Below are 72,089 nucleotides of genomic sequence, written 5' to 3' on the forward strand. Positions count from 1 at the left end.
GGCCTGTGTATTTTACACCGGGCTACACCCTCCCCCTTCTAAAGCATTTGATGCCCTCATCAAATTTAAGGTTTAAATAACTGACTGAAAGGACTTAATCTAGCACAGTCAGAACACAAGGCCATGGAGTGACACCAGGTGGTTTGACATAGGCGGCGTCTTAAGTCTCTGTAGGTGCCACTTCCAACAAGCACACCATGACTGAAAACAATCAGTGTTTGATCGGAGGGTTTTCCCAGCTCATCATAACTCAGTCTAAGCACTGGTTTCTTCACTCTCCTTGAACACTCAGCTGGAAGCTCATCTTCTTCAGCTATTTCCTCCTCATTTCCATCTGCTCCCCCCTCTAGATCTCTGTCTGCATCTGGAGCAATGGTGGGAGGCAGATCAGCATCTGGAATATCATCAGTCTCCAGACTCTGGCCGACTCCAGCCAGATCCCTGGCTGGTGAAACAACTTGAACGTCATTTGTGACTTGGCTTAGGTGTCTTGGGCAGAACTCTGGCTGTGACAAGAGATCTTTCCACTCAACTGATATTTGTCTTGGTGGATCCACATCCTCATAGTCAGACTCTGAGGAGAGTGGCTCATCCTCATAATTAACAAACTGTGTTGATCTTTGAGCCAGTCTTTGTTGTTTCCTGGTTCCGGGCTTTTGTGAACTCTCTAGCTCATCATCCTCTGATGGCAGTCTCACTAGATAGCCGATGGGTAACAGATGATTGCGGTGCACTGTTTTTACAACTCCAGTCCCCCTTTCTGGTTTCACTTGGTAGACTGGAAGGTTTGGCATTTTTCCAACCACAATGTAAGGCATGGACCTCCATTTATCCTTCAGCTTGTGTTTTCCAGTGACACCGTAGTTTCTCAGCAGCACACGATCTCCTTCCTCCAAGACTTGATCCTTTACTAGTTTGTCATGTGCTCTTTTGTTTCTCTTGTGATTTTTGTCAGCAGCTTCAGTAGCAAGTTGGTAGGCTTTGTGAAGGTCTGCTTTCAACTTTGTCACATACTGCTGATACGTCACACTCTTTTCACTCTTATCAGACACTCCAAAACAGATGTCCACAGGTAAACGGGCTTCTCTGCCGAACATCAGCAGATAAGGTGAGTAACCAGTCGCTTCATTTCGGGTGCAATTATAGGCGTGCACCAGCTGACTGATGTTCTGACTCCACTTCTGCTTCCGCTTCGGATCCAGAGTTCCGAGCATGGATAGCAGTGTACGGTTGAATCTCTCGGGTTGTGGATCTCCTTGGGGATGGTAAGGAGTGGTTCTTGACTTATGAATCCCCAGCATTCTCAGCAAGTCTTGGATCAGTTTGCTTTCAAAATCCCGCCCTTGATCCGAATGTATCCGTGCGGGGAGTCCATAGTGCACAAAGTAGCGCTCACATAGAATCTTGGCCACTGTTGAAGCTTTTTGGTCTCTCGCAGGGAAGGCTTGGGCGTATCTGGTATAATGATCCGTCACAACAAGGATATTAGCAAATCCCTGAGAATCAGGCTCAAGGGATAGAAAATCAATGCACACTAGATCGAGTGGGCCTTTGCTGGTTATCTGGTTTAAAGGTGCAGCTCTCTGAGGGGGAGTCTTTCGTGCTACACATCTGCCACAGTTTTTTATGTACTGTCCCACTTCAGCTCCCATTTTAGGCCAGTAGAACCGGTCTCTTATGAGTTCAGTGGTCTTTTCCACTCCCAGATGTCCGGAGTCATCATGGAGCGACCTGAGCACAGTGGAGACATATTCTTTGGGAAGGACAAGTTGGTGTATTTCTGTTCCAGATGGTCTCTCGGTGACTCTGTAAAGCAGTTCATCAACTACCAGCAACTTATTTGCCTCTCGCTTCAGCAATGTGACTCCAGGATCCTCACCCTGAACTGAGTGGAATGAGTGTCCATCCTTGACTGCTTTCTTCACTGGAGAGATTACTGGGTCAGAATCTTGAGCACTGATAAGGTCTTTATGACTGATCTGGGTCAAACAACCATAGTCCAAGTGTGTGGGAAAAGCATAACACTCAGGGATAGCATCTGGGGAAACCCCTAACGGCTCTGCACAGTTGAGGGACTCTCCAGCTGGCTTCCTACATCTGATCTGTTTACAAAGAGCTTTGACACTTTCAGGGGGAATGTTTTGCCACTCATCACTGTTTGGAAGGGGGTTGCGTGACAGTGAGTCGGCATCAATGTTGCTGCTTCCTGGTCGATACTGGAGCGTGAAGTTGTATGTCGAGAGGGCGGCAAGCCAGCGATGACCAGTTGCATTTAACTTAGCAGTTGTGAGAATATATGTTAGAGGGTTGTTATCAGTCCTCACTGTAAAGCTCGCTCCATACAGATAATCATGAAACTTATCAACCACAGCCCATTTAAGTGCCAAAAACTCGAGTTGATGCACTGGATAGTTCTTCTCAGAGGAACTGAGCTTCCTGCTTGCAAAGGCAACGGGCCTCAACCCTTCTGGGTGTTCTTGGTTGAGCACTGCCCCTAAACCTTTAAAGCTGGCATCTATGTGTAACACATAGGGCTTTGCTGGATCAGCGAATGCTAGGACAGGTGTGTTGGTGAGACAATTAATGACCATCTCGAAGGCCTCTGTGCATGACTGATCCCACCTGTCCCCAAAGGGCTCACTCACTTTGTAGTATGTCTTGTCTGGTACTTTGGCTGTTTTTCTTTTCTTCTGAGTTGGTGGATAACCCTTGCACAGTTCTGTAAGAGGTCTGACTATGATGGAGTAGTTCTTTATGAAGCGACGGTAATACCCACAGAATCCTAAAAAGGACTGCAAGGAGGGCAAATCAGTGGGCTGCTTCCAGTGGGTTACCGCTTCAACTTTAGCAGGGTCTGTGGCGATTCCATTCTCTGACACAATGTGTCCCACATAGGTCACTTGGGGTCTGCAGAACTGACATTTGTCAATCGACAGCTTCAGACCAGTCTCTTCCAGTCTGTCGATCACCTTAAGTAGTCTTTGTTCGTGCTCTTCCAGGGTTTTGCCGAACACAATAAGGTCGTCCAAATATACTATGACCTCAAGCATGTGCATGTCTCCAACTGCCTTCTCCATAAGTCTTTGGAATGTTGCCGGGGCCCCTGTGATCCCCTGTGGCATCCTCTCAAATTCATAAAATCCCAGTGAACATATGAAGGCAGTTTTCTCTTTATCTTCTTCTACCATTGGGATCTGGTAGTAACCGCTGCGCAGATCCAACACTGAAAACCACTTGCTTCCAGACAGACAGTCCAACGCGTCATCAATGCGTGGCACTGTGTACTGATCAGGGATTGTTCTTCGGTTCAATGTCCGATAGTCCACACACATGCGCAGTTGTCCATTCTTTTTACGCGCCAGGACAATGGGCGACGCATAGGGGCTTCTAGATTCCTTTATTATCCCCGCTGCCAAAAGTCCCTGAAGGTGGCGTCGAAGGTCTTCTAGGTCAGCAGGTGATACACGGCGAGACCTTTCTCTGAATGGAGTACTATCATTTAGCCGTATGTGATGTTCCACTCCTTTGGCTAATCCAACATCCCACTCTTCTGTTGAGAACACGTTGGACCTCTTAGAAAGTTTTTGTCTTAGTCTTTCTTTCCACTCATGTGGAATGGGGGAGTCTCCAAAATCAAACAGTGATGCATCAATCTTGGAGGAAGTCTCTGAGTTTGAACTTGGGGCTTCGGTCACCATATCAGCTACATGCAGGTGTGCAATCACGGTGCCGATGGGAATGGAGGTTGCCTTTAATGACTCATTACGTAACAGCACCAGGAACTTGTTCTTGTTCATGTCTTTTGTGAACAGGACAGTTGGCTGAACAAACACACTTGAAGGGAGAGCTGGTGAAAGAGCTCGCTCTGTGATGAGGATGCTGTCTTCCAAAGTGTGTCTCTCTTTGACTTTGCAGGTAGCTATGTACTCCCGTCCTGCAGGAATGACAAGAGGACCAGGACCAAACCACTTCACTTCAGCTACAGGGATGTCTTCAAGAGTGACTTTGAGGGACTTTGTTGTAGGAAAGGGTTGGGATTGCTGCTCAGGCACACATACTCTTGCTGACCGGATGTTATCTGGGTCAACAGTTTGCTCTCTGGATGTGTAGGGTCTGATATTATCAACATTAGTTCCCACCAGCACAGGGATGTTGTCTGAACAGCGGGGATCTGGGCACACCAAGGCCAGAACAGGGACTGACTTGGCTTTGCCTGGTTTTCTCTCAGGGAGCTCCAACTCAACTTGAATGTAGCCTCTGTAGGGGTAGCTGCTGTCTGACTCACTAAGGCCCCATATGGCTAAACTACTGACTGGATGTATAGGCACATGAGACAGATGCTTGACATACCAACTCTCGAAGATTATTGTCACTTGTGATCCACTATCAAGGAGAGCAGTACATGTTTGGCCGTCAACTTTTACACTGGCTGTGGAGGGTGGCCCTATTAGTCCTTCTGGCAGAGAGTTAGTTTGAACATCCACAGCACTCCTCTTTACACTGACATTATGAGTGTTCTCTGCAGTAGGTGCAGCACTTGAGTCTCTCTGACTTGTCCTCAGCTGTCTTTGAGCACGGATGAGTTTTTGTATCACCTTTTGGTAGTTTTCTGGAGAGCTACATTTGTTAGCATAATGCCCGTCTTCACCACAACGGTAACAGAAGTCACGTGAATCTCTTTGCGATGAGGCTCTCGGCCTACTGTGGCTAGGCAGAGGACCTTGGCTGGGTTGTGCTTCTTTGGAAACCGGGGTGGGTTTAATTGACATGACTGTGATCTGTTTCCTCAGCTTTCTCACCTCTTTCTTTAAGGCTTGGAGGTCTTTATCTTCACCTGAGACATCCGCCTCAGTAGTGGCAACTGGTTCTGGGACAGGCGAGGGAACAGACTGTGTTGTTGACGAAGCTGTGAGCTCAGTGACGTGTGATTTCAGTTCTTGTATCTCTGCTCTGAGGTCTTTTATTTCGGTCTCTGCTGGTATTGTAACAGTTTTGACATGTACGGACTTGGTTGGGTTCAACTTGTGGCGGGAGGCTTCATACTCCTCCTCAATACGGATCTCATTTAACAGCTGCAGAAATGTGGGTGGATTATCTCTGCGCTCTCTGAGCCTGAGGTTTAAGAGCATCATGTCCGATCTGGTGGCACCTTTAATAAGTTGGTCAAGGCGTGCTCTATCTGTTGAAGCGGGTGGCAAGCCTCCTTTCTGAACCACTTTGTTCAGGGCTCTCTCCATTCTTCTCAGAAATGCTGAAAGTTTCTCACCATGTTGCTGAACCATCATTCTGAAGGCAAAATAGAGCTCTTCGCCTGTTTCAGCTGTGCCGAAAGTGTTCTCAATCACATCAATGTACTCTTTAGGAGTTGCGTCTGGGTTGTTGAATCGAAAGGCTTGCAGGATCTCTAGTGCAGGACCCTTCACACTTTCCATTATTTTCATCCTTTTTTCTCTGTCTGGGCGATCACACTCCTCTATCATGAGTCGAGCTTGCTCTATCCAATTATCCAGCTGCTCTTCTCCAGGAGGTGTGGGGACAACACCCGAGAAAGTTCGCAGTCTCCGGAATGAGATACTGTCACTGTTAAGCTTAGATGTTTTCTGCATGAGGTCTCCCACTGCTCTGATAATGGCCTCAGGTGTGGATGTTCGGAGTGGGGAAACAAAATCAGGTGCTTGTGGCTGCTCTTGTGCAGCATTCCCTACTTGTTCCTCAGTGGACACATTTCCCTCCTCAGAAGATCCAAAAATCCTCCATGTGGAATTACTCCCCTCCATTAACACATCCAAAGGAATGGCTTTTGGGTTGACATCCTCGCTGCATTCGCACAATACAGTAAGGCCTTGACACTGAGGATCATACATCCTTCCTCTGACCTTAACACGTCCTAAAGCTTTTATGGACTGCAAGGTTTTTTCAATGGAGTCGATATCCGTATCTTCTGGGACACCTTTGACCAATATGGCATGCAAGGGGTTAATGCCTTCTCCTTTGCACCAGTGCTGTAGTTGTTGTGCCATTTTTGCTTTTGACTGTTAACTGGACTTTACTGTTTGATTGAGCTTATACTGCTCTGAGTTTAGGAAAATCACGTTTATTGAGATAATGACTGAAATAAAGTGTTTTTAGCTTAGATTAATGAACTTATGAACTAAAATATCACAGATTTAATTTATTTTCTGATGTATTGTCTCTATTTTACTATTTATCTTACTCGTTGTCTGGGTCAGAATGTGGAACGAAACTAAACAATCCCAGCGGTGCCTCCATTTTTATGTAGCACCCCAGCACTCTATAGTAGCCTTAAACACTTGCAAGCTAAGATGATGGGGTGTTGGGTTCGGTTTGTAAAGGTAGCTACCACGCAGGTTTACCTGTTTTGAGTAGAACTTTAAGTACTCTATGTATCCACCAATATTTACACACATGAAATGTACTTTAAACTAGAGGATATAAAGTTTCTGAAGAAACTTTGATGTGCTTGCCTTGCGAGCGCCTAGACATGTGCAAACTGCCAGCCCTATGCTGTTTGTGGATTGTGTGGTGTTGTGGCTCTTGCCCAGGCGGGGAGTTGAACCCTGGTCTCCTGCATGGCAGGCAGAGACACTATCCACTGTGCTACTGGGGCTTGTGTGGGTGGAGCCAGAAATGAGGCTCTAAGAAGCACACAGCATGAGTGATAGTGCTGCTTCTGTGAAAAATCACCTAAAAGTAGTGGTCAAACAAATGCTTCTTTGTCAATGATAGTAAGTCCGAGCAGAAAATAAAATGTACCATGAGAAAGGCAAGGCTTTGGGCTTTCAAAGTTTGTCAAAATTATTTCCCAACTCCAAAAAAATACCCACCCTAGAGCGAGTTGAAAAAGTGTGTCTTTCTGCTTCTCTCCTGAGACTTTGCATTCCAGATATAATGGGAGTCTATGGGGGAGAGAGCTGGCACTCCTGCCTCGTTAAGGGTCACAGTTTAAAAAGTTGAAGCTACTTTGCTTTTGTATTTACATTTTTCAAAGCAGAACTAGTTTTCCTACTACTTTCCAAAAAATTATGCATGTGCAGTGAAAATTGTGGCCAGGAGAGCAAGTTAAAGACAAAAGTTTTAGGCGAATTTTAAGGGCTGCTCCACTCTAGCCATCAGGTCTCTCACTCTAGCTCACGCAATACACACTCATTCAAAAGTCAGAGGCGGCTCAAAAATAACTCCAAACTTAAACTGTGTTTTATGGCAAACTAAAGCAGACATGAAAAATTGAAGATGACACACATAAAGTTGAACATCTGCTGAGTCATTTAAGCTTTGAATGGAGTCTGTGGGCCAAAGAATGAGGGAGCTGTGAGGCTTTGAAAATGCATGAGTGTCTGCCGATTTCCCATTCTTTTTCAATGAGGGCAAAATCGTGATTTAAATCGTGAATTATGAAAAATCGCAAAGTCTGATCGCTTTGAAAATTGACACACCTCTTCTTCTCCACAAGACGCACATTTTTCGTATTTGGTGCGTGGATGCAGGTCAAAAGCTCTGGGCCCTGGAGCCTTCTGAAGTTTTGGCCATTCATTTCGGATGGCCAGAATTTTCAGGAAAATTGGAATTTTGAGAATTCCGTGGGTCGGATTCCTTATAAAAGTAATAGCACACCTCTCCCAATGGGGCCACACATTTTCCCAATTCATTGTGTGGGCCTAAAACCAAAGCTGTAAGAGGAGTAGCGCGCCGAAAACGTGCAGAATAATAAACTATAATAATAATAATAAAAATAATAAGTATGCAGGATTTTAAGATGTGTTGCCTTTTCAAGGCAAGCACATAATAACTGATCCCAGACAACTTCTGTAAATGATAGTAAATGACTTTACTGAGGTTTTTCTTTGCAATGTACAAATAACAAATAATATTTATGTTTTGGTGTAAGAAAAGAAAATGAATAAGAACACAAAACTCAAAGGACACACTTACTGTCTCTTTAAAATTCCAAAAGAATCGACTATGGCAATGTAAAACACTGTAATTACCTGGCTGAATTGCCTTTTACACAAAATTCACCTTAAGTAAGAGCCAAATAGAAAAAATCCTTGTCTAAGCTAATTACTCGAAAATATGCAAAAACCTGTTTGCCAACAAACAACCAAATACAAGAAAATACGCAAATCTTCTCTTATACGCACCACTATGCCTATATAGCAGATAATCAAAGTTGGATCAAAACCTTAACCAAAATAGTTATAGCTTAATACTACAGCAGTGGGCCCACACACACACACACCCTCACACAAAATAACAAACGTTGCAGGCCTGTAGTTGCTCGGGTTCGGTGCGGCCGGTAGAATAGTAGAATAATCCGAACAAAGATGAGGAAAAGTCTGAACTTACAGTTTGACGTCCTACCACGTTTCTGTAGCAGTCCGGGGAAAACAGGGAATAACAGTCCACAGCGCGCAGTCCGGGGAAAACAGGGATGAGCAGTCCACAGCCGAGAGACGAAACCAGCAGCAGCGGAGATGAAATCCTCTTCAGAAAACTGTCGTACTTGCTCGTTATACACGAAGCAAAAACTGTCCTTCACACGAAGCAAACAGCAGTCTTCACACGAAGCAAACAGCAGTCTGTCTAGTCCGTAATGGCGCCCGCTACACTTCAGCTAGCGACTTATTAGCAGTTAGCACAAACACAGTTCACATCGAACTTTCAGCTCAATCCACCGTGATAAAAGCTGGAAAACGTGCTTGTCTACAGCTACATTAACTGGACATACGCTAGGCTAAAACATCCCAGCGATTTCTTAACTTTTCTCCCCTCTCTGTATTTCTCTCTCTTACTGCGTCTGTACCCGCTTTTTCGTTCTCTCGTTCTTCTTCACAACAACACCTTCCCGACATTTCTCTCCCCGCCCCTTCTGTTCTCTTCCGTACTACAACCAATCATCACAGGTGAAATTGACTGACTGACTCCGGGAACCAATCACAAACACAATATCATAAAATAAGGACTTAACCTGTGTTTTTTCACTAAATTACACTCAATTTACCTTAAACATATTATACAGCTACTTACAGAGAAAAACAACATTCACATTGTAACATCCAATCATATTTATGACTGAATTATTTTACCTTTCAGTGAACCATTTGTGTTTTCTTTTATTAAACTACATCACTTTTAGTTTAATTATTTGCTGAAGTTTCTACTCATATTACTTTAAGAGGGTAACATATTTATTTTATGAAAATAACATATTTTAAGGCCTGTGTATTTTACACCGGGCTACATGCATTTTCTACCAACCCTGTTGTGCAATATTTTCAAGCAAAGCTATCAGTCACTAGTAATGAAGTGCTCTTCGTTACACAAACTGTTCGTAAAGTATTCAATCAATCAATAAGGAATCAATCAATCAAACCCAAGTCTCTGACCCAACAATGGGTTACTCTCATAAAAAAATAATAACCCAGAAATATTACCCAACTCAAAAAACCCACAAATTGGGTTAAAATAAAATCCTTTTAACCCAAGAAATGGTTATGGCTCTGGAAAAATAACCCAGAAATGTAACCCAACACAAGTAACGCAGAAAGAAAGTGTTTTTAGAGCGTAATGAAAGACTTAAATATCATGGAGTATATCGATGGGAGAAAACATAGAAATAGCGACAGAAGAAGAAGAAGAAGAAGAAGAAGAAGAAGAAGAAGAAGAAGCAGAAGAAGAAGACTTCGTCTGTTTTTCCGGCAGACCAGACGCCTATACGCGTGCTGCTGCCCCCCGCGGCTGAGTGTCGCATTACGTCAGAGAGTGGAATACGCCGAAACACGGGAACATGCCAAGTAAAGGTTGTCACACACCGGCATGTGTAGCGAAATAGCGGGACAAAAGTGCGAAAAAAAACTCACCGGCGAAAATTTCGCCTTTAACTATTCACACCAATCAGCGATGCGAATGTGTGTATTACAAAATATGAATCCCACATAAAATATTGAGTTAACCTCCGATGAGGACCTTGTCATTATTGAATTGTTTCTCCATCCAAAGAGGAGATTTTGGGTCCACCTGCTTTTACAGAGCAGGGACAGAGATGAGGAATCCCACCTGCTGATACAGGAATTCAAACTGTATCATGAGCGTTTCCCAACTTATTTTGGGATGTCTGTAGGACAGTTGGAGACTCTCCTGGGTCTGCTGGCACCGCATCTAGAGAGACAGAGAACCAACTATGGGGATCCCACTGACCCAGAGCAGAGCCTGGCTGTCTGTGTGAGGCAGGCTGTCAGGATGTTTTAGTGGGCAGCTCCTGAGGAGAGACGCTGCCTCTCCTGCAGCCTCTGACCTCATGTTGTTGTTGGGAATGGAGGCTGCTGATTGGCTGCTGCAGTTTGTTCACCTAGAAAAATCGAGCTTGTTGCGAAAAATAAATCTGTCGCATTTCAACTTTTCGTATTTCGCATTCTGTGTGCAAGTACTGGTTGCATGTTATGAGTTTGAAAAAATACGAAATATTCGCACGAAAATAACGCCGTTGGTGTGTAAGGACCTTAACATGTAAACGGAATATTCCAGTTGCTGCAGCGCAGGAATATTGACCTGAACCGGGATATGGTGTGCATGTAAACGTGGTCATTGTTCAAGAGTGGAAGTGATATTCAGCATTTTCATGATGGTCTACACTTACTTTTCCAGCTGCCTTCACTACAACAGAGAGATCTCCATCAGCGACCAGGCTGCCCAGGGCGCCCTCAGGAACAAGGACACCAACACCCGTTTGAAGACCCGACCACCACCAAATGTCTGATTCAGGATTGGCCAGTTTTTTGGTCAGTTCAGTCACCTTGGGAAGTGACTTGAAGTTGTCATTCCACTTCAGCCCACTACGTTTTGCCAGTGCCTTTACAATGCTGTCCAACACATATTCTTCTACAGCCTTTTCTTCGCTCTGTCCTCTGCTTTCCAGTAAGTTCAGATGAGATCTGATCTTTGCTTCATGCTCATTGAGCTTCTCAACAGCATCAGTTGCTTTTCTGCATGTGCTACTTGAATTGATATATTTCCCAGTGTCTGAACCCAGACTGGTAGCAGCACCAAGTCCTGCCAAAAGAGGGACCTTAACACCTCCTGTGAGGGCGGTTGGTGTCCCTGCACTGAGCAGAGAGAAAGAGCCTCCAACATCGTCACTGGTCGTAGCGGTCTTCCTGATGTCCTCCAGCTCAGAGGCCAGCTCCTCCAGTCTCTGTGCACAATATATTAGTTGGTCCAGGCAGGAGTAGATCTCTGTTATGAGCTGATCTGCGATCTCCATGGTGTCAGCTGGAGGGCGGAGCTCTGCAAGAACATCAGATAATATTGATTGATTTGTTTATTTTTTTTCAGAGTAGGAATTTCCTTCTTTATTTTATCTTTGTCCTGCATGTAAAGAAAGAAGCAAGTATTTCAAACTGGTACATGGTGTTCAGCCTTCTCATGAATCCAGTCAGGACTGGATTAGTTTGCTTACAGGGAAGTCTGTGTCTTTGAAGCGTGTTGAGGTTTAGTCCGTCTTGTCTTCCTTCACCCTGTGAGACCAGAACCATCACAGAGTCACCAGCACACTCTCATTCTTTACAACTACAGTTTATTGAACCTTCTGACAAATAAATAAAAAGAAATAAAACTCATCATACATGACTCCAATAATTTAACATGTTAAATTATTATTATTATTTTAAAATTGTAAATTACTTATCAAACAGACCTAACAATGCAGCTACCAATGAATGTGCAGTAGAATGCATGTGATAACATAGATTGAAAAATAAGCCAGAGTGATATCTCTTCTCTGAATAGACAAGCTAAGCCAGTGTGCTGCTGTTAGTCAGTGAAAATAGAGCAGAGTGGCAACTCTTCGCTTTGTTACACAATCTCTGTTAATGCGCTGCTGTAACCTGGAAATCTTCTGTGCTTTTGCCAGACATACGATCATATTCCAAAACAGCATTTCATTCAAATTATGTAAAATTCTGCCATATTCCACGTAGCGGCGCAACTTGGTGGGTGTTTATTTATTTAGGCTTAACTGGGACCTGAGTGCTAATTTCGTACCACTAACATGTAAATGTGACCTGGTATGACAATAAAGTTCCTTGAATCCGTTATCCTGGTAATTTCTGCTCTGACGACGTGCTAACATCCGTGCTAACTCGCACTGGCTCTGCCTCGTCATCGAGCCGCGGCTCGGTCGGCTCGCCGGGGATGCACTCCCCTCGGCCTGGGGGTGAACGAGCGGGCTCATCCCCTCCTCCAGTGCTCCTCCGACTTCGGAAAAAGAAAGTGTTCACGTATCGACCATAAGATGTCGCCATTGCGCTTTCAACCGTATCACCAGATGCGGTTAAAAGCTCTATATACCGTCTTTGGTATCACTGTTTCTGGTGCATAAAAAAAAAAAAAACTATTTAAAATAAATAAACAAGCGGACAAGTCAAGTTAAGTCAAGCCAAGTTTATTTCATCCATTAAAATGGAAATTACAGTGCTTATACCCACCGTCATGCCCCCACAAGACCTCAGTTTAAAAGTAAATAGTGTGTGCATGCCTATAGTTACAGGCCTAGATTAACATCAGATTCGCACACGCAAAAAAAGATAATAAATTAACATTAAGTACTCCCATATGACTAAAAAGGTTCTCCAAATGTACGTTTAAAGTGCTTGTTGTGCTGCCTAACCGCCTGAGGTATAAAGGAGAGAGCATACCGCTTAGTGCGTGTCACCGGTGGCCTTAACCGGCCACTATCCATAACCTCTCTGCTCCAACAGCATGAAGAGGCTGACGAGAGTCCTGCATGATCTTGGATGCCAGTTTTTTTGCCACTGTAGTTGCCCAGCTATTCTGCCCGCCCTTTTGTTCAGTTTATCAATCCCACTCTTGTCAGTGACCCCCACATTCCCACCCCAGCCCACAACACAGGAGCTCCACACACTGCATATGACAGACATAAAAAACATATCCAGTACATCAGGATTTACATGAAAAGACTGTAACTTCCTCATGCAGTAAAGTCGTGGACTCAGTTTGTCCAGCAGTGATGTAATATGGTCAGACCATGTCAACTTCTCATTAAAAACAACACCCAGGTGTTTCTATGTCTTCACTCTTTCTACAGCTGTGCCTTTAATTTCCACAGCATCAGCTGCCCTCTTGTTTCTCCTAAAATCAATCACTAGTTCTTCTGTTTTCTTGACATTGAGCTCCAGGAAATGACTTTCACAATAATCCACAAAAGCTTTTATCTCATTTCTGTAGTAACTATCATTGTCATCTTCAGTTAGACCTAGTAATGCAGTATCATCTGCAAATTTCACTCCTTGGCAACCTGCATGCTGAGAGCGGTCGTCCACTGTGTAAATGGTGAATAGGAATGGTGATAGGACTGTACCTTGGGGAGAACCTGTATTTGTAATGATTTTCTCTGACTTAATACTTGAATTTAATCTAACAAATTGGGTCCTATTTTCCAAGAAATTTAAAATAAAATAAATGAACACTCCTGGCACCTTCATATTTAGGAACTTTTGTACCATAATGTGCGGTCGAATCGTATTAAATGCTGAACTAAAATCGTAATATAAAATTCTCACACAGCGCCCACTGGTGTCCAGGTGAGCATAAATGCTGTCCAGTTTACAAACAGTAGCATCCTCTGCCCCCTTGCTCTCTGATGTGCAAACTGGCAGGGGTGGAGGTATTTCTCCACAAAACTATTCTCTCACACACTTTCATTGCAAGTTAGGGCCACTGGTCTCAGGTCATTCATACACTCAACTGCTTTCTTTTTAGGTACGAGCGTGATTGGCTGGATGGTCACCGTTAATCCATTCTGTACTGACGCCACAAAGGAACATTACCAAGTTTGATCCGCGCCCAAGCACTCCGTATCGTGCTTGAATACAGCACACTTCCCCCGCTCTGCACGGTTGGAGGGGGTGTGCTTCAGCGCGGTACGGGCGCATACACGAGCACATGCACGGTCACGCACGCAGTGCACGGACATAAATCATGCAACTTTCCTCCTGCCTCTGCAAAACTGTTTAATGTGCGCAGCGCGATTACCGGCGAATGGCCGCGTTGCGCAATCAGTAATCAGCCATGTTGTCTGTGTGGCTGTCCGTTGTGCTGCTGCAACCGCGTTTAAACAAAAGTCGGTTTATAATGAAAGTACAGCAGGCTGTGTGCGGAGATCCGGCACCACGCAGGCACCGGCCGCGGTGCCGCACAGTGCACGGCCACCCGGTCAGGTCTGGTCTGCCGGATCTGCCAGGTGCCGCTCCGGCTGTCAGTTGGACCTTTCTGAAGGAGGAGGAAGTTACCTCCAAAACTGTCAAAGCCTGTCAAGGCTTTGTGCACACACAAAGTTTATTTATTTATTTATTTATTTTCTTAACCCTGTTCACAGGAACGCGTGCTTCTCATGAACTTCAGAGCAAATAAAATGAAACCAAATAAAGTAATCCCTTCATGTGATCTGTTCAGAATACCACCAGTTTAAACTGGAGTGGAATCCAGTTGCTCATGGTTTGTACTTTAACTGTGATTCCAGCTGTAAATAAACTAAAAGTGTGAATTAGTCTGTTCATCTTACCTGTTTCACAGTGGCGTGAGGTCAGGTGTGTCGTCCGAGGCTCTCTCCTTCAGTAACGGAGGTTTTATGGAGCAGAGATGAAGGTGGCGGCGGGACCCCGACTCTCCAAAAGAGAGAGGCAACAAAAAGAGAAGAAAGAGGAAGTGATTTCCTGTATGTATCTGAGTGGGTGAGGCTCACCACAGTTTCCTGTTCAAACACACACACACACACAACTGAGGTCCATTTTTGTTCTCTAAAGTACAAATGTTGGTTATGTACCCTCTAGGGATGGCTCGATACCACTTTTTCACATCCGATACTGCAGCCTTGAGGATCGGCCGATACCGATCCGATTCTTTTTGTCACTCTAAAAGTTGTTAATAATACGTGGATGTAATTTGCTTGATACTGACATCTAAAAGCACCACATTCACTGTACAACAACTATTCTGGTCCCCTAAAGAAAGAAGGAAAACATGACAACAACTGAAGTCATGTGTAACTGCTGTGGCTTAAACTTAAAGCTCACATCGCTTTTAACAGCATTTATAAACACAACAGACCCAGTTGCACCATTCAAATGGTAGAAATAAAATAAAAGTGCAACTTGGTGCAAATTTTGCATTTGAGTTAGTTTTATCAACTCGGAGTAGTCACCATGGCAACGGGGAAGCGTCGGGCTGCGTTTTTCACCCCAATTGAATTGGAAATCTTAATGCATTCATACAGCGAGTTTGAACATGTTTAAAAAAAAAAAAGTGCAACAGCGCTGCAGCGGCAAAGCAGAGGGAGACGGCGTGGGAGAACATGCTCAGGTCAATGCGTAAGTTTAAATGGAGTCCGTTGCAATCAATAATATTACAGGGGAAAACTGCTTGAATTACTGCCGGCTTATTAATTTATTTCATTCAGGTGACGTGAAACGGTAACGCTCAAAAAGATAATTGTCTGGAAATGCTAAAACATCTACACTCTTAGAAATAAGGGTTCCAAAAGGGTTCTTCATGAGGGGCTCAGGTTCTACCCAGAACCATTTGCTTCTGAAGAACCCTTTTTTGAAGAAAGGGTTTTTCAAGGGTTCTTTGTAACACTAAAGGTTCTGGTAAGAACCGTTTTGATCCAGAGAACCCTTTTTGGAGGAAAGAGTTCTTCAAGTATTGTTGAAAGCATGGGTATAAGATCCTCACCCTACATCCTACATTAACGTAATTAAACTTGCTCAATAAAGAGGCAAATAAACAAATATAATCATCCCAGGGAGAATTTTGCTGTTGAAAAGACACTTAAACAGGGTACCAGCACTGAGTCTTGAACCCTGCTCTCCCATGTAAAAGATAAATGTGATACCACTCATCCACCACTGCTATGTAATTAAACAATACATGTTGAATAGACCTCTATCCTGTCTTGAACCCTCAATCTTCCAAATAGCACTGCTATGCTGTTACCTACTGAGCCACCATGCTATATTGTTATGCTATGCAACTACAACCTCTGGAGGGAGGAGCTCATGAGCCATCAAAAGAAAAATAAGAAAAAAGAAAATGGTATTTTCTTTTTGGACTGTGGGCAGTTAACCATCCTCATCTATTTTTCCTTGAGTATGGATAGTGCAGGTGCTGGTGGGATGATAATGTCGGGACTTGAACCCCGATCTCCCAGAGGAAAGGCTGAGGTTCAGTGTGTCAGGCCAGGGAGCTGGCTACCCTGCAAATGGCCATGTGGGAGCTAATAGCTGGTTTTAATGTGGATTGCGTCACATGGTCTGCCCTTCTCAGCAAAACAGGTGTGACACATCAATAGTGATTACTGTGGTTAGAGAGACTGAAGTGACAGAAGATCAAAAACTTCAGAGAATTAAGGTAAGCTAAATATGATTTCTTATTTCAGCAAGCTTGACTCTAGCTAAGGACTTTTTATGGTGAAAGGTGGACTATTTTAATGCATGCATTTGTTTCTTGTTTTGACTTTTTTTTTTTTTTTTTGTAGAATGAGTTACACAGCTTGAACAACAACTGAAGTGTGCCACTGGCTTGAGCAAGAGGGTTATAACTTAATAACTTGTATTCCTTTTTGTTTTGAAGAGAATGATATTGATGGAGCAACCCTCGAAATTCTCTCTGAGAGGATGTCAGAGAGATTAATCCCATCAATAAAAAAACAAGCACAATTCCTCAAGTATCTCGAGCAGTTGAAGTCATCATCATCATCGCCATCATCATCATTGTCAACAACAACAAGAAACTGGAACAGGTAAAATGCTGTCAAGATACTGTAATTCTGGTCATTTGTTGGGGAAACTTTATTCCTCTACTAGTTCATTACTATTTCACACAGCTCGGTCTAACATATTCTTGCATTTTTCCATATTACAAAGACCTCATGATGAGCAAACAGCTGGACCTGCTTCACTGGGTCAGTTTGCTTTCCTCAAAGCATTAAAAGATACACTTGAGGCAAAGGACCCAGAACTTTTGTCCCCTCGGAGAAATGATCTGTCACTGTATGACATCCTCAGCAGCCAAACAATGTAGGTTACTTTTATCATTATTATGGAAAACTACTGCACATTGTAGCTTTAAATTGAGATTATACTCCATATAATGGCACTTTAAGACAACATGTTCAACTTATTCTATTATTTCTCTCCCCAACCAAGGTATCCCTCAGCCAAACAATATACAGAGATTTTAAGCCTGTTCATGCGCAGATGTCCCTTCATGCGGGAGAAAACTGGTTCAGGACATGTGAGTAAGCACAAAATGAGTCTGTTAATGTATGTTTGCATATCTTAATTGTATAGATATAGCTACTGTACATACTGTATCTCAATATACACTACTCACAAAAAGTTATATTTGGGATATTCGGCTTTCGGGTGAAATTTCAGGATGAACCTATAATGCATTATAACATTTCCAGGTGAACTTAATGTGACCTTCTGTAAACTTTTGAATGCACATGTCCAACTGTTCAGTGTTTCAGTACTTTTTGCACAAGTTGCTGTTCTCTAACAAGGAGCTTAACGGCAAAATTCACATCAGGTGTTTGATGCTCCAGCTCATCGAGGTCGTATCATTAGGGAACGGCTGCTGGAGACTGGGGTACCTCAGATGGAGTGGCCTGCACTTTCTCAGACCTGAATCCCATAGAAAACCTCTGGGATCAGCTGAGTCGCCGTGTAGAGGCTCGGAGCTCTGTACCCCAGAACCTCTATGTCCTGAGGGCCGCCCTTCAAGAAGAGTGGGATGCCATGCCTCAGCAGACAATAAGTCGACTTGTGAACAGCATGAGACGTCGCTGTCAAGCTGTAATTGATGCTCAAGGGCACATGACAAGTTATTGACACTGACATTTTTTGTTGTGGTATACCCACCACTGTTGTTGGCTTTTGTTTCAAGAAATTGTTTGAGATGAGGAAATCACCAGTGCATGCTTCTACTTAAATGCCCTCCTTTCATGATATAATATCACTGTAGCGTGAACTTTTTATATTTTCAATAAATTTCACCCAAAAGCCAAATATCCCTAACCTTTTGTGAGTAGTGTATAATAAACAGAAAATGCATTCACCTAATGTTCACATTTGACAAAAATGAGTGTGTCTATCTTTTACTGTATAGGTGTATTTTACAAAATGGCTTAATGTTGACAAATCTGGACAATACTGAGGTCAACAATCATCTCATTTTCGACTGCACTATCCCCTTAAGTAAACAATTCCTCTCTTGGTTGTGAGTCTCTAACAAGTTCAAAAAGGAAAGGCGACCCCTTATTGGCGACTCAATGGTGCAACAAATGTGTCCAAACTTTTCTGTGGCAGGATCTGGAAAGAAGCGCCATACTCTGGGTCAGCCAAGCCAGCTTTTCTACATAACCAGGCCCGCTGTAAGTCTTTGGAAACAACATATAACTTAAGCATACTTTTTAAAAAATGATCATGTACACCTCATCATAGTGGCTACTTCTTACCATATTGTTGTGTCATTTTTCATGCATCATAGGCTCAGGAAGATGGAGACTTTGGAGAGGATGAAAGGACCATTCAAGCTCATATCCAAATTAAAGCTGCAAGCAGCGTTGGACGGGCCCATTCGCTGCTGGTGCCCCTCTGGCCACTAGCAGCGCCCCTCCAGCAGATGGCGCCCTTAGCATGTCCTAGTGTGTGCTTGACATCAGTACTGGCAGCTGTGGCATGATCACACCAAAATGCAGGCAGACAGAGAAATCCTCATTCAGTCCAGTGGAGAAATCCAGAAAACCCACCCCTGTTTGAGGTGTCACAGCTCGGTCACCGTTTGAGCTACAGACTTGATTCAAAGCTTAAACGAGTCACGAGACTCGGATCTATAAATCTCCCATTTACATGATTTTGCTATCTTTTACCGTTTTGGAGTTATGGCAGTTTTAGTTTGAGAGTGTTTTCTGCTCCCTCTGAGCTCTTACAATGGGTGTGTATTGCGCATTCCTGAGGCAGCTAGAGTGAGTCACATGTCCAGGCAGAGTGCAGAGCAGAGCACACCAGAGTCAAAAATGTTTGAAAACTCTTCACAGCTCCCACAAACTTGGTCCAATCCACATCAAAACTACATATTTTTGTAGGAATTTGCGTCCTCTTTCCATCTGCATAGTTTTCAAAGCTGTCAGAGTTTTACTTTAGACTCCAGGGGCCTAATTAGTGCCAAGTGTCAGCCTCTTCACACCAAATTCCATGGGAAAAAATGAGGTTTTGGCTCTGGCCACTCCGACTTTGAGGGCTTATAAAATCCAAATGAATCGAGTAATGACGGAGTCTTTAGCAACTCTTGTTAAGCACTGTGTCCTCTGTCATCTGTTAAATTTTCAAGCCGCTGACATTTACGCCCTGGGAGGAGAAAGATTTTGTTCAAAGGGAAATTTTGGGCGAGAACGTGAACATTCCAACGCAAATTGCGGACTTCCTGTTGGTTTTAGGTGGGGGGGTGTCAGCACGTGATTTGTAGGCCTTGATGAGACCTACATTTCGGCGTTGGTTTGGTGTTTCTATCACATTCCTGTGGGCCGCAGCAGCTGCCTTTGTGTCCCTAGGTGGCGCTACCAAGCCCATTTTTGCACTTAGGGGGTCTGTTTGTCCATTTTATCAAATTTTTCGCCAGACTTGGCCTGCGTGCCGAATTTGGTGAGTTTTTGAGCATGTTTAGGGGGTCAAATTAAGGGTTATTTGGGCATAAGAAGAAGAAGAAGAAGAAGAAGAAGAAGAAGAAGGAAAAAACGAAGCAAAAACAATAGGGCTTCGCACTGCTCCAGTGCTCGGGCCCTAAATACACTATATTACCAAAAGTATTCGCTCACCTGCCTTTACTCATACTATGAACTGAAGTGCCATCCCATTCCTAACCCATAGAGTTCAATATGATGTCGGTCCACCTTTTGCAGCTATTACAGCTTCAACTCTTCTGGGAAGACTGTCCACAAGGTTGAGGAGAGTGTTTATAGGAATTTTTGACCATTCTTCCAAAAGCGCATTGGTGAGGTCACACACTGATGTTGGTCGAGAAGGCCTGGCTCTCAGTCTCCGCTCTAATTCATCCCAAAGGTGTTCTATCGGGTTCAGGTCAGGACTCTGTGCAGGCCAGTCAAGTTCATCCACACCAGACTCTGTCATCCATGTCTTTATGGACCTTGCTTTGTGCACTGGTGCACAGTCATGTTGGAAGAGGAAGGGGCCCGCTCCAAACTGTTCCCACAAGGTTGGGAGCATGGAATTGTCCAAAATGTTTTGGTATCCTGAAGCATTCAAAGTTCCTTTCACTGGAACTAAGGGGCCAAGCCCAGCTCCTGAAAAACAACCCCACACCATAATTCCTCCTCCACCAAATTTCACAGTCGGCACAATGCAGTCTGAAATGTACCGTTCTCCTGGCAACCTCCAAACCCAGACTCGTCCATCAGATTGCCAGATGGAAAAGCGTGATTCATCACTCCAGAGAACGCGTCTCCACTGCTCTAGAGGCCAGTGGCGGCGTGCTTTACACCATTGCATCCGACGCTTTGCATTGCACTTGGTGATGTGTGGCTTGGCTGCAGCTGCTCGGCCATGGAAACCCATTCCATGAAGCTCTCTGCGTACTGTACTTGGGCTAATCTGAAGGTCACATGAAGTTTGTAGCTCTGTAGCAATTGACTGTGCAGAAAGTCGGCGACCTCTTTGCACTATGTGCTTCAGCATCCGCTGACCCCTCTCCGTCACTTTACGTGGCCTACCACTTCGTGGCTGAGTTGCTGTTGTTCCCAAACGCTTCCATTTTGTTATAATAGAGCTGACAGTTGACTGTGGAATATTTAGGAGTGAGGAAATTTCACGACTGGATTTGTTGCACAGGTGGCATCCTATGACAGTTCCACGCTGGAATTCACTGAGCTCCTGAGAGCGGCCCATTCTTTCACAAATGTCTTGTTTCACAGTCTGCATGCCTGAGTGCTTGATTTTATACACCTGTGGCCAGGCCAAGTGATTAGGACACCTGATTCTGATCATTTGAATGGGTGAGCGAATACTTTTGGTAATATAGTGTATGTCTACAGAGATGCTTAAAGTACACCCAGATGAGAAATCATTAAAGGAGGGAATAAGACGAACACATGCTTACCGAAAAACCTTCATGGCAAATGCCAAGGCTGAGGAAATCATTGAAAAGTTTCCAGCACTGGGGCTTCCTAAAATAGTTGAATTGATCATATTTAATTTCATGTCTATTACTGCATTTATGATAATCAAGTATTTAGAGCTAATATATTTTTGTCCCTCCTTTCAGTGTCTGTGGGAGATGAAGGCACAATTCCTTGTTGAGGCTGATCACAAAATGGTCACACAGCTGGATCAAATGTAATGGGAACTATTGGGTAAACATGAAGTTCATGTGTTATGTTTTATTTAAAGGGCTATTTAGGTAGTCAACAAAGAAACATAAAGTACTTGACATGTAAACTTTGGTAACAATTTTAGTTTATGTTTGGGGTCAAACTGACCCCTAAAAGATGTTAGTAAATTTGAACATAACAGGAGGGTTAATGTGGAAACTTTGTGGTGTTCCCTCACTTTCATCTGATTCTATTCCACTCTCACCATTAGTGCTGTATGTGCCCATATGCTGATTGCTCTCATTGGACCATGAGTTATTTTATTAGTTAACTGCTTCATCTGGTGCAGTGTAAGTCTACCTTGGATTGATGCTTTTATCTTCTCTCTCTGCCATGTCACCATTGCTGGAGATTACATGATGTGATTATGATGCATAATTACAGTATGATGTGTCTGGCCTGAGTCCTATCATCATGTTGCTGATTCCACAGGACCTATGCTCACTTTTGACTTGTTTTCCCCTCGGACCTACAAAGCCTCTCCTCTTCTGTTGGACTGTCCTCAGAGAGTCTCCCCTCCTTATCCAACATTGTTCCAAGTTTTTTAAATAAAAGAAAAATTATCATTAAAATTGTTTGAATGCGTCCTCAATCTCAACATTATAAACAACCACAATATAGTATAAGTAATGAAATAATTGTTTTGCCTGATCTGTAGAATATAATATGGTTCTTCATAGAACCCCCAGAAAATGGTTATTGGTGAAACCCTTGAAATATGAAAGGGTTCTTGGTGGAACTCCCTGGATGGGTTCTAGATGAAACCCTTGAAATATGAAAGGGTTTTTGGTGGAACTCCCTGGATGGGTTCTAGATGAAACCTTATGAAGGTGGAATGGTTCTGGATGGAACCTCCACTAAGGGTTCTTTGTAGAACCTCTCATGGGGGGTTCTGGGTGGAACCTTTCACAGACGGTTCTAGGTATAACCCTCCAAAAGGGTTCCAGATGTAACCTTTATAAAAGGTTCTACCTGGCACCAAAAAGGGTTCTCCTATGGGGACAAGCCGAAGAACCATATATGGTTCTAGTTAGCACTTTTATTTCTAAGAGTGTACATAAGGTTCAAAAAAATGAGGAAAAGAAATAAAACCCCTTTTGTGAACCCATAAAAGCACATAACCAAAGCCAACAGATCCAAACAACACAATAACACCACAAGGAATTTTCAGTTCAAATTAAATGTTTTGCAGCAAATCATAGGCAAGGAATCAACCAAGAAGTCAGCAGCAGAAAAGGCAGCAACACAAAAAAAACAACCATGAAATCAAAGGCCAGTCCATTCCAGAAAAAACAAAAATTCAGTCCACAATTTCAAACCCCACAGCCCAAAATCCTCACACAGTCTCTTTCGGTAAAACAGTTCAACTCATTCTCAATTTCAAAAACAAAGTAAATTCAGCTCAGCTCAGTTCAGTTCCAGTTCGTTACAAAAAAATAAAAGAAGGTAAAAAGGAAACAAAAATAAACCCCCGGATTCACCAGTTACCTCTCACTGAGTCCGGTCCAGTCAAGTCCCGTCCGTGTTACGTCAGTCGTGTCAAGTTTCTCCCTCAGCACTGCCGCTTGGACAGGAGTGTGTTGCGAAATATTCCACCCGGTTCCCACAAGGCGACCACTCAGGACATAAACGTGGACTCTTACACACGAAAAAAAAAAAAACTGTGGAGACGCCAAACGCTGCTCCGTGCTCCGGCAGGAAATCCATCTTGGATTTCCCCCGGCTTTTAAACGGGAACGACTGCCGCCATTGGCTCATGAATGGAGGTGTGTGTGTAAACCCTCAGCAGCCTCTAGTGGTAGTTACAGGGAGAACCTGTCGCTGCAGCATCACTGGATGTCTGTTACATTCAAGCCCTTTCCAAACGACTTCCCATCACCAAGTAAATCTCTGTGTTTCTGTCACTGTTGGGACTAAAATCCACTCTGTGCAACTGGATTTTGGACTTTCTGACAAACAGGCCCCAAACCGTGAGATTCCACAACATCTCCTCCTCCTCCATCACCCTCAGCACCCCCACCCCAAGAGTTCAGTTCTTACCATCGAGCTCTTGGTGCTATTTAATGTAGCTCTATTATGATTTATGTAACTTTTTTTAAAAAGTGTCCTGTGATGTATTTAGTATGTTTATGTAAATGTGTTTTTAATGTATGCAAGTCGAAGACAAATTTCTGCCTTCTGCACGCAAAAGGTAGACAATAAAGTATTTTTCTATTCTATTCTATTCTATTCTATTCTGTTGTATTCATCAGCAGCAGCAGTGAGCCTGAACACAGGAGGGAGGTGGAGGAGCTGGGGACATGGTGCAGAGCCAACAACCTCTGCATCAACACCGGAAAAACAAATGAGCTGATAGTCGGCTTTCGCTCGGACACTAGAAAATGTGCAATACAATGTGCAATTCATTTACACTCCACCTCTGCTGCTGCTGCTGCTGTACTTTTGCACTATTTATTAGAACAGTGTCACTTTTATGGCATGTCACTTTATTTATTGATTTTTCTTTTTTTCCTCTTTATTTATTTTCTGTTACCCATCCAGCTGCTGCTGAACCCCGAGTACTCTATTTCATTTCTATGTGTGTGGAAATGACATGAGAGAGACACAGAGAGCTTTATGTGGCGGTGACAGGCGTTATCAGCACACTCACACAACCTGCACACGGCACCACAAGGTTTCATTTAAGTTATGCTTAATTAAGTGCACTTCGTTTTAAAGCCAAACACAGAAATGTTAATTTAAGCTGACATAGGTACATTTTTTTTTTTGGTTCAACAACTCAGAGTTCACTTTTTTGAGTGTAGAGGAGGAGGAGGAGGAGGAAGAGTTGAAGAAGTAAGATGAAGTCTTTTGGCCAGACCCACAAAGTGAGACTGAGCCTATTTTGTCTCCTCTGTGCTTTTGCTGTTTGAGGAGCAGAATGAAAACGTCTCTTCATTTGTACTCCCAGTGGGTTATATTAGGAACACACATCCAGTTCCAGGTATGACAAAACTTTATTGTTAGCAGTTCTGCAAAAAAGCAAATGCCACCATGTTTTTCAGTGATACTCAGCTGCTGCTTTATGTGCTCGTTCAGACGAAGGTGTGTGTGTCATGTTTTGACGATGACGCATTACAAAAGAAGCTTAAGTGAAGGGCTTTGCGGTCAGTGTGTAAAGTTTAGCAAAGATCACCTCTGGTTTCAAAGGCAGCACCTGAGCGACCAGAAGAAACTGTCAGAGCTCAGAGACGAGGCTGTCGTCGGTGTTTCTGAGTGGCAGTGTGCTGGCAGTCTGAGGAGCACGCTGAGTCGAGCGCTGCATGAAGAGCTCTGCTGGTCTCAGTGAGTTCTGGAGCTGAGGCGAACTGTTTGGCCGACATGCTTGTTGCTGATGCAGACTGTATGAAGAGCTTTGAAAAAGTGGCCTCTTGTTAGCAAATGAAAACAAAACTCTAAGTCCCACAAGAGTTCAGTTTGACCTCCTTAAAGGGTTAAAAGAGCGACTCCCAGAAGAGTGGGACTGTGACTCAGCTCGAGTGTATTATTGCTCTCACATGTAACCTCAAATTAGAGTTCTCATCGGGCCTGAAAATGAAGACCCTACCCTACCCGGGCCATACTGGGCCAGCCCGAGGCCCTACCCTACCCTACTGATTAGCCCAACTTTAGGCCCGACAGCCCGACAAAGCCCGAAAAAAAGAAAAGAGAGGAAAAAAAAAAAAAAAAAAGGTCGCCAAATTCTCCATTTTTTAGCAGCGCCGGTGGCTCAGATTCTAGCAGCAAAGAGACACAGAACCAGAACCTGAAGCCCGACCCTACCCGACCAATTCACACACATTTTAGGCCCGACCCGGCCCGAACATGTGGGGTAGGGTCGGGTTCAGGCAGAATCTGAGAACTCTACCTCAAATAGAGTTATGTTTCATTTCTGTGTAAGGATGTGATGTGTAACAGCAACAACAACAACAACAACAATAATAATAATAATAGAGTAAGGGAAAAACACTTTAAAACAAACAGACAGTCAAATTTTACAATAAAACTCAATAGATGATCAAATAAAACCAGAAACCAGTAAGAAAATCAAAAATATGTTTAATGGCTTTATTAATGTTTAATGTCTTCATTAAGTTGAGAACATTCCATGAAGTTGTGATGTCATGGGTCATCACATGTGCAGCTAAAGCTAATCAGTAATGTTGGGTCTTTGTAAAACAGTCCCACAGAAGAGCAGAGGCTCAGCAGGAGAGAAGTCAGAGGCGTGTTCACAGCACAGGAGAGGCCAGAGAGGACAAACTCTGAAAAAGACAACTGGACAAGTTTTTTCTTGAATCAGTGAAAATGTTGTTTCTACACATGGAGGCTCCACAGAGGTGTGTCTGTGTATCTGTATCTGGGCCTAAACCAGAAGTAGGTGGGGCTTAAATCAGAAGTGGGTGTGGTTTTATCGGATCTGGGTGGGGCTTAAAGCGGTATGTTATTTTAAAAATTGATCCGGGTTGGTCAGAAGTTGCTATATTTATTGTTTATTAGAAAACTCTTTACAGAACAGCCTCAGAAGCTTCAGATCAATGTTTTTGATCACAACAGTAAACAAACTGTTTACAGAACAAGTTTTTATAAACACGGAACATGAATCTCTTAGGGCAAAGTTGAATCGTAGGCAACTGGACTTGTATTTGTTTCAGGAAGACGTTTCGCCTCTTATCCAAGGGGCTTCATCAGTTCATGCGCATCGGTCTTTCTAGTCCGCACTAGTCTGACAAAGACAATGGAGTAAGGTCCAGGTATTTAACCTCTGTGGGAGTGTCCACCCTAATGCCTGTGGGTGTGTTCATGCAGGCACTGGTTTCACTTGACCATTGCTGTGGTCTGGTGAAGCGACAGTGGTCAGAGTCAGGTGAAACTCCTCCTGGGTACCGATGAAAGGGCAACATTATAGATTGGAGATAGGTGGCGCCGCAGACCCCCTCCCCTGTTGAGGGCTGGTTTTTCCACTTTCACATATATGGCCTCTTTTACTCCTCTCTCAAACCATCTATCCTCCCTGTCCAAAATCTTAACATTGCTGTCTTCAAAGGAGTGTGCCTTTTCCTTCAGATGTGGACAGACAGCTGAGACTGGACCGGAGGAGTTCACCCTTCTGTGTTGGGCCATGCGCTTGTTCACTGGTTGTTTTGTTTCCCCAATGTATAAGTCCTTGCATTCCTCACTGCATTGGACAGCATATATCAGGTTGCTCTTCTGGTTGTGTGGTATCCTGTCTTTCAAAAGACAGGATACCACACAACCAGGGGCCGGATTCTCCAAAGGTTCTTCAGATTAAAATTTCTTCTTATGTTCCACTTTTTTTCTTAAGTTTGGGTTTAAGAAGAATCTTAAGATATTTTCGAATTCACAAACAAAATATCTTAAGAATCCAAACAAAAGATCTTAAGAATGTTCTCAACTTTATTCTTAAGATTTTTCTTAAGAATAAATGGGATTCTTGAAAGAAATGATCTGACTATTTTTCTTAAATAGTATGGTAACTTTAAGACAGGTAAAGGTCGTCTTAATTAACCACATGCTGTGTGAAGGTAAGCTATTTTTCAAACATCTTTGATTAATTTAGAGCTAAATTTGATTATATAACGTAGATTAATGTAGTAATACCTTAATAATTTGACACTGTATATGTTAATATACATAGTGATAATCGTTATCTAAACTGTAATTCAGCCTCATATCTAAGCCAGTATTTAGACACATATAGGCACATATATTGTTTGAGTCTATATGAGGACATTTTGTTTAGCCACCAGTCACCACTCAAGTGTCAATTATATTTAGATTCTGTTAACTAATAGGTTAGTAATATCGTCGCTGTCCAATACAAAGTATGTATCAATTTTTGAGAAAACACTTTTATAACATCAAATCAAAGTTGAGACTATAATGGATATTGTTTTGTTGGATTTTAGATGGAACTGCTGTGGGTTGCAGCTCGAGGCTGTTTGTTTACATGAAGGTAGAGAGTTGAGAAGTTCTTAAGTGGAAAAAAATTAAGAAGTTCTTAAGATAATGTGCAGTTCTTAAGAAAATAATGGGGAACAGCACTTGAGAACATTCTTATGAACTTCTCATTTTTTCCTCTTACGAAACGTCTTAAGATTATTAGTAAGAAGTTTTTGGAGAATCTGGCCCCAGAAGAGCAAGCGAAACGTCTTCCTAAGACAAATACAAGTCCAGTTGCCTACGATTCAACTTTGCCCTAAGAGAATGATGACCTGGATAAATGAGAATATCCACAGACACGGAACATGAATATTCTTAAGTGCATCAATGAATACAACACATGCAGCAGGCAATTATGAAGTACCAAGTAAAATGCAATCAATCAATCAATCAAACTTTATTTATAGAGCACTTTTCAAACATAAAATGTAGCACGGAGTGCTTTACATGTTAAAAGCACTGAGGAAACACTGGATATATGGGATAAAAGTATGAAAACCTATAAGATAAGAATATAAAATGTATATAGAGAAATAAAAACATGAGATAAAAATATATAAGAGCATTAATAAAAGCTAAAATAAACATGTAAAAATATAAGAACATTTAGTTAAAAGCCAAAACAAAAGGTATAGGGAATAAGAAAAAAGTCAGGTTAAAATAAAAAGTATACTGAGAACATGAGTTAAAAGCCAAATTAAGTAGGTGGGTCTTGAGCCTATTTTTAAAAATATCAACGTTCTCTGCGGCCCTCAGGTCCTCCGGCAGGCTGTTCCACAATCGGGGGCCATAGAACTGGAAAGATGCCTCACCGTGTGTTTGTGTTTTTACTCTGGGAATATATAACAGGCCTGGAGGACCTGAGGGTCTGCGAGGGTTCGTAAGGTAAAAGCAATTCAGAAAGATAAGAAGGCCCAAGACCCCTAAGACATTTAAAAACCATTAAGAGAACCTTAAAGTCGATCCTGAAACACACAGGGAGCTGCTGTACTCTGCGCCTGCCTCCTGGTCCTCGTCAGCTCTCGGCAGCTGAGTTCTGTAGAAGCTGTAAACTTGTGATGTTTCTTTTAGGAAGACCAGAAAGCAGGGCACTGCAATAGTCAATGCAATATTCTTGCATCAGCATCTCTGTGTTTGCCCAATGAACATGAGTTTTCACACTCAACATAACTTTCTTTTTTAATTTTTAATTTTCTCATTTTTTTATGATCAAACTGTGTTTTTTTTTTTTTTTTTTTTTTTTTTTTTTTTACAACTTAACATTCTTGTCAGGGAAGGTTTTTTTTATTTTTATTTCCACACGAAGTTAAATATAATGTGTGTGTGTGTGTGTGTGTGTGTGTGTGTGTGTGAGTGTGTGTGTGTGTGTGTGTGTGTGTGTGTGTGTGTGAAATGGGCGGGGCTTAAAGCGGTATGTTATTTTAGGCCTGAAATTGATCCGGGTTGATCAGAAGTTGCTATATTTATTGTTTATTAGAAAACTCTTTCCAGAACAGCCTCAGAAGCTTCAGATCAATGTTTTTGATCACAACAGTAAACAAACTATTTACAGAACAAGTTTTTTATGAACACAGAACATGAATATTCTTAAGTGCATCAATGAATACAACACATGCAGCAGGCAATTATGAAGTACAGAGTAAAATACAATGAAGAAGAGTTTTCACACTCAACATAACTTTCTTTTTTTCAATTTTTAATTTTCTAATTTTTATGATCAAACTGATTTTTTTTTTTTTTTTTTTTTTTTACTACCTAGCGTCTTGTCAGGGAGAGTTTTTTTTTTTTTAGTTATTTTATTTCCACACAAAGTTAAACATAATGTTGATTGTGGTGTGTGTGTGTGTGTGTGTGTGTGTGTGTGTGAGAGAGTGAGTGAAAGAGAGAGAAAGTGTGTATATATGTATATAATGTATAAAGCTTAATTTGTAATATTTAAACTCCTACTATATTTGTTTTTTATGAACTACAGAAAGTTTTAGACTCTCAGCAGCCAAAATAAAATGAAAATAATTTACTTTGTGTGTTCAGCTAATGTGTGTGTGTGTGTGTGTGTGTGTGTGTGTAGGGGAGGGGTGCTGTGTGTCACTGCTAGACTGTTAGCTAGTGAATGTTGACAGTCATGTGACTTTGATACTGAGGCTCTGCCCCACTGGCTGTGAGTCTAAGGGCCCTATCTTGCGCCAGACTCCCTAAACCCGTTATTTGTGGATTTAGGATTGTGTAAGAGGCGTTCCCCCGTAAAAGTTGCTATCTTGTGCACCTCCCGCTATCCGTAAAACACCTCCGCTACCCGCTGTATTATGCATAGGCGTGTTTTGGGCGTTACGCCAGTTAAACCAATCAGTGTGCCAGGTGCCATTGCCTTTAAGGGCAGGATGCGCTATCCTAAATCCTAAACCTGTGATGGAGAGAGGGAGGTCGCGATTTAATACTTCCTCTGCCATTTTCTCAGGGGTTCAACTGAGGCTGAAGCAAGGTGGCTTTTTATTCAGGAGGTGGAGCCACATGTGCACGTCCAGATGTGTCCAAGTGGACGTGCATTGAAGGCGTTTGGGTGCGCTCTTGTAACAGCCGAAAGTGGATAGCGGATGGTCGGGACCACCCGCTATCCACCTTCCCTAAAGTGTGTGCGCAAGATAGCAATTTTAGGGATAGCACATCAAACACGCCCACGGACACACCTCCATGCGCAAATCACAGAGTCGGCATAATGGATAGCGGGCAGGGACGGTTTTTGCTATGGGCAATGTGGGCAACCGCCCAGGGCGCAATCTACTTGGGGTCGCACAAGCGCCGTCCAAAAAAAAAAAAAAAAAGTGCGTCCGCAAAAAAAAAAAAAAAAAAAATCATTTCTAGACTAATATCGCTCATTTCCATGTCAACTTGCTGCTGAGAGTCATGTATACAGGTCGTGTGTGTCAGAAGAAAAGGCAAGGGGGAGGGGGGCGCGGGGGATCAACTTGCGACTGCAGAGGCTGTGCGCAGGTTGTGAGTCTCAGGAAAAGCAAAGGGGAGGGGGGCGGGGGATAGACTAACCTCTGATATGAAAGATCCCAGGCCAAACAACACAAACTGCTGCTTCCAAATAAATTGTATTTCATTCATAAAATTAATATAGACCCCTTATAGCTACATGTAATTTATTGGGTTATGTGAAAATGCCAAACAACAACAACAACAACAAAAAGTCAATGGAGTATCATGGACAAAAGGCCAAAAAAAACATCAGGTGCCCAGTTCAGAAAGAGAAGGAGAGAAGAAGAGGAGAAACGTTCAAAAGATAAAGGTATGCAAGTCTCTATGCGTGATGTTAATTGTGCATGTAATGAAACAGTAGCCTATACCCTATTTATTAGCCTCTTGCTAATATGTTGCCACTTAGCCACAGAAGTTTTTTTTTTTTTTTTTTTTTTTTTTTTGGTTTTTAGTTTTGCTGAACTAGCAACTATTAGAATTTTAGGCATCATGTCATGGAATTAATTTCACCCATAGGCTAGTTTGTGTTTGCAACACAACAAGTGCAAGTTCACATTGGCCTGTTAGTCTGTGGATTTGGTAAACAATACGTCCTGACTGTGGAATTTTTTATTTTTTTTGCTATACGTGGGTCTATGGTAACCTAAATAACTTCCTATACACTGACATGACATTTTGTAAGCTATATGTGATATAGCTTTATGAGTAATTTCTAGTGTGTTATTCTTAGTTAATAGGATGTTAACAAATGATAGGCCTGATGTGGTGGGGGGGTGGGGGACGGTTCGCCCAGGGCGCAAAACTAGCCAGGACCGCCTCTGATAGCGGGTAGCGTGGACGCAAGATACCGTTTAGGGATAGCGGAAGCTGCTAAATCCGCAAATCGCGGGTAGTGGCAGTGGGTAGCGGGTGGCACAAGATAGGGCCCTAAATGTTGATGTGCAACATATTTCTGTTTCAGAAACGTTGACGTTCAACATATCTGTTGGTTTGCTGAGACATAAAATGATGAAATTCGTTGTGGCGACTCGGTTGGTGGGCAGGTCGTGTTTGATCGAGCTGCAGCTTTCTGTTGATGTCATGCTGTTGAATGAATGAATCGGCCCGTCTGTCTAGATTTTCCTCTCTCCCTTCATCTTTTCCTGCAAACAGAAATGAGTTCCTACGCAGTTCCATCCACATTTCTGTTTGACGACCTCCAGGTTTCGTGGCTTATTGTGGTCCCTCCCCAAACACAGCCTTCAGAGCCTCATACAGGTCAGGATATGGGTTGAGCTCCATGGGAGCGTTCATGCCGGTGTTGTCATTCGTGTAGGAATATTGATCCCTCAAACCATCCTCATCAAATATCTCGTCTGAAGACTTTTTACCCAGACAGGCTGCCAGATGGACTTTGGCTCGGCGCTCGAAGAAAAGGAGCACCATGGACAAGACCAAATTGACGATGGAGAATGACTCAGTATATGGGACACGGTATGGGACAACGATGCGGTTTCTTCCTGGGCGGCCATACCGACCTTCCAATACCAGAAAATCTCTCCATGCACCGTCCCATGGTCCAACAGGGCCGAGCTTGATGTCGGGGACCTTCATTGAAGACTTCCTCATGGAGTTCCACCTGTCGGGCAGCTTGGTGGGCTGGTGGTCAGGAGAGTCAATGAGCTTTCTATTTTCTACGCAATAAAATCTCCTGTCTTGAGGCTGCATCAGTCCTGTTGCGATGGCGTACGCTGCCTTGGCAGTTATCACACAGTTCCATGGAGAATACAGGAGCACGTCCTCGATGGTGGGCAGAGGTGTGAGGCGGCTGGCGGGCATCATCTCAGGTGTGATTGAGCCGTGCGCCACAATGATGATGTGAATATCTTCGTTTCTGTCTACCCCGTTGATGTCTTTGGTCAGGAATTTAAACAGTAAGAAAAGTTGGAACAGTTCCACAGACGCTGAATTTTGCCTCAGCCCCTCCTGGAGGACTTCATCCTCACAGTTCTGTATTGTAAAGTCTACTAAATCCTTCCATCCTGGTGAGTTTGTGTCAGGGTCTTCAATACAGCGCTGAATTCCAGCTAACTCTTTCAACAAGCCGCTGTAAGAGAAATCACCAAAAAGAAGAAGTGAAGTTCTCTATCATACATCATCTATCACATTGCAATGCGTTTGCAGTAGTAGTGGAATTTTATAACATTTTAAAAAATAATTAGATCTTTGAGAGGATGCACCTTCTCAGTATTCATGAAATTCATGAGTTCCAGCAGTAAATACCCAAAGGTAAACACACACAGATCTTCAGGCCAAGGTGGACTCATCTCAGTTTGACAGATTTAGCCTGGCCACGTCCACCAACATGCTAATGTTTCAGGCGAGTGGAGGCGCGGGAGGATGATGCTCTGATGAAGCCACTCGCCTGAAATGTTAGCATAAACATGTAGACACAACGTCTAAACACAACGGGCTCTATTTTCCCGGCGCAGCACAGGGTGGCGCAGTGAGGTGCACCCCGCGCAGAGCTATTTTCGACCAGCGCAACCCGTGGGGCGCACAGTTTCGTATTTTCGCAGACCGAGGTGCACTGAGATGGGAGTGGCGGCGCAGCGGGGGGAGGTGTCCACAGATTCAGCTTGGTGCAGTGACAATTTCATGCCAAAGGCTTCGCCGAGGTGTGCCCAAAGCTCGCCTCCTGAAACCACGTCTACTTTCAGCGCAAGGCGCAGTGTGGCCGGCGCAGTGGAAGTTTGGCTGACAGGCGGGCAGTGTGCACACGTCACCACAACCTCACAGATTGTCAGGCACAGTAACAATGCAATAAATACCCACAAAAACCACTATTCAATGCTATAATCTCAGTCAGCACATAAATGTATCTCCATATCGACTGTCCCGTCACATCTGATGTCAGATCAAAGGAGTTTGGCACCGTTTGGCAGCGTCATGGAAACCCAACCTGATCACCTGTCAGTCAAACAGTGTGTCCAGTGTGGTGATGTCTTTTTTCCAGTCATGGTGTCTGGAGCTGCTCCTGTTAACTACACAGTTCTTCTTCCACATATATAAATATTCCACACTGGGTTTTCGTTATCCGGTAATCACCGGACTATGACTGGTAAAATCTGCCAAAGTCCGGTAATTTTTAAATGTCCTTTGAAAATATTCCCTCTAAGCACAATTTGGATTTTATTAAAACAGTCAATTTCCATGTAATTTTATTTATTTATTTATTTTTAAAATAGTCTGCGTGATCCCTGTCTCCAGTGTAACAGAGAGAGTGAGAGAGAATTTTTTTTTGATTTTTTAAAACATGTTTATTTAGAGAACTGGATCAAAACAGCACAGCGAAGTCGCCTGGGAGAGAACAAGGTCATAAGACTGATGCGCATTGCAAGTTGTGGAGAGACACTTGAGACTTGATTTTACTTCAGCTGCTGAATTAAGTTTTTATTGCATCTACGGCACTCGTTTTATTTGATACAGCCTACTTCTTAATAAAAAGATTACGCTATAAATTGACATGCCTTGACATCATTCTTATGTAGCCTGCATATAATTTTAACCTCAATAAATTCAGATAATATTTGACCGGAATTTCAAACATTTGTCCGGTAAATTGAAAACCTGCCGGTCACATTGTCCGGTGCCGTTTTTTTCTAGGGGAAACCCTGATTCCACACATATCGAAAATGTAAAATGCATCGGTTCCTTGCCAGACACTGGGCGTTTAGAACAGCGAATGTAAAAGCTTTCATGAACCAGATTTTGTTTTAATCTCCAGTGTGTTGTTGCATCAGTAAGTGAGGGAGTCGAAAGTTGCAAAACAAACATGTATTTATATGAATATGGTGAGGATTATCCTTTGAGGTAAAAACATTAATCAAAAATGGGGGCTTCACAGTAAAATTTGCTCGTAAAAATCAATAACTTTAACAGGTAGCTCCAGCAACATTGCAGCAGCCAAGACTGGCCTCAGTGCGTGTGTGATGCGGCTGCTCTCTTCGTCCATGTCAAATGTGTAGACTACCACTACGCCTTCGCGCAGCGCATTTTAAAGGAGAGGACAGGGGCTCATTTGATTGGTTTAAAGTGAAACCCACTCCACGCCTTCTCTCCTCCCTTGCGCCGGTAGGAGGAACGGCACAGTATTTGCGCCAAAGTGCACGGCGTGCCAAACTTGCAAAATCCACTTGGCCACACCCAGTTGGCGAAGCGCATCTGCGCTGCGCCTCCGCCTCGCCAGGTCTGCGAAACTAGAGCCCAAGGTCTGCCTTGGCCTGAAGATCTGTGTGTGCATCTAAAACTACATTTTAAAAATACATTTTGGTTAACTGAAATAAAAATAAAAACTAGACTTAAGAAAAAAAACTAAAACTAACTGAAACAATGTGTGAATACAAAACTAAGTAAAATAAATTAAATGAATACATAAATACAAAATACTCTTAATATTTGTCAAATTTTCGCAACACAAAAAGCAGTTGCCTTCTCAAAGTGTTGTGTTGAACTGAACTGCTTCAGTCTGGTTCCTGACAGTCATCAATCTGATAATCCTTTTATTTTCAAGAAAAAAAAAAAAACAAAACAAAAAAAACAGCAGCTGTAACAGAAACAAATGTTAGACATGCACAGAGGGTTAGGGTTAGAGTTAGTCACAGAGAAAGAAGAGCCAGGTGGCAACAGGCAAATTACTAACATTACAGTCATAAAGCAAAAGAAAAGACACCAGCAGACACACACACACACACACACACACACACACACACACACACACACACACACAGCCTCAGAGCATGCATACTCGACTAAGACAAAGAAGTGCAGAAATGCAGCAGAGCTAAAGGCTGTGGAAGGTGCAGGTGCAGTAAGAATTCATTTTGTATTTTTGTCTTTTTCTGTATCACAGAATGTCCACTTTCAGACACTCACCAGATTTCATCCAGTAGCTTCTTTATTTGTTCAGAACTGGTCCTCAGTCTTTCAGCTTCATCTCTCAGTTTCTCACTGGCCTCTGTCCCAGAATCCCTTCGGGCCAGTTCCACACTTTTGTTAATCAGCTCATTAACTGATATCAACAGTCCAAGTGCTGCCTCTGCCCCAATCTGAAAAGAATGAGAGGAACATTTGTTAAATTTGTGGAAAAAAGACATATACTCTCTCTTTACTTACAATCTTTGTCTCTTATTAAGGCAATCCAGTGAAAATCTGAGTTTCCATAAAGAATCATGATTTCACATCATGTAACCGCTCACCTGATTGGACTGTTACCTGTCCTCTGATTGGATGGTATCCGTGGTGACCTGTGGGATTACCACTGATAACGTCCAATCAGAAGTGAGATAACAGTTCAGTCAGTTTTGGAATAAAAAATGCATGGACCAGCTTAGCTTAGTTTTCTATTTTCTGGTTTTGGTAGAACGATTCTCACGTTACCTCTCTGACCAGATCAGTGACACATTCCTAAACTCAACAAGACATTGTTCAAGTGTAGAAGTGACATTCAGCATTTTCATGATGGTCTACAGAAACTTACTGTTCCAGCTGCCTTCAGTCCAGCAGAGAGAGCTGCACCAGGGAACAGGCTGCACAGGATGCCCACAGAAGCAAGGGCACCAAGAATCATGGGAAGTGACTTTAAGTTGTCATTCCACTTCAGCCCACTACATTTTGCCAGTGCCTTTACAATGCAGTCCACCACATATTTATCTACAGCCTCAGTACTGGGACAGGACCCTTGGTTTTCTTCACTCTGTCCTCTGTTTGTCAGTGAGTTCAGATGAGATCTGATTTTTGCTTCATGCCTACTGAGCTTCTCGATAGCATCAGTTGCTTCTTTGCATGTGCTACTTGAATTGATATTTTCCATAATGTCTGAACCCAGACTGGTAGCAGCACCAAGCCCTGGCTGACCTCCTGTGAAGAAGGTTTCCATCCCTGCACCGACCTGAGAGTCAGTGCCTCCAACAACCTTACTGATCCTAACATTCTTCTTGGTGCCCTGCAGCTCAGAGGCCAGCTCCTCCAGTCTCTGTGCACACTCTATTTGTTGGTCCATGTAGGAGTAGATCGTCGGTATGAGTTCTTCTGCGATCTCCATGGTGTCAGCTGGAGGGTGGAGCTCTGCAAGAACATCAGATAATATTGACTGATTTGTTGATTGATTTTCAGAGTAGGAATTTCCTTCTTTATTTTGTCTTTGACCTGCATGTAAAGAAAGAAGCAAGTATTTCAAACTGGTACATGGTGTTCAGCCTTGTCATGAATCCAGTCAGGACTGGATTAGTTTGCTTACAGGGAAGTCTGTGTCTTTGAAGCGTGTTGAGGTTTAGTCCGTCTTGTCTTCCTTCACCCTGTGAGACCAGAACCATCACAGAGTCACCAGCACACTCTCATTCTTTACAACTACAGTTTATTGAACCTTCTGACAAATAAATAAAAAGAAATAAAACTCTATATGAGTTCATATATATGAGTTTTGTTTTGTATCATGTTTCATATGTCCAGAATTTGTTGCAATTAAAAAAAATATATATATATACAGAATCCAAAATTTTTAACCCCTTAAATTCTGAGTTTCCTCTCAAATTTTCTATAATTTCTCAAAAGTAAGACATTTTTTCCCCCATATTGTCCAGCAGCACCACACAGCATCTGTGTCTGCTACACTGAAGCTACGTGACATCACATCACTTCAACTTCTTCACAGTTACTATGGTGACTGCCCATTGTAAAGCAGTTACCACAGTGATAGCCTGTTATAAAGGAGTTACCACGGTGACAGCCTGTTATAATGCAGTTACCATGGCTACAGTCTTTTGTAGTGGTACACTGCCATCCCTGCCACGGTCACCACGGTTACCACAGTCTACATCCTTACCCATGTGACATGTTTCCAGCCAATCTTTGCTGAGCGTGAGATACGAATGACGCCTATGCGTTTGTCACAGAACAACGAGCGTGATTGGCTGGATGGTCACTGTTAATCCATTCTGTACTGACGCCACAAAGGAGCAGCTCACATTACCAAGTTTGATCCGCGCCCAAGCACGTTTGCCCCTAAAATCCAGATTATTTGACAGTGTGATCGCTCCGTATCGTGTTTGAATACAGTAACTTCCCCCGCTCTGCACGGTTGGAGGGGGTGTGCTTCAGCGCGGTGCGGGCGCATACACAAGCACATGCACGGTCACGCACGCAGTGCGCGGACGTAAATCATGCAACTTTCCTCCTGCCTCTGCAAAATTGTTTTACGCCCGCAGCGCCATTACCAGTGAATGGCCGAGTTGCTCAATCAGTAATCAGCCATGTTGTCTGTGTGGCTGTCCGTTGTGCTGCTGCAACCGCATAGAAACAAAAGTGGGTTGTACAGCAGTCTGTGTGCGGAGATGCGGCACCACGCAGGCACCAGCCGGTTCTGCCAGGTGCCGCTCCGGCTGTCAGTTGGACCTTTCTGAAGGAGGAGGAAGTTACCTCTGAAACTGTCAAGGTAAATAAACATCCAGTGTCTGATTAAAAGAAACAAAAACATTTTTTAGTTAAAGTGAAGACATGATCAATGTATTTGAACTACACTGATTCATGATGATGTTGGAACATGCCTGTTGTTGTATTTCAACATGATGACGTGCATACCGGGGGCAGTTTGGGCTTTAGGTAATGTGAGTGCAGGCCAGCCGGGGACTGGGGAGGACGATACGGCACGATACGGAGCAAATGGCCCTAATGTGAGCAGGCCCTTTGGCCTACTCACAAAAAAAAGACAAAAAAGACAAAGTCGTGAGTGCCTGCAGGACACTTTTAAACACTACAGTGACTATATTTGACAATAGCGCATCACTGGGCTTGTTATTTTGGTTATCACAGGTGTATGATAATTTTTCTCAAAATACGATAGTTTTGAGCCTCTGGTACGATAATCCTACATTTCCCACCTGGCAACACTGGTGGGGCGAGCCGGGTGCGGGACCACGTCTTCCTCGAGTGCCTTTTTTTTACTTTCTCCCTTTCCACACCTTTCCTCTTTTTCCCCCCGGATTTGGGGAATTAATGTATTAACTTCAATTCTATCACACAACGTTTTCTTCTGCCTCCTCTTCTCTCCTCCTCAGACACACACGAGTGGCGACACCCCTCCTCAACTTGCTGCCTGTTTACAGCGGACTGGGACTGTTGGGGCGGGTGTTAATCAAAACGTCTTGAGCTCTTCACAGGTTGCTGGCCTCTGATTGACCTGGCCTGTCTCTCTGACTTAAAAAAAAGGTCACACTGGTGAGACCAGCCAGACCGGACCGGCCTGACAGCTGATTGGCCTGACCGGGGACCTGTCCAAAAAAAAAAAAAAAAAAAAAAAAAAAAAAAGGCAGGCCACCAGGCCAGTGATAGGCTGGCACTTTAAAGGAAAAGAGGTTTGGTTAGTGGAGCAGGAGCATACAACCATGGCCATACAGACATACAGCAATACAGTACACGACAATGCAGACATACAGCAAACAACAACGGTAAGACAGGGTACGGTAAAAATGCACGGCTATACAGACATACACTAAGACAAAAATAGAGACAAACAGGGCAAACACACACTGAGACGCAGAGACCGACAACTATATAGACATACACTCAGGATACAAAGACAGGCAGGGTTAAACAATACACAGTAATATGCAGGGGCAACACCAACATGGTATACGGTGACAACCGTAACCAAGCTGTACAACTACAGAACTACAGCAAAGGACACAGCCACAACCATACAACAAAAATGCAGGGGGGCGTTTGGACACAACCATGTGGGAGAGACAGGTACACAATGAGCAATAAGAAAGAACAGGCCAAGCAGGTTAACAGGCAGGACGACAAGGTAAACTTACAAGGGGATAAAATATCAAAAACATAGATCATGGAATGAGGAATATTTACAACATGAACAACATATTTACAGCATCACAGTGTGACCTGGGTGGCGTCAGCGGGTATGAACGTACAACGTGAGGTGGGGGCTGAATTAGATGGCAGAAAGCAGTTGCAGGTTTCAGTAAGTATGTGTGAGACGGCCTCCTTGAAGGCCGGGATAGAAATGAAGTTGTCCAGTTTTAGGTGTTTTTGCAGAGCATTCCAGTCAGTGGCAGCGGCTGACTGGAAAGATGCATGACCAAGGGAGGATCTGGATTTAGGGGTAGTTAACTGTATGCAGGGAGGACCGGGTGTTGTATGTGACGGGGAGTCGGTGCAGCAGGCGAGACAGATAGGGGGGTGTGCGGTGAAGGAGGGTCTTGTAGATGAGGATGAGCCAGTGAATATGGCGGCGGGTGTGAAGAGAGGGCCAGCTTAATTATGCTTCAGCGTTAGAAGAGCGTACGGGGGTTGTGCGAAGCTCGCATTTCCTACGCAGCGCGTGTGTGTCCAACATACCTCTGCAAACACACAGAGCAATTCTCCTCCCACCAGCGTAGACCCTGTGACGTATGGTCACTGCTCTTCTGTACGTCTTGGTAATGGCGAGAGGACGAGTCGTATAGGTGCGGGTACTTGCGCACCTCCTCGGCCAGGCGTTCTTCCGCGAGATCCAGCATTCTCCAAAGTTTTCAAACACAACCGACGAGTCGAGACACAACAGTTGTTTTAAAGACGGCGCTGTCGGCCGGCAGAACAACAGGATGTGATGCCGGTTGCAACGAAATGCCAGAACTGATGTACTTCAGCGAACCAATCACAGCTCTTGTGGGGCTGCGGAGGGTCCGCGTAGTTACAATTTTTGGGAGGCGCGCGGCAAGGCTCTGCGGCGGTCGCACAACACAACCCCCGTAAGCTTCGCACAACCTCCGTACGCTCTTCCTACGCAGAACCATAATTCAGCCTTTACCAGTGAGTAAAGGGTGCAGTGGGTGCAGTGCAGCGTTAATTGACATTAATTAATTACAGAAAAAATAACACAACAAAAAAAAACAATAACGCATTTAATCACTATTTATTTTTGCACTCCAAACAGTGCAGAACGTTTCTCATTGCAAAAGTTCCCGGTATGCTTATGATACTGACTAGGGCCCTATAATTTCTGCGATCGCAGAATTAGCCAAATAAAATGGAATCTATTTGGAGCACAGAATATCACCGAATCTGACATAATTTGAATGAAATGTTGTTTTTGTGTGGAATATGAACATATGTCTGGGGAAAATTACATGGAAGGAAGCAAATCTGGGTGGCACAACCCCTCCAGCCATTTCACCTGCACCTGAGCCACCAAGAAAAACCATTACAACACCTGCACCACCAAGAAAAAACATTCCAACACCTGCACCACAACGTACTTCCGGCGCCGACGCGAGTGGCAGCCTTTTCAGCAGCTCCGTGTATGTCCGTGTTTGTTGTTTACTTTTTTGTTTACTTTTTTGTTTACTTTTTTGTTGAGTTGTTCCGTTTTTTATTTTCGTACCTCCGTGTGCTACCTGACTATGGATCTTCACCCGGTGAAATTCGTTTACTCGAGAAAACAACTACTTTCTCTGAAGACCAAGTCCCGTGTCGGCGTGGTTCCACATTTACCTGACGAGGTGAGGAGACTGTACCGAGGCTGCAGAGCCGGCGCTAAGCTGGAGGCTAAGCGGCTGGAGAAGAAGTGGCGATACAAACCTACGGTACCTGCGGTGATCATGGGGAATGTGAACTCACTGCCCAACAAGGTCGACGAGCTGGCTGCGCTGGTGAAAAATGTCAAGACCTACAGAGAGTGCAGTTTGTTGTGCTTTACTGAAACGTGGCTAACGACTAGCATCCCAGACGCTAACGTGGAGCTACCCGGCTTCAGCACAGTCAGGTCGGACCGAGACAACAAAGCCTGCGGGAAGCGGAAAGGAGGGGGGCTCGCGGTGTACGTGAACACAAGGTGGTGTAATCCTGGGCATGTAAGTGTGAAGATCTGCATCTGCTGCAGGGACATCGAACTTCTGGCCGTAAGTTTACGTCCCTATTACTTGCCCAGAGAGTTTGGACACGCCATTGTGGTCATTGTTTACATTCCGCCCCGAGCCGACGCGGAAGTCGCGTGTGACGCCATCCACTCCGCTGTTGATAAACTCTCAACACAGCATCCCGAGGCGCTTGTGTTGATCTCCGGGGACTTCAATAATGTGACCCTAGACAATACACTTCCTGCTTTTTTCCAGTATGTGGACTGTAACACCAGGGGAAACAAGACTATTGACCTGCTGTATGCAAATGTAAAGGATGCATACAGGGCCACCCCACTGCCTGCACTGGGAAAAGCTGACCATAATCTTGTTCTGCTGCAGCCTCACTACAAACCAAAGGTGAGGAGGCTACCCACAACCACACGGTCATTCAGGAAGTGGTCTCCTGAGGCAGAGCACGCTCTGAGAGACTGCTTTGGCACTACTGACTGGGATGTACTGCAGGGGTCGCACAGCGGGAACATCGAGGGGGTTGTAGACTGCACCACTGACTACATTAACTTCTGTATGGATGTTGTTGTTCCTGTAAGAACAGTGCGCTGCTATGCGAACAACAAGCCCTGGATCACGAGTCACATTAAAGGCCTCCTGAACCAGAAGAAGAAGGCCTTCAAAGACGGTGATAAGCAGGAGCTGAAACGCGTGCAGCGGGAACTCAGAGTCCAGCTCAGGGAGGCAAAGGAGCAGTACAGAAGGAAGTTGGAGCAGAAGATGCAGAACAACAGCATGAAGGAGGTGTGGGACGGGATGAAGATCATCACCGGCTGCAGATCCAGGCAGGGGGCCACCATTGAGGGGGATGGGGGGAGGGCGAACGAGTTGAACAACTTTTTCAACAGGTTTGACCACCCCATCTCACTCTCACCTCTGATCACCCTGCCCCCCACACCCTCATCTGCTCCCCTCCCCCCGCTACCAGTGGACAGATGCGATGAGGAGACCCCCTCCCTGCCTACAATCACAGCAGCCCAGGTGTGTGGAGAGCTGAGGAGGCTTTGCCACCAGCAAAGCTGCAGGTCCAGATGGAGTATCCCCACGACTGCTGAAGGCCTGCGCGTCAGAGCTGGGAGACCCTCTGCAGCACATCTTCAATCTGAGCCTGGAGCAGGGGAGGGTCCCACTGCAGTGGAAAACATCATGCATCGTCCCAGTCCCAAAGAAGCCACGTCCTGCAGAGCTGAACGACTTCAGGCCGGTCGCCCTGACGTCACATGTGATGAAGACCATGGAGCGGCTGCTGCTACACCATCTGAGACCGCAGGTGAGCCATGCCCTCGACCCTCTGCAGTTTGCGTACCAGGAGAAGGTGGGAGTGGAGGACGCCATCGTCTACATGCTACACCGATCCCTCTCTCACCTGGACAGGGGCAGTGGTGCTGTGAGAATCACATTTCTGGATTTCTCCAGCGCCTTCAATACCATCCAGCCCCAGCTGCTCGGTCACAAACTGACTGATATGGGAGTAGGCTCACACCTGACGGCATGGATCATGGACTATCTGACAGGCAGACCTCAGTATGTGCGACTGGGGGACTGCAGGTCAGACACTGTGATCAGCAGCACAGGAGCGCCGCAGGGGACTGTGCTCTCTCCAGTCCTGTTCACCCTGTACACGTCGGACTTCCAGTACAACTCGGAGTCCTGCCACGTGCAGAAGTTCGCGGACGACACGGCCATCGTGGGATGTATCAGCGGTGGACAGGAGGAGGAGTACAGGAAACTCATCCAGGACTTTGTAGCATGGTGTGGTTCCAACCACCTCCACCTGAACACCTCCAAGACAAAAGAAATGGTGGTGGACTTCAGGAGGACCAGGCCTCACCCGGAGCCCGTAAGCATCAACGGTGCCTGTGTGGAAATGGTGCGGACCTACAAATACCTGGGAGTGCAGCTGGATGATAGACTGGACTGGACAGCCAACACTGAGGCTCTGTGCAGGAAAGGACAGAGCCGACTGTACTTCCTCAGGAGGCTGGCGTCCTTCAACATCTGCAAAAAACTGCTGCTGATGTTCTACCAGTCTGTTGTGGCGAGCGCCCTCTTCTATGCGGTGGTGTGCTGGGGAGGCAGCATCAAGAAGAGGGACGCCTCACGACTGGACAAACTGGTGAGGAAAGCGGGCTCTGTTGTGGGCACACAACTTGAGAGCCTGACATCTGTGGCAGAGCAACGGGCGCTGAGCAGGCTCCTGTCAATCATGGACAATCCACTGCATCCACTGCACAGCGCCACCACCAGGCAGAGGAGCAGCTTCAGTGACAGGCTGCTGTCACTGTCCTGCTCCACCGACAGACTGAGGAAATCATTCCTCCCCCACGCCATGCGGCTTTTTAACTCCACCCGGAAGAAATAACTCATTATACACATACTGCAATACTGGTAGATAACACGTAAAGACTGGAGGGGAAGGGGTGATTCCATGAGGCTGGATCAAGTCTGACAGTTCCTGAATTCCCAGTACCGGGCGTCAGGTTCTGTCGACGGTCTTGGTCTCATGGTTTCACACTAACCCTGAACCTCGGTCAGAGCGTGTGTTCCTCAGGTTAGGTTATTTTCCACTGCTGTTTAAATTGTTAATACTTCTGTTTAAATTGTTCATATTTCTAATTTTTTTTTTTTATAACCCTTGTTTATAGTGTTTATATTGCTTCTGCTATTTATCATGTGCATACTGTATATTTCTTCTAAATTTGCACATTGACCTACCTCTATGCACATTTTATACACCCATGCACACGGTTTTTTTGGTTTTTTTTGTTGCACATTGCTTTTTGCACACTGGCTTGTCCTTAGATCTTATTCTGTTGTACTTAGATCTTATTCTTTATTTTTTTTTCATCTTTTTTTATTTTATTTAATCTGTAATCTGTGGATACTGCTGAAAAACTGTGAATTTCCTGCGGGATGAATAAAGTGTCTATCAATCTATCTATCTATCTACCACCAAGAAAAAACATTCCAACACCTGCACCACTAAGAAAAAACATTCCAACACCTGCACCTGCACCACCAAGATAAACCATTCCAACACCTGCACCTGCACCACCAAGAAAAAACATTCCAACACCTGCACCTGCACCACCAAGAAAAAACATTCCAACACCTGCACCACTAAGAAAAAACATTCCAACACCTGCACCACCAAGATAAACCATTCCAACACCTGCACCACCAAGATAAACCATTCCAACACCTGCACCTGCACCACCAAGAAAAAACATTCCAACACCTGCACCACCAAGATAAACCATTCCAACACCTGCACCTGCACCACCAAGAAAAAACATTCCAACACCTGCACCACCAAGATAAACCATTCCAACACCTGCACCACCAAGATAAACCATTCCAACACCTGCACCACCAAGATAAACCATTCCAACACCTGCACCACCAAGATAAACCATTCCAACACCTGCACCTGCACCACCAAGAAAAAACATTCCAACACCTGCACCACTAAGAAAAGACATTCCAACACCTGCACCTGCACCGTACGAGTCCAAAAGGCAGAGAAACTTTCCAGCTACAGCAGCACACTGACATAGATTGTGTAACTAATGCCCCTAAACTAAGGTGGTAGTACCTGCTAGCAGGTCCCATTTTAGCACCTACTCAGCCGGGGTTCCAGTCGAGCTGAGTCGAGCTGAAAATGTGACGTAAACGCCGCGCAGGCCACTGATTGGACAGGGAGTGACGAGAGCGACTCCTGCACGGAAACAAAAACCGACATTTAAAAAAAAAAAAAAAAAAAAACTGGCAACAGTGACCGTGCTTATTGATTGTCAGTGAAGTTGGCAAAGTCGGAAAATGGCGAGCAAACTGCTACCGCGGTCAAATAAAGACGTGAGACTTTTCTGAGCTTGGTGGCGGCCCAAAGAGTCCAGAGGGAGCTGGACGGTGCGCCGCCTTGCTATGACGACTCCACCCACGGCGAGGTGCTACTCAATTGTAATGGAAAACCACCTAAACCGTGTCAAGGCGAGTAGAGTCGAGCTGAGTCGAGCCGAGTAGATACTAATGGAAAAGGGGCAAAAGTGAAGAGTTGCCACTCCGCTCTATTTTCACTGGCTAACAGCAGCACACTGGCTTAGCTTGTCTATTCAGAGAAGAGGTATCTGTCATGGTTTTGTGTTTCTTGTGTTTTGTTTGGTCTTGTATCTGTTTCCTGAGTTTCATTTGCCTAGTTCCTTTCAGTGATTTCACCTGTGTCTTGTTTGCTCCTCCCTGTGCCACACCTGTCCTGTGTCTGTTAATCATCTCTGATTGTTCTGATCCCTCCCAGTGTTTCCCTCAGCCTCTCCTCTGTGTTCTCCTGTCTTGTGCTCCAGCCCCTTCCCCAGGTGTGTCTTGTTTGATGATTAGTTCTTGTGGAGTTTTTTTGTGTTCCCTGCATCACCTGTAAGTCTATTAAATATTTTGTTTGCCACTGAGCATTTTTCCTGCCTGCGGCTCCTGCTTTTGGGTCCTCCACCTTCCAGCCCCCGTGACAGGTATCACTTCGGCTGATTTTTCAATCTATGTTATCACAGGCATACTCCTGCTCATTCATTGGTAGCTGAATTGTTAGGTCTGTTTGGTAAGTAATTTACATTTTTAAAACAAATAATAATTTAACATATTGTTCAATCATTAATAACATATCATTTTCACCTTTTATTGCTATAACAACGTAATTTTTAAATAAATAAATAAAGTGTTGTTTATTTGTTACCTCAGTTAATTTAAGGTAATTTCTATTTAATTTGTGTGCATTTTAGTCATTAACATTAAAAACACACTCTTTTTTGGTCGTAAAATAAGAGTAAAAGGTAAAAAATGGAATTCCCAACAATTAAAACAGAAAAAACGGAATTTGGGAAAAAATAAAACAGATTTTATAGGGCCCTAACTGGCGCACAGGACACAACACGAAAGACAACAATGGAAACCAAAACCACTGCAAAGTCGTTGCTGGGTTTGTTGGGCACAAATTTTAGTTTTAGACAACTACCGGGTGGAAACCTGGATAAAAGCACAGTTGTGTGCAAAATGTGCAAGAAAGAATTTGCCTACCACCTCAATGCCAAACATGTTATAAATAGAAAGTTTACAAACAGTCCTGAAAAAGCTTGACTATAGCTAACTTGAATTTGAACTTGAAGTTATACAAAGAAAGTTGTATTTTAACAACTGATGTTCTACTAGTATTTTACTGTAGATGTGTGTGTGTGTGTGTGTGTGTGTGTGTGTGTGTGTGTGTGTGTGTGTGTGTGTGGCAGCCTGCCAGGTGCACTGTGCATACACAAGGTGTTGCACCTTTTATTTTCTTAACCCTATTCACAGGGAATTTCATCATCAACCTTTATTTGACTAGGCGAGTTAATTAAGAGCAGACTCTTATTTGCAATAACAGCCTAGGTGGGGGTAGTGGCCCGCTGGGGAGGGGTTTGGGGATTAAAATAAAATAAAAATAATAATAATAAAAAAGAAAAAAAAAAAGGGATAAAACAGGGACAGGGTTAAGGACAGACATGTAGTAGCCTCTCAGTCTCTCTAATTGCTTACTCTCTCCACCGGGGTCCCGTAGATCCTGAGCGGTGCATAGTGGATCCTCTGCCTCTCTCTCCTGAAGTCGACCACCACCTCCTTGGTCTTGTCAACATTCAGGTCAAGGTTGTTGTCCTTACACCAAGAAGACAGCAGCTCCACCTCCTCCAGATAGGCCGTCTCGTTGTTGTTGGAGATCAGGCCTACCACCACTGTGTCATCCGCGAATTTCACAATGATGTTGGATTGGTGTGTTGCCGTGCAGTCATGGGTGTACAGGGAGTACAGCAGAGGGCTCAGTACGCAGCCTTGGGGGGCACCAGTGTTGAGGGTACAGGAGCTGGAGGTGAGGGCTCCAACCTTCACCACCTGTGGTCTGCCAGTCAGGAAGCTCTGAACCCAGGAGCAGAGTGAGGAACTCAGCCCCAGGTCCCTGAGCTTGGTGACCAGTCTGTGGGGAACTATGGTGTTAAACGCTGAGCTGTAATCAATAAACAGCAGACGCACATAATTCCCCTTACCGGTGTCCAGGTGGGAGAGGGTGGAGTGGAGGACATGGGTGATGGCGTCGTCAGTACTCCTATTGGGGCGATAGGCGAACTGAAGGGGGTCCAGGGAGTCCGGCAGCAATGAGCAGATGAAGTCTTTGATGAGTCTTTCAAAGTACTTCATCACCACAGAGGTCAGAGCTACAGGGCGGAAGTCATTTAGACCGGCTGGGTTGGTCTTTTTAGGCACAGGGATGATGGTGGACTTTTTTAGGCAGGTGGGGACGACAGAGTGGGCCAGGGACAGATTGAAGATGGTGGTGAACACCGGAGCTAGCTGGTTGGCGCAGGATTTTAGCAGACGCCCGGGGATGCCGTCTGGGCCGGCTGCCTTCCTGCTGTTCACTCGTCTCAGAGCTCTCCTGACGTCGTGCTCCGAGAGCGAGAGTGGGCGGTCCTCCTCACCGGTCAGGCCGCCTGCCTCGATTGCGTTAGCCACAGCGCTAGCGCGAGCGCCGCCAGCCTCAAAGCGAGCGAAGAAGGTATTAAGCTCTTCCGCCAGTGAGGAGTCCACCACAGCCGAGGTGTTCACTCGTCCTCTATAAACCGTAATCGTCCGCAGTCCTTGCCACATGCGTCTGCTGTCGCGGTCGCACAGTTGTTCCTCCACCTTATCCCTGTATCGCCTCTTAGCCGCTTTCACCGCTTTCCTGAGCGTGTAGGCTGCCGCTTTGTACGGTGACATGTCTCCGGTGACGAGTCCCTCGTTGTAGGCAGCGCTACGTGCTTTCAGAGCCTCGCGGATAGACTTATCCACCCACGGTTTCTGATTAGGGAAAACCTTCACAGTCACCATAGGAATGGTATCATCTAACAGCTTGGATATAAAGCATGTAGCCACATACACATATATGAGGGGCAGATTGTGGAATATTGCATAATTAAAGTAAAGAAAATATGTTAAAAGCAGAGAATAAAACATGGCGCAGGACAGACGGATAGGACAGGAGGACAGATACCACCGTTTGTGCACTGTTTGTGCCTCTTATGAACTTTAGAGCAAATAAAACAAAACCAAATAAAGTAATCCCTTCATGTGATCTGTTCAGAATACCACCAGTTTAAACTGGAGTGGAATCCAGTTGCTCATGGTTTGTACTTTAACTGTGATTCCTGCTGTAAATAAACTAAAAGTGTGAATTAGTCTGGTCATCTTACCTGTTTCACAGTGACGTGAGGTCAGGTGTGTCGTCCGAGGCTCTCTCCTTCAGTAACGGAGGTTTTATGGAGCAGAGATGAAGGTGGCAGCGGGACCCCGACTCTCCAAAAGAGAGAGGCAACAAAAAGAGAAGAAAGAGGAAGTGATTTCCTGTTTGTATCTGAGTGGGTGAGGCTCACCACAGTTTCCTGTTCAAACACACACACACACACAACTGAGGTCCATTTTTGTTCTCTAAAGTACAAATGTTGGTCATGTACCCTCACAGGAGTTGATCCACGGGGTACTTACATGTTCCTTTTTTGGGTTGAAAGGGTACATATAAGTTCCAAAATGATCAGGGGTCCACATCTGTACCATTTTTTCCACAAACAGGGGTTCATTGACAATGTGAGGCTAAAATACAGTTTGGGGATGTATGGTTTTGCCTCTTAAACCCAAGTCCCAATTATGACTATCTCTCAGTGTTGGGCAGTAGCGGCGTTACAAGTAGCGACGTTACTAGTTTAACTACATTTGTCAGTAGCGTGGTCGTAGCGTCGCTGTTTTCCAAATCAAACAGCTTTTAAGTAGTGAAACTATTTTACTGATCAAATAGCGCGGTAGCGTCCACAGAAGCTACATTTTCCCAGCCATTTCTCAAACTTAAATGCAACGGAGCTTTTGCTGCGGTTTGACATCTGACATAGATCGGGAGCAGTGGGTGACGTCACCGCTGCTCACGGACCTGTACGTGTAGCCGACAGCCGCTTTTCTGTTTGACGTCGCGTACCTGTCCTACCTGTCTGTCCTACCTGTCCTACCTGTCTGCTGCAGCAGGACACGAGCACGTGTGTCGTGTGAACAAGCAGCTGTTAAGAAAGATCAGGATGCCTGGCCTCCATATCCACTAATAAGGAAAAAACTTTGGAACACAGAGGCAGAAACTACATGCAAACACAGGTGTGCACACATACACACACACTAACATATATACACACTTCCCCCACATTAGTATAAATGCACTACCTGCTTTTTGTTATTATGTGAAGCATGTTGTGTATTTTTGTTGCCATGGTTTGTAGCAGTAAAAGCAGAAAGAGCACAGTTTCATCAACTAATGAACTGAACATTTTTTGCCTGACTTTCTGTTTGACTGACAGTTTTATTGATCACTAAGATAGCAATGACTTGGAATGAAGTTGGTTCATGTTAAAAAAAAAAAAAAAAGTAGTTTGGTGTAGTTGAGCTCCATGTTGTCTCTGTACTGTAGCTCAGTTTGCTACATTATCTGGAGGGGAGCTTCAGTGCAGTGAAGCTTCATTTAATGCACAGTAACTGGGAACTTAGCTCACTACATTTTCCAAGTAGCTTGCCCAACACTGCTATCTCTATTATCTTGAGACATTTAGCTTTTGTATAAAATATGGGCATCATATTAGTATCAGCAATACCACATTTGATTTTACTTCAAACTGAATTAGAAAGAAAATTAGTGGTATCGCATATCATTAATATTTAAGCTGAACTGAGCTGACACAGGTGATTTTTTTTTTTTTTAATTAAAAAGTCAGGGATCAATGATGAATTGCAATGTTGAAGGGCCTGCTACATATGACCTGTATTTCGTCAAATAGTCGCCGGGCTATTATTAACAAAAAATCAGTTTGAAGGAGGCTTTTAATACGAGAAAAAAAAATCACAGCACACAAAATAGAAATACTGTAGGCTGTTGGACTTGACCCTCAGTCTACCAGCAGTCTTTCATCTATGTGTGAGCTGAGTCCTGTGTGTTCTTTAATGAAGCAATAGGAGAAGATATTCGGTCTCAAAATATCAGTTTTATTTAGCCGTAGATGAATAAAGCATCCAGAGCTCTGGGTCTCGATCTTCCTATCCCTGACAAACAACTGAGTGTCAGTTCACAAAGTCTGACTGACTATCTTTCCCTGATCCAGCTTCATTTACTATACAGAATGTTCCTAAATGTTTTCTTCTCCAGGATTGGTCTGTTGATCTGACTCCCTTCTTCCCCTCGACGTTCTTAACCTTAGGTGACCTCCATCTGCAGGTGTTAAACTTCAGATGACATCATTTCATTTATTTATTTCATTTATTTGTTTCACACATGTACAAATACAAAGAGAAAGGCGGGGAATCACATAAAAAATACAACAACATCAAACAAGAAAAAATAAGTGTGAGGTGTGGTTAGAAACCTATAGAGGCTTATATGAAAACCACACCCAAGAAATATACTAATATTAAGATACACACAATACAAAAATCACAAATACATATTAAATGTTTAAGTTGAAAATATCATGTAAAAAGAAAAGAAGAAAAAAAAGTAAAATCATAATTCATCAATACAAATAGACAATAAGTTATACATTAAAAAAAGAAAAGAAAAAATAATATAGAGTGGTTCTATTTTTCTAAATCAAGAAACTTCAACAGAAGAGCATTTTTAAGTTTCTTTTTGTATGTGGACAATGACATGGAAGAATCAGTTAAATGTACATAGTTATTCTACATAATAACACCACGATATTTAATAGAGAATTGACCACGGGATGTTTTATACAGTGGAAGATGAAGATTTTTGGCTTGCCAAGTTGAGTAATTGTGGAATTGAGAATTACTGACAAAATAACATTGAAAACCAAAAGGTAAATCATCAGTCTCATGTTTCAAACATCCACTTGCCTTTGTTCCTCGTTTCTGAACCCACAGGGCACAACCCAACACACATCCTGTCTCTACGCCCCTCTGCAGTCTCTCTCACCATATATGGACTAAACATCACTTCCCTGTTGTGGCCAGCTATATCTCTTAAGTGACTATTTTCTGCACAGCTCTGTCTGTTGCATTCCTTCAGTAATTTTCCACTGTCTCTGCGACATCCTGTTATGCACAATCTTCTTATATCAAACTTTATTACTTAAGCATAGCCTTCTTATGGATTAATATATGCATCACTTCTGATTAATGTGTTCTACTTATTATTGCTAAGCATCAAACCATTACATATATCTACAGGAGCCATTTTAGGTGGTTTCTATCAGGGAGCCATTTTGTCTATTCTGCCAGGAAGCCATCTTGTGGCTACACATATCTTAGCAAATAGGACTCTAAACATAGAAAAATGGAGGTTAACCAAACCTAACCCTAACTTTAACCTCAGTGCTAATCCCAAACCTAACCCTTAACACACACACACACACACAATGTTATGTTTATAACACTGGTATTATGATTATCACAGAGTCCTGGCTACACCCGTTCATCCCTGACTCCGCCGTGCAGCTAGCAGGACGTGCTAGCTACCGGCAGGACAGAGACAAGAGCACCGGTGGGAGCAGAGGGGGAGGTCTGTGTATCTACCTGTACCAGTCATTATGCAGGTACATAGACAGCCGCTGCTTATCCAGAGCCCAGCGGATCCTCTCTGACCCCACCCACCCCCAGCATGGACTGTTCTCCCGCCAATATCAGAATATCTTTCTGATGGACAACATATGTCTCAGTGCATATTTTTCCTATGGACAATACATTTCTGTGCAATATTTTTATGGAGGTATGGTTTCTTCAGGCCCAGGGTGTGTGGCCCAGTACCGGGAGACCCCTCCTATTGTGAAATACTCTCCACCCTGCTGCTGTCATCTTTAGCACAACTCCCAACAAGAAATCGTGTTCTGGTCATTGCATTGTTGCACCTCCATACCATTTACCCACCTCTGACAGCTAACCCTTAACCTCAACAATTTTTATGAGCACTGCAGCACTTTCCATGAGCACTGTAGCACTTTATACACTGTATATCTTTGGTTTCGTTGTGCTTCTTAATCCATCCTAGTACAACTCCAGCAAGAAACCCTGCTCTGGTCTTTGCATTGCTGCACCTCCATCTCATTTATCCATCCCTGACAGTTCATCTTGGCCAATTTTATTTAATTGCATGATTGATGTCTCTCTTTTAGTGTCATTGTCTGCCGGTCTCTGTTTCCTACATGGATATGTTGTATTCTTACTGTAAATTTTATGTCTCCTGTGTCCTTGTTTTTATGTATTATGACCCTTGTGTCCCGTTTTTGTATATTTTAATGGTTCTTTAACATCATGCCGGAGGACTGCGGTTGTAAACTAGCCTCTGGCTAACACTGGCGCATTTACAGTAATGTCAATCAATGTGCATTGTCCTCTCTAAATAAATAAATAAATAAATAAATACGAGGTTTCTGCTGTTTACACTGTTTATTCTGTTGTTTACATTCTATTTTATCTATTTATTCTCTCTTGCACTCATTATTATTTAGCTCTTGTTTTTTTTTAGCACTAGTTATATAGACTATATTTTAATTTTTAAACTGCCCTACAATTCCATCTCTGTTATAATCCGGAGGCCAAGCAACAACATTTCGTTGCCAAAATCTCACTGTTGTGTTTTTTTTGTGCAATGACAATAAAGAAAGTCTAAGTCTAAGTCTAATACTAAGTATCAGCGGCAGGAGAGTGGCTCAGCATTGCTCACCCGATTTGGAAGCCCTGTCGGTTCTTTGCAGACTTTTTTACCTGCCACAAGAGCTAACCGCTGTATCTGTGACTGCTGTGTACATCCCCCAGAAGCTAGCGTTAGCACCGCTCTGGCTCATTTGCATGTCATAATCAACAAACTGCAGCACGACTACCCAGAAGGAGCTCACATTGTAGCTGGGGACTTTAACAAGGCATCTTTAAAAACTGTCCTACCCTGCTTCTATCAGCATGTCAAATGTGCCACCAGAGGGGAAAAAACACTGGACCATGTTTACTCTAACATCAAGCAGGCATACAGAGCTGCCCCCCTCCCACATCTGGGCAAGTCCGACCACATTCAACGGTTTCTGATCCCTGCATACATCCCCCTGAGGACGGAAAACCAGACCTTGCACAAAAACTGTCAAAGTCTGGCCAGAATCTGCCCTTGCTCAGCTGCAGGATTGTTTTCAACACACTGAATGGGACTTATTCTCACAGACTGACTTGGACGGCCACACAGAGACTGTGCTGGACTACATCACATATTGCATTAGCAACGTCACAGTCAAAAAACGGGTGAGAACATTCCCAAATCAGAAACCCTGGATGACAAATGAGGTTAAAAGACTGCCGAGAACTGTACAGCTCTGCTAGAGCCGACCTGAGGAGTAGCATCAGGAGGGCGAAGGAGGCTTACAAGAAGACAGTGGAGGAGCACCTGGCGAATAAAGACCCTCGCAGAATGTGGAAGGGAATACAACAGCTGACGAACTACAAAGGCAACACTGTCAGCCACGCCGACGCCTCACTGGCAGAGAAGTTAAACCACTTCTTCTCCAGGTTTGAGGCTGAGAGACCTGCAACAGACCTGCCACCTGCTCTCCAAGCTTCCACCAGCCACACACTCACCCTGCAGGAACATCAGGTGAGACGTGTGCTGAAGGCAGTCAACCCTCGGAAGGCAACTGGACCTGATGGAGTGCCAGGCAGGGTCCTTAACTCCTGTGCTGACCAGCTCACTGGGGTTTTCACCAGGATTTTTAACACCTCCCTGCAACAGGCCACTGTACCATCCTGCCTGAAATCCAGCACCATCATCCCGGTGCCAAAGAAGACGGCTTCAAATGACCTCAACAGCTACAGGCCAGTAGCGCTGACACCGGTCGCTATGAAATGCTTTGAGAAACTGATTTCACAGCACATCAAATCCAGCCTCCCTGCCACTTTTGACTCTCATCAATATGCATACAGGTCTAACAGGTCCACTGAGGACGCCATCGTCACAGCAACACACACCACCCTGAGTCATCTGGAGCACCGCAGAACCTAGACTACGTGAGGATGCTCTTTGTGGACTTCAGCTCCGCATTCAACACCATCATCCCAGACATCCTCACAGACAAGCTGCTCCACCTGGGCCTCTCCACCTCCATCTGCTCATGGATCAAAGACTTCCTCACCAACCGCTCACAGGTAGTCCGACTGGGACCCCACCTCTCCTCCACCATCAGGCTCAGCACCGGCGCACCACAAGGGTGCGTTCTCAGCCCTCTACTCTACTCCCTCTACACCCACGACTGCACTCCAGCTCACCCGTCCAACACCATCATTAAGTTTGCCGACGACACAACAGTCATCGGTCTCATTACTGAGGGTGATGAAGGGCACTACAGGGAGGAGAGTGAGGGACTGACAGAGTGGTGTCAAACTAACAACCTGGGACTGAACCACTGGCGCCGGAAACGGGGGGGCCAGAGGGCCATTGCCCCCCCCCCACTTTTACCCTCCTCCCACGTTATTTTTAATCACAATCAGAGTCCCTATATTGCAACACTTACGGTAACTCATACGTTAGGTAAAACACAGAGAGGGGCCATAGAGAGAAAGATACAGCTGACAGCAGGCACTCACAAATTATATCTGGTTCGCACTCAAACATTTCTAGTGCACAGCGTAGTATAACGTAGCATGGTGTGTTTTATTTTTCTCTCAATGGCCCCTTCGCGGCTCCGTAGTACATAAACATAAAACAAGAGAAGAATATTTACATTTTTAATCCAATCAAAGAGGACGTCACACAATTCAAATACATGCAGTGTACTGTACATCAGCCAATAAAACTGTTTCATTGCTGTGTGTTGTTGTGAATTGACTGCTTGCATCTGCAAACATGTCCGCACCGGTGAAAAAGAAAACAAAACACTGCCAAACAAAATTGAACTTCATGAAGAATGTCGGGAATCCCGACAGGCCCTGAACCCCCCACAAGGTCACCAGCGCGCGGTGCTTTTGGCTAGCAGCAAAGACGGAGATTTCCCATGAAAAGACTTTCTAACTTGATATTTGAGGGGGAAAAAACTTAATACAAACTGGGAAACCAACACCTGACCTCAAGGATTTAATCCAAAGGAAGGGACAAAAAATGCGAGGACTTTTCAAACGGAATGGTACAAAAAGAAGGACCGGGTTGTGTGGATGCAGTCAAGCTAGCAGGTTGTTGCTCTCCGAGTCTCCTTTGCTCGGCGGGTCGCGGCAGCGTCTGGCTGAGAGAGGCTGACTGCGACCTGCACAGCCTGCCGAGGCTTTGCTGGAGCACCAAACCTCCACAGCCCACATCCGCTCTCAGATCAGCCTGAAGACATGTGGGAAGAGTCGGACAGACACAGACACAGCGCTGGATTAGCAGCTCAGCCTTCACATCAGTGCACACAACGAAAAGGTAAAAGCTAACAGGGAGATCTCTCTCTGGTTATAAAGTCTTCCTATGTTATGCTCGTATGTGAGTGACTCAGTAGCTTTTTAGGTTTTTTAGACTGAGTTTTGCTTGGAGGTTTAATGTGCGATCCGAACGGGCGGTGTTTATAATGTATTTTAAAACGGCTGCTTCCCATCCTTAAATGTGATTGGCTGAGCCGTTGTAAAATCAGTGTAACCCGCTGGCAGACCGCAGCACAACATATCCCTGCGCCAGTGTAAACGGACAGAGCGTTGCCTAGCAACCAACTACTCTGCGCTCCACTTCCTCGTTAGGTCACATTTGTTTCAAGACTTTTGTGAACAAAATGTCAGACTTTGTGGTGAATTTTGATTTGCTGGGTGGCCTGAGCCTGGATGAGTGGTTGGAGGAGCTGCTTGGTGTCTGTTAAAAGACGCTGAATTCACCACCAGCAACAATGTTTTCACCGGTGTGGTAAAGAAACTCCGCCGAGAAGGACGTGACAAATCTTCCCACCACCAAGCCATAACCGAGGCAGACTGCCAGAAGATGAAGCACTTTCAGGCACCAAGCTCAGACACACCTTGGGGGCTTGTCTGTAAAGTCTGGTTTGACGTGCAGCTTCATGGGATGCAGGGCGAACGAGGGCCACTACAAATTAAAGCCCGACTCCTTCAGCATTCTCCACGACGAAATTACCTAAAATATGTCACCCTGAATGCACAAAAAATCACAAAGATGCTGCCGAAAAAACATAGAAAGCCTGAGGGGATTCATATATGAGCAGCCGGGTAACCCACTGTGTCCGGTGGCCTCCCTGGAGAAATAGCCTCCCTCTCCCTGCTGCCTCCTGATCCACCTGCCTTTTATCTCCACCCAAAGCGGACACAGTGTGACAGCGCCGATGTATGGTAAATTGCCATACATCTATTTCGTTTTAACCTGTGTATTTTTTACTATGGGCGAAATGACAAATAAAGGAATCTTGAATCTTAAATCTATATTAACAGTATACTTTTATTATTATTGTTATTGTTACATCCAATGTTAGGCATACGTCTGTGCAAAAACGCACCTGTCGTGAAACGCACGCCACCGTCCCTGCAAAGAGGAGTCCAAACATAATTGAACACTATTTCAACAATTGCACTATTAATGGAAATATCCAGTTCAATATTAACGAGCCCAAACAGCCTGATATGATGTCGCTAGATGAAAAAGCAATCTTAGGCTGTGTCCGAAATCACTCACTCCCTACTCCCTACTCACTCTATAGGGAATTCAATGTAGTGGACTATATAGTGAACTCAATACTGGAACGCTTCGGACACGACTTCGCTCGTTGTTCGGCGCCGTTCCACAATGCATGATGGGATATATTGCCTGGTTAGTGACCATCGGATGTCCACTACATTTTGCGGTGGATTGTGGGACACATCCAGTGGACTATATAGTGAACATTAATAATCACTAGACATTCAGACACCCCTACAAAATGGCGTAACCACTATATAGTGCACTATATAGTGGTTAGGGAGTGATTTCGGACACAGCCTTAGCGTCTGTGTTGCTTGGCAACCGTTCTGTCCACTCTATCTTGCTTGGTGGAAGTATGAATAGTTCTCAATTTTATTGTTGCATTATTACCAATAAATTATTGATTTTTCTCTTGTGTAGATAGATAGATAGATAGATATACTTTATTGATCCCAACCAGGGAAATTCTGGTGTTCCAGCAGCAACAGTAGAAACATACAATAAAGTTAACTAAAAAAAAGAATAAAGGCTAAATATATACAATAAAGACTATGGAAACTAAAACCTAAAAATATACTATAAGGGCTAACCTAAGGAAAAGAGATACGAGATGTGAAAATATACATATGGAATGAATATGACAATATACAGATGGAACTGAAGTATATACATGATTGTATAGATTGTATAGATAAGGAGAGTTAGTATGAAACCACGAAACCAAGAACCAAGTGGCAGAACCTGAACGCCCGGTACTGGGATTCAGGAGCTAACCGAGTTGATTCGGCCTCTTAAGGAATCCACTTCCCCTCCAGTCTGAAAAACAGTGTGAATGTATATTAACCTAGGATGTAATATATACATAATAAATAATAAATAAAGAGTTAAGGTGCTGGGTGATGGAGTGCTAAAAACAGAACTATACAGCAGACAGTTGCAAGTCTCTGTCTGACAGATGTGATTTGTTGTACAGTGTGATGGCTTGTGGCAGGAATGATTTCCTGTATCTGTCCCTTCGACAGCGGAGCTGTAACAGTCTGTTGGAGAAGGAGCTCCGCTGTCTGTCCAGTGTGTGGTGGAGAGGGTGGTCAGGGTTATCCATGATGGATAACAGTTTGTTCAGTGTCCTCCTCTCCACCACAGCCTCCAAAGTGTCCAGTTTGCAGCCGATCACGGAGCCAGCCCTCCTGATCAGTTTATTGAGTCTGTTGGTGTCGCTGGCTCCGATGCTGCTCCCCCAACAAACCACGGCGAAGAAGATTACGCTGGCCACAACAGACTGATAGAAGATCTCCAACATCTTGCTGCACACATTGAAGGATCTCAGCTTCCTCAGGAAGTAGAGTCTGCTCATCCCCTTCTTGTACACAGCTTCGGTGTTGGATTTCCAGTCCAGTCTGTTGTTGATGTTGACGCCCAGGTACCTGTAGTCCTCCACCTCCTCCACATCCTCTCCCAGAATACACAGTGACTGTGAAGCCGTCCTCTTCTTCCTGAAGTCGATCACCATCTCTCTGGTCTTGTTGACATTCAGCCTCAGGTGATTGCGTCCAGCCCACTCCACAAAGTTATCTACCACTGCTCTGTACTCCCCTTCCCTTCCCTCACTTATACACCCAACAACAGCCGAGTCATCAGAAAGTTTCTGCAGGTGGCATGACTCGGAGTTGTACTGAAAGTCTGTGGTGTATAAGGTGAAAAGGAAAGGGGACAGCACAGTCCCCTGAGGAGCTCCTGTATCACTGACCACCGCGTCAGACAGAACACTGCCCAGACGAACAAACTGTGGCCTGCCTGTCAGGTAGTCAGTAATCCAGGAGACAATGGAGGTGTCGACACCCATCACCCACAGCTTCTCACCCAGCAGCAGAGGCTGGATGGTGTTAAAAGCACTGGAGAAATCAAAGAATGTGATTCTCACAGTGCTGCCACCACCATCCAGATGCATATAAGCTCGTTGCAGCAGGTAGATGACGGCGTCATCAACTCCCAAATGGGGCTGGTAAGCAAACGGTAGAGGGTCTAGCCGCTCCTTCACCTGCGGCCTCAGGTGGGCCAAGACCAGCCTCTCCAGCACCTTCATCAGATGAGATGTGAGGGCAACTGGTCGGTAGTCATTTAGGTCAGATGGAGTTGACTTTTTCAGGACAGGAACCAGGCAGGACGTCTTCCACAGCACCGGGACTCTCTCCTGACTCAGGCTCAGGTTGTAGAGGTGTTGGATGACAGAAGACAGCTGGCTGGCACAGGTCCTCAGGATCCTGGGGCTGATACCATCAGGTCCTGCGGCTTTCCTCTGGTGGAGTCTCTCCAGCTGTCTCCTAACCTGGCCTGTAGTCACAGTCATGCGGGGGAGGGTGCTGGTGTCTTCAGTGGAGGAGGAGGTAGAGGGGGAGGGGGAGGAGAGGTGCTGCACAGGAGTGCTCACCACAGGGGGGAGAGGGGGGAGGGGTGGATGCGATGGGGGTGTGTGGGGGTCTGGGTGTGTGAGGGAGACAGACGGCTGTGAGCTGAACCTGTTGAAGAAGACGTTCAGCTCGTTGGCTCTCTCCAGGCTGCCTGATGGTTGCCTTTGTCTCCCTTTACATCCGGTGATCTGTTTCATCCCAGTCCACACATCCCTCACATTGTTCTGCTGGAGTTTGGCCTCCAGCTTCCTCCTGTAGCTATCTTTGCACCCCCTCAGTTTCTCCCTGAGTTCATGCTGCACTCTCCTCAGTTCCTCTCTGTCTCCAGACCTGAAAGCTCTCTTCTTCTTGTTAAGGAGTGCTTTCAGGTCACTGGTGATCCATGGCTTGTTGTTGGGGTAGCAGCGTACAGTCCGGGTTGGCATGGTGGTGTTTTCACAGAACCTGATGTATTCTGTGATGCAGTCTGTCATGTCGTTGATGTCCTCCCCGTGTGGCTCACAGAGTACATCCCAGTCCGTTATCTCAAAGCAGTCCTGCAGTGCCTCAGCAGCCTCCTGAGTCCACCTCCTCACCGTCCTGGTGTGAACAGGCTGCCTCCTAACAAGGGGGACATACTCGGGGGATAGCAGGACCAGGTTGTGGTCTGATCTGCCAAGGGGAGGAAGGGCTGTGGTGTTGTATGCATCACTGGTGTTTGCATACAGCAGATCCAGGGTTTTATTTTCTCTGGTGGGGCAGTCAACATACTGGTGGAAGGTTGGCAGTAGTTTGTCCAGTGAGACATGGTTAAAGTCCCCAGTAATAACAGTGAAAGCATTGGGGTGTTGAGTCTGTACACTGGCAACGGTGGAGGTGATGACGTCACAGGCCGTCAGTGCATCAGCTGATGGGGGGATGTAAACAGCGATCACAATGGCGGACGTGAATTCCCGCGGCAGGTAATACGGGCGCATTCCCACAGCAAACAGTTCAATGTCCGGGTTACAGAGACGTTCCTTCACATGCACATGTCCGGGATTACACCACCTCTCACTCACATACAGTGCAATCCCCAGTGAAACAAAACACACTACATTCACGATATTCCCTCTGAGTCTTAATCAGGGCAGCGAGCTCGTCCGTCTTATTCCCCAGAGACCTCACGTTCCCCATGATAATAGCTGGTACTGCTGGGCGAAATCTCCTCCTCTTCGCCTTCAGTTTGGCTCCAGCTCTGCACCCCCGGCGCCTCCTCCGCAGCTCCTCCGGGATGTCAGGCCTCGCTCCGGGGAGCAGCACAGGTTTACGCAGGGCAATCAGCTGGTCGCGAGTGTAAACAATGCACTCACCGTCGCGTCTGTGACCCTCCGCTGCCATAAGTGCAAAAAGTGTCTAAAAAACGGCCCGAAAGTTTAAAACGAGAAAAAAGTCGTTGTCACTAGTGATTAGACAATGACTGGTAGAAAAATACAGGTGGCAGTACAGAAATTACAATTACAAATTACAAGACGCACACGGGAGCTGCTGCAACAGGCTGCCACCTCGCGCGGCGCCAAGTCAAGTCACTTGCTGGCTTGCTGGCCCAAAAAAAAAAAAAAAAGTATTATTATTTTATGGGCTATATGTAGGGTAACCGTTTTATAAAAGCAATAAGCCCTGAGAAGATGTGAGTTACAGTGATTTTACAACGGCTGAAGGGCGTTGTAAATTCTTGAATTGTTAATTCTTGTTGCTCTTTTAGACTGCACTGGGGCTGGAAGTCCTGTGCTGTTGAGATTCAGCTGATTTCTTGTTGTGATCTTGTCTTTGGGAGCTCCTGGGCTGTAAATCCTGCAGAAATGCAGGTGAATGTATGTCTCAATTAATTGGCAGTAATTATGTGCGCGCTATAATCTGCGCTATAATCCGCCTTTCCTCCTGCCCCAGGAGGGGCAGGAGGAAAGTTGCATGATTTACGTCGTATCCACGTTCGTGCCACGTGCGCCACCGTGCATGTGTTTGTGCATGAACGCCCATACAGTGCTGGAGCACCCCCCCTCCCACCGTGCCTCTGCTCTGCAGGCATAACTTATCGATAACAAGTGGCTTTTCTCAGGCTCAACAGGTAGATCACAGATAAACAGAACCGTTTTTAGTCAAAAGAAAAAAAAGGCTCTTGATGATCACTTCAGCGTGAGAAATCGGAGGTGTGGCGTGAGAGCGTGTGAAGCCAATCAAATGTGTGAGTCTCACGGCCAATGCGTGAGAGTTGGCAGCTCTGCTGCCACAGCTGCACCAACAGCAAAAGATCATATGGCTTACAGCTGGGCCTCATACGGCATGCCTGTATAGTTGAGTTCTGGTAAAGCCTCATGGCTCTTATGTGGCCCACATGTGGCTGACAGACCAAAAGCCAGATTTTACCCAGACGCTAACCTAATTTACACCAAACCTTTTACCTGGCTCACTTTCAGAAGTGAATGATGGGCCACATCTGGCCCTAGGGTCTATTAGCTTTAACTGAACCATAACAAAACCAGACTTCTACCAGGAGTAAACTAAATATGGCCCTTATGTGGCCTTCATATCGTTGACAGAGTGAAATTACTTGAAGTGAATGACAGGTCAAATCTAGCTGGCACCAAATAACAATAATAATTTTAGTGCAATATGAGCAGTGATTAAGTTGCCCTGTATATGGATCACTTTAACCATCCATGATATGTATGAAAATTAGTGATGGCCAAATGATACCGAGGCTTTGGAGCTTGTGTCACTCCTCCTGAAGCGAAGTGATTGGAGCAGCTGTGTCGGAGCTCGTATCAAAACACCAGCGGCACGTGACCGATGACGTTTGAAGCTTCGAACGTCATCGCTGCATCACTTCGCGCTTCGTTGCTTCAAAATGTTTCGAAGCTTTTCATTGGCTCATAGTCTTTCAGTACGTTTCAGTGACTCATAGTGTTTCAATGCATTCTGAGCCAATGACAGCTTGACAGCTTTGACAGATTTGAGTGGTTTGGCGCCATGCCAGCTATATAAGATGGATCATTATTCTTCAAAATGGGGTTGTGAGGAGATAGAAATGTGGAGAGTGTTTGGAGAGAAGTTGATGTATTTTGGCAGTTTTCATGGCGAGTAGTAAGCGACGTTCAAAAGTTTGGGATCATTTTGATCTCATACCACCAAATAAGGCATAATGCAGTTCATGGCCTACATTTTATGTTTCCGTTATTGAATTGTATTTTTCATTTTTAAATGGGTCTCAAAATTACAATTACTTGTAGGTGCGGTGTTTGCTCTGCACACAAGAGTTGTCTTATAGCAACAACACCTCATCTATGCTGAGACACTTGCGTGCCAGGCATGATGACAGTCATGCCCAGCAAACCAGTGACCCTGTCAACACTAGAAATCCTGACATTAAGCTAAATATATACGTATATATACTGTTTGTGTGTGTCTGTTTCCTGTAGATGTTGTGTGTCATGTTCATATAGCAACCTTTCTCCCACACAGTGTCCAGAAAACAGAAGCTGGATGAGGCCTTGGTGGACATGATAGTTAAAGATAGTCAGCCTTTTTCTATCGTTGAGGATGAAGGGTTCAGAAATTTCATTCAAATCCTGGACCCATCCTACTCCATTCCAAGCCGCAAAACTGTAAAGGCAATGGTGGAAGCGAGGTACACCGTAACCAAAGAGAAGGCCTTGGCAGAAATGAAGCAGGCTTCAGCTGTGAGTTTGACTGCTGACATGTGGACATCAGTCAACATGGATGCATACCTTGGTGTCACTTGCCATTATGTGTCAGACAGCCTAGATCTGGCTACTGTGCTTTTAGGTGTGCAGTATTTTCCTCTGACCCACACAGCAGCTAATATTGCAGATGCTATTGCAAATTTGATGACTGAGTGGGGAATCACTGAAAAGGTCTGTGGGATGGTTACTGATGGGGCTCACAATATTGTGGCAAGTGTTAGTCAGTTGAATGTTAGACATATTTATTGCTTTGCCCACATGCTGAATCTGATTGTTAAAAAATCACTCTGTCAGACTTCTGAGCTGGAGAACATGCGCAGTAGGGCCCGCAAAATAGTGGGACACTTCAAGTCCAGTTCAAAAGCGAAAGAAAAGTTGTGCTCTATTCAGGTAAATATGGGCATGCCACAAAAAAAGCTTGTCCAAGAGGTGGAAACAAGATGGAACAGCACTTGTGCCATGCTTCATAGGCTTTATGAGCAGAGAGAACCATTAGGGGCAGCCCTAGCATCCCTTAGCACTGACATAGTGCCTTTCACTGCTGATGACTATGCAGCAATTAACCAGTGCCTGACAGTTTTAAGGCCATTCTACCAGGCAACTGTTGAGCTGTCTGAGGAAAGGAGAGTGTCAGGGTCAAAGGCGATTCCTATTGCCAAAATGCTGAGACATGTAATTTCTGCTGAATGTGCCCAAATGGCTCCTTGTGTTGGTGCCACTCTTGCCAACCACCTGAGAAATAATCTGAGTGAAAAATTCAGTGGCTTGGAAAAGGTGAACTCCCTGTGTGTGGCCACCATCTTGGATCCACGGTTCAAACAGGCTGGCTTTACAAATCCAAGCAATGCTCAGGCTGCTGTTGAAAGGCTGACACGAGAGTGTGCCAGTCTTATTGATGGGTCAGCAGAAGATGTGCCAGTGGAGACGGCAACAACATCTGCCAGTGCTGGTGAAGACCAGTACAACTTGTGGGCTTTACTGGACAACTATGTAGAGTCTCAGCAACGCACCAGCAGTGCATCTGCCAGCGCTACAGTGGAGATCCAGAGGTATGCATGTTGATTACTGCTGAAACATCAGTTGTTTTATTCAGTCATTCAGTGTCTTAGTCATTCTTGTCTTCTTGTGTCATAGGTATTTGAAAGAACAAATTCTGGCAAGAGCAGAGGATCCCCTGAAATACTGGGTGGCACGCAGGACCTTATATCCTACTCAACTCTAAACTCTTATTTCTAAATAAAAATCTGTGAAGACAAATAACTTGTGTGCTTCTGTGAATAATCATTCCAAATCGACCATACAAGTCCCCAAATGACAAACCATTATCTTTAAAGGTATTCCTTAAAAACACTGGAATAAAACAGTTAAAAAAAACAACAATGTTTCTGAGTTCAAACACCATGATCATTTGCAAAGTAGGAAGGATCTCTGATCCTGTTATGTACAGTTTTTAAATAAAGCTTAAAGCTTTAAATAAATCCTTAACCAACATTTAACCCTTCATATCATTTAGATTTATTCTTTGGGTTAATCTGGAATGTGTTTTAGAATAAGGGTGAGAGCATCTGCATATTATTTTTTTTTCCTTTTAATAAAGATGTTAGTTGCACTTATGTATAATGACGATGTAATCATTATTTGGTATGAATGAACAAAACACTTGAATGACCACGCAGTTTTTTTCTGAACTTTTATTGCTGACATGGGATTGAAAGTGTCAGTGCTTCATTTGTGTTCTTGAGAGGTTGCTATGGCTTCAGTTGTCCACCAGGTGTCACCGTCACTGAAGCCGTGAAGCTTTGAATCTTTTTCGGCACAATTGTTAGGAAAGCCTCAGTGCTTCATGAGGCTTCACCTGCCCACCACTACGGTTATTGCAATCAGAAGCTGCACAAAATACCGGCATTTTTGCTGGCTCTCCATTGACTCTGGTTGACTCTGGTGCTAGCCGAGAGTGAAGAGACCCATCCAATATGGCGGCGACGCTGCTCACGTTCCAGCACGTCATGAGGCGTCTACGTATATTATGTCTATGGCTGACGCCGTGGAGCGGAAGGACGTGTCATATAGGCATGCGCGCGCATCCAATGCTTTCTCGTGCGCACGAGAAACATGTCTAAAAAAAAAAAATCCCCATGTGTTTTCTCGTGCGCACGAGAAACATATCTAAAAAAAATTTTTTCCCCATGTCCCTTTAGGGGTTCCGTAAAATTGTGCGTCATTGTAATGTGTTTTTTTGTTGTGTTATGTGAAATGTGGTGCTGTCATTGTCCTTTTTGTTTTTTGTTTTTTTTTAAAAAATTAAAAATTATAAATAAAAAAAATGGACTGATAGTTATAGTCTTTCCGACTTCTCAGTCATTTTTAATCTAACAGTTGCCGTGACAGCGACTCAGCAGCACAGCTGATCTTTATCTACAACCAGTGGCGGTTCTGCCCATGTTGCCGCCCTGGGCGAAATTACTGCCTTGCGCCCTTCTGTTCTAGCCGCAAGCGCGTGCGCGCGCGCGCAGCGAGAACTTCCAAGCGATAACGGCCGCTACCGGTGCCCCTCTGGCGGCTACACGCGCCCCTCCCAAAGCAGGGGCGCCAACACCTGCACAAATACCTTTTTTGGAAAAATACTTTTTATATGGACAAAATCTTGTTTGTATAAAAAAATAAAAATAAAAATAAAAATTGATTATTGACTGCGCAATGCGGCCATTCGCCGGTAATTGCGGCATCAGGCGAGCCTACCTACTGGTTTATATGCAAGCACAATACATGTGTGTTTGCTTAGACCCCAATATTAGACAAGGGCGTTTTTTCAGGGCATTTTCAATGGAAAAAAATATTGTCTTATATTCAGATGAATACGGTAGGCTAATAGAAAACTGCTTTGCAGCGAGGATGATTTTTTTTTTTTTTTTTTGCGCTCATGCCGCCCCCCACGTGACATGAATATAGGCTATGCCGCCCCGGGCGGCTGCCCGCTTCGCCCGTGCCTCAAACCGCTACTGTCTACAACCAACTTATATGAACAGTTATATTTAAATACAGGCTACTGCTTTCCAGTGTCGGCCACAACAAACATCTGTCTTTTCATAAAGTCACCGGCAGATGTTTTATTTCAGCTGGGGGGGTGTCACTCCAATTTAACATCAGCTCCGATTAATGTGGCTAAGCAGCAAAAGTAAGGACAGTAAGCAGTCACATTAAGGCTGAACAGAGTTATAGAATTTCAACCCCACCTTTCGGGGCTTTTATTAATCACCTTTTCAGGCTGTTATCAATTTACCTCTGAAATAAAGACCACAGTTTTCACAGATGTGTTGATTTATTAAATGTTCATTTCAATGTAGCCTACAGATGCAAACAAATTGACAAATTAGCCTAATTAAATAAATGGCCTGGGCAACTCATAAAGACTAAACAAATTAATTAGCCTACGATTAATAGGCTGACTAATAGGCTAACTGATAGGCTAACATTAACACATTAATAACAAGAACAAAGTTACAGCCGCTGACTCCACATTTCATTCTCTTTATTATAGAAATTAAAGCTCCATAAAATTCACGGAGGATCTTGTTCAGCTCTTCTTTCCTTACAGGTGAGAAATCAGCTGTTTGCTTGGTGTTTGTCAGGTAGTCTTGTAGACATTTGACGGCCCAAGACGTTGACCGGGCCGTACCGGCTTCATTTCCTGACCTCTCCAGCTGATCCAGCTCTTCACTCGTCACTCTCGCGTATCTCTCCTTTTTCTCTTCTGTTTTGTCTTCCTCGTTCAGCCGTTTATCCAAACTTAGGTCGCAAAAGAAATCAAAATTGATAACAAAACGGTCCATTATGCAGGCGAACAAAGCTGACAGCGGCTTTTGATGCGGGTTTCAGTGAAACGTTTCGTGTTGCCATGGAAACCACACAGACTCGGGCAATAATATTGCTGGGCGGAGTAATATTTTCAGTGATGAGGTTTTTTTCATTCAGATTGCTCGGTCGGATCTACGTGTTGTATAGGCCTAATCTCAGTTATTCTACAGCAAAGTTAGTTATTGGAGAATAAATCCATCCGTCTGTCTGCGCTCACATCAGGAAAACTGTCGGCTGCTGTCCTTCCAGCTCCTTCAGCAAAAAACCCACGACTTTCTGTTGTAGCCACAGGAAGCCTGAAGCATCAAACACTTGCAAGAAAAACTGTGATTCTTTGAAATTAGAGACTTTACTGAACCTTCTGACAATAATAATAATAATAATAAAAAATAACACTGATCATATATGAGTTTGGTTTTGAATCGTATTTGATTCGTTCAGTTTATTGTGCACACTAAGTTTTTTTTTTTTTTTATAGGCTACAAAGGAAAATATAGGCTACAGAACCCAACATTTTAACCCTTTAAACTCTGAGTTTCCTTTACATTTCTCCACAAGTAGTGTAAAATGTAAGCCACATCACCTCTACATCACACCACCTGTGCTTTTCCAAAACTAAAAAATATCCACCAGCAGCTCTCTGACTGAGAGCCACGCTGGACGTCTGTGGTGCTGCAGTGCACGGAAAATCCACCAGGGGGCAGATGAAAAAACAAATTATGCCAAATTGATGGCTTAGGAAGGTAGAACTTATCAAATGATGTATTGTTTTCTTTTAAACCATAAAGAAACTGTAACCCAGGGGCGCCGCCAGGAATTTTGAGCCCCATGAAAAAAAATCTATTGGGCCCTCTCAGTGCAATTTTATATTAGTTTTTACCTATGTTTTGGGGCCCCTGTCAGGCAAGGGCCCTTGGAATTGTCCTAACTTTTCCCCCATATACGGCGCCCCTGCTGTAACCCTCACGTGTTCTTCAAGTGTAAAACTTCTGTAAAGCTTCAGGCCAGGAAAATGGACATTTCCATAGAATGACCCTTTTCACACGTGAAAAAATTAAATTTCACATGTGAATTTACTAATTTCATGTGCGACTGGCAATATTCACACATGAGCTGACATTCACATGATCAGTCATTCCCGTAGGCGAAGGTGAGCTGGGGATCGGGGTCGTAGCCCAGTTCAGTGCTAAGCAGTTTCATCAAGTTTCATATCTTCTGAATAAAGAGCAGCTTGGACCTTTTTCTTTACTTGAGGGTAAGCTCTGTGGAAATGTTCATCTACAGAATGTAAACATTAAAATACTGACCCAGTGAAGAATGTGCGCCTCTCATTAGGCCAGTCAATCTAGCCCAAAAAACAAAAAAAAATTGCAAAAAAAATGTCTCATAGTTTTTATTGGTCCTAACACCTTCCTGAATCATATACTAAAAGTCTTAAGCCGTAGATGGAGTGGAACATTTTTATTTTATTTATTTATTTATTTATTTTTTTTTTTGAGACTAAAGGCCAAAGCTGTGCCCAAAACTCTAAGTAAATTGAGTAGAATAGGGGAATATTTTCATTTAATAGCTATCATTATGAAACTTCTCCAGTTGATTAGTGACATCATACCAAAGAAAAAAATGTATTGGAAGTTTTTGAGATTTTATGTTTATATATGCAATTTAGGCATTTCTTTGTAAAATGTACCATAATTTGCATTTATTACAAAACACAAAATCTGAAAATTGGAGGAAGCCAGATTAAAAATTATTGTTTCATTATGTTGACACAAATTCAAGAAGAGACTGTGGCTATGTTTCTCCAGGCCCGGACTGTACATCAGGAGAACTGGGAGATTTCCCGAAGCCTAATGGCCTAATGTCATTTATTTAACCATTCTCTCTTTGACTGAATGGTTAAATAAACTCGATACCATGTTTTTGCTACTACCTTGTCTGCCGCGCTGCGCTGACTCAAATCCATTCTGTTGCAGTAAAACTCCCAGACCTGCAGTTTGTGAACAGGCAGGGCAGGCGACTGCTTGGGGCCCCGAGCCGACAGGGGCCCCTGAGACTCGGGGCCCGAGGCCTGTTTTTACCGAAATGTCTCAAAAACGTATTAGCCGCAGTGACCGCACAACCCTCCCCCTTAAACAACAAGGGGTGATTTGCAATGACAGCTCAAGGCAGAATCTGACCCAGTGCTGAAAAAGTGCTGATAATGTGGCTTATTTACAATGTAACAGTGAGTTATTTATTTTGTTTTTATTATTCTTTACATTTTTTTCTATATTCCTTGTTTATAGTGTTTATATTGCTTTTTGCTATTTATTATCTGTTTATACTGTTTATAATGTAAATTATGCTTCATATTTTGCTATCCACTTTGCTGCTGTAATGCTTGAAATTTCCCCACTGTGGGACTAATAAAGGAATATCGTATCTTATCTTATTTATAATTTTACATACTTTATATTTTCAAAATGACAAGGTTTTTCATGTTATTGAATTCTAATATATTAGGTATGGTATGTGGACATTGGGAATATAAAAAAAAAAAAAGCATTGATTTCATACATTTTTCGTTGGTGTCAGAGTAATTATAACATGATGGTGATGGACACTGGTCAGAAGGGCCCCTGGGAATTTTTGCTTAGGGCCCCAACAGGCTCAAGAATCGCCTCTGAAAACTCCACATGCCAGGTTTTCCCTGCTCTGTCCCTCTGCCGGTCCCAGGCAGGCTGACGTCATACAGACTGAGGCTCTGCACACATCTGGCACTACAAGCTCTGCTGTGTCCAACAGTATAGACAGACAGGGAGAGACAGACAGAAAGGGAGAGACAGACAGACAGGGAGAGGCAGACAGAAAGGGAGAGACAGACAGACAGGGAGATGCAGACAGACAGGGAGAGGCAGACAGACTGAAGGAAGTTTGAATTTTTGTCTAGCAACATAATGGAAGGTTCTCAGCTCTCTCTCTCAAATTAAAATGATTTGATTAAAGTGACTGTAAAGTGAAATCTGAGATTTTATTGATTTATTTTATTTATTATTAAATAAGTTAGAATATGGTTGCTGAAAACATGTGAAAAGACTAATAACTATATAGTGTTGAACTGTGGAGTTTGAGGGTAAAACTGGTTTTGAGTAACCCCTGAAGGAAATTACAAAATGTACCCATATTTCTTCTTTTGCTGTAGCTAGATAAAAGTATCAAACCACATGTTAAAATGCACCAGAGTACAGGAAACGGTATCTACTCATTACAAAAGTTTCTGGGGGAGTAACCCCAGACCCCTTTTATGTTGTCCCACCCACTTTTTTTTTTTTTTTTTTTTTTGCTTCTGGTGCCCATGATTGTATTCTGAGAAATGCGCAGACCAACATCCTACAGGTTTCTTCCAACAGACTGATGTCGTCACATCTAATAAACACTTTTCTCTGTGGCGTTAGGCCAGAACAACATTGTTACCTGCTGACGCAGGTGAGGAGGGGCCGTGTTCAGCACAGTGATCAGGTGTGAGCAGACAAACACACAGTGCTTTGGAGCTCGCTCTGCATACCACGCAGGAAAAGCTTCACATCTCGGAAAGGCTTCAGGTCATTCATTCATAAAACCACCAAAGCAAAAGTAACCGATATCAGTTTTAACCATCAGCCTCAAAACACAAACTGGCTTTATTTTACTATCATGTCACCTGCTCTCATTCACTTGATGTGCTGGTCGACTGTGACTGACACCAAAGATCAGACAATTAGACGTGTACCTCGTTACCGTCACATAAACCTCCTGTGGAGGAACAACAGTGTCTTTACAATGACTCTTTACAACATGATGAGAGGCTACTTTAACATGAGACTTGCACATGAGGATGTCTGAGTGAAGATCATTTGCTTGGGTCAGTAAGCCAGTAGGTGATTTATCATTTTTAACAGGGCGGATGGATGATTTTTCTAATTCTACAATTCTGTTTTATTCAGTTATCTTCCTCCTCTCCTTCTCACCCTCATTATATATTCATGTAATGAGTGAATGCAACAAAAATATACAGTAAAAAATTATATTCATAGTAATGTCTCCCCTAAAACATTTAGTTATAGAGGTGGCTTTGTCTGGGGTGCATTTTCAGCAGCACAGATACACTAAATTATCATTGAAATATTAAATATTTTAGGAATGCAACAGGCAGCAGTGTGTCTCTGTTGTGTTTGTCTCTTGTTTCTGTCGTTATGTCTCTATTTCTGGCATATATTTTAGAGAATATTACAGATTTAAAACAAACCATTTTTGGCCCAGGGAGGAGCAGCTGAGTGCTCGCCGGGCGCCAGGTGATGTGGAGGATCAGAAACCATGTGGTTTCTGGGAACCTGCAGCTGCAGTTTGAACCGTGAACAGCCATTAGAGTCAAAACCAGCCCACGGAAAGCAGCCAATCAGATGGCCTGAGGATCCAAGTGTGTGCTTCAACAGGTGCAGCACTGTCAGAGGATTTTACCTGTGCTGACTGACGTCTGAAGAAGCTGCCAGCCGCTGTGTTTTATCTGTGTGTCAGACAAACCCGCTGAGCGTCATCCCACGCGCTCACCAGCAGGAATGTCTGCATAAGTTCAGGTTCCCTCAAGAGCTGAAGTAAACAAAATGTCATAAACATAATGACACTCTAAGGATGAAATGCAGCATTTCAGGAGCAACGTCTTAGAAATAGTTAGTGAATCTGGTCCTTGTAAACATCTTATCCTGTTCACTGTTTGTTTTTGTTTAAGTAAGTAAGTAAAATTTTATTTATATAGCACCTTTCACAGTACAAATACACAGAGTGCTGTACAGTAAAAAAACAGATAAAACAAAAACAGTCAGGTGACCGTCACATCATTATTAACATCGACATCATCACTAACAACAAAACATCATCAGTAATAATGCCATAGCTCATAGTGTGCAAGAGGCAGTGCAACATAAGGTGCAAGTGCATTATTTCACCAGCAAGAACGAACAGACCATACACTGTACACTGGAAAAATAA

General features: G+C 44.1%; 1 protein-coding gene and 1 long non-coding RNA gene across 3 annotated transcripts in view; both read right to left on the bottom strand.

The window, feature by feature from the left end:
- LOC115363518 (uncharacterized) overlaps positions 1–11,567 on the bottom strand; it is a 17,276-nt gene extending 5,709 nt beyond the window's left edge. The window contains exons 1-2 of one of the 2 annotated variants that reach the window (XM_030057778.1): positions 11,474–11,567; positions 10,655–11,301 (exon numbers count right to left, since the gene is read on the bottom strand). In XM_030057778.1, the coding sequence (XP_029913638.1) occupies positions 10,655–11,278 (624 nt within the window). In that variant the 5' untranslated portion in view covers positions 11,279–11,301; positions 11,474–11,567. The remainder of the gene's footprint in view (positions 1–10,654; positions 11,302–11,473) is intronic. The other variant, XM_030057779.1, reaches the window with a different exon arrangement.
- A 24,864-nt stretch (positions 11,568–36,431) lies between these two features.
- Positions 36,432–48,699, bottom strand: LOC115363605 (uncharacterized). The gene is made up of 3 exons (XR_003928599.1): positions 48,624–48,699; positions 36,714–36,771; positions 36,432–36,541 (listed from the first exon to the last, which is right to left on the bottom strand). It is a non-coding gene; the product is annotated as an uncharacterized LOC115363605 (long non-coding RNA).
- Between the last annotated feature and the right edge of the window lie 23,390 nt (positions 48,700–72,089).

This window comes from Myripristis murdjan, chromosome 8, assembly GCF_902150065.1.
Source record: "Myripristis murdjan chromosome 8, fMyrMur1.1, whole genome shotgun sequence".
Lineage (NCBI taxonomy): Eukaryota > Metazoa > Chordata > Actinopteri > Holocentriformes > Holocentridae > Myripristis > Myripristis murdjan.